The 63,685-nt window shown below is 37.5% G+C and overlaps 2 protein-coding genes across 2 annotated transcripts; one reads left to right on the forward strand and one right to left on the reverse strand.

The window, feature by feature from the left end:
* The first annotated feature begins 440 nt into the window (after positions 1–440).
* LOC141613104 (uncharacterized) lies at positions 441–1,372 on the forward strand. The gene is made up of 2 exons (XM_074431840.1): positions 441–1,179; positions 1,230–1,372. Exons 1-2 carry the CDS (start codon positions 441–443, stop codon positions 1,370–1,372), a joined length of 882 nt encoding a protein of 293 aa, XP_074287941.1.
* Positions 1,373–16,327: 14,955 nt separating this feature from the next.
* On the reverse strand, positions 16,328–46,103 carry LOC141613105 (uncharacterized). The gene is made up of 3 exons (XM_074431841.1): positions 44,492–46,103; positions 25,534–27,767; positions 16,328–16,954 (listed from the first exon to the last, which is right to left on the reverse strand). Exons 1-3 carry the CDS (start codon positions 46,101–46,103, stop codon positions 16,328–16,330), a joined length of 4,473 nt encoding a protein of 1,490 aa, XP_074287942.1.
* Positions 46,104–63,685: the final 17,582 nt, after the last annotated feature.

A 63,685-nucleotide genomic window follows, 5' to 3' on the forward strand; every position in this document is an offset into this window, starting at 1 on the left:
GCACAATTACCAGTCCACTTACCATCTCTTCGTATGGGCAACTCAAATGCACCAAAAAGTGCATATCGACATAGAGGCAATAAAGCGTATGCCTTTCAAGAACCGTTCATCAATGCGCAAAATAGCAAAAAAAACTTGTTGTCGGATATGGTACGATTCAACGTTGGGTTGAGAGGGGTGAATTAAAAAGGCACAGTAATCCAGTTCACCCTTCTTTAACGGAATCCAACAAATTACAAAGGCTTTTGTTTTCACTATCGTCAATTTATGTGGACACTTTACTAAATGAAATAAAGTTCAAAGACATGTCATGTCAAATTCATATTGACGAAAAGTGGTTTTATCTCACAACGACAACGGATTGCTACTACATTGTCCCGGGTGAAGACTTACCATATCGTTCATGTCAATCGAAAAGATACATAACCAAGGTTATGTTTATGTGTGCTGTGGCCAGGCCTCTGTATGGGAAAGAGGGTGAGTTACTTTTTGATGGCAAAATAGGAGTTTTGCCCTTCATAGAACATGTTCCATCAGCAAGGAGAAGCAAGAATAGAGAGGCATGCACAATAGTGACTAAGGCAGTTGATTCAATTACGAAACAAGTCACAAAAGATTGCATTATCAACCAGATTATTCCAGCAATCAAGTCGAAACGGCCAGCAAATGCAAGTAAGAACATATTTATCCAACAAGATAATGCAAGACCTCATATTTCTGACCTTGATCCAGATTTTAAGGCTGCTGTCAGCTCAGATGGATTTAACATTCACATTGTTTTTCAACCACCTAATAGTCCAGATTTAAACATTAATGATTTAGGGTTTTTTAGGTCTTTACAAACACTTCAAAATAATGAAGTTGCCTCAACAGTTGATGAACTAGTTGGTAATGTACTTACAGCTTTTATAGATCATGACCATATGAAGTTGAACTTCAATTATCTAATTTTACAGTCAGTTATGGTGGAAATAATAAAATCTAGAGGACACAATGACTTCAAGATTCCTCATATGAACAAGGAGTCATTACTTAGACGTGGAATCCTCCCAACAAACCTAAGTGTTGATGTTGCTTTAGTGAGGGATTGTTTGGATTTTTTGGATGAAAAAAGGGGAGGGAAGTGCATTGAATTACCTAAGAGAGGCAATTCAACATTTACTTCCAGTCCAACCAGAGGTTACAAGGTGAAGAAAATGCTACAACTGAAGTAGAAAATACAAATGCAGATGAAGTTGTTGTTACAGATGAGGTAACAAATGCAGATGAGGTAACAAATGCAGATGAAATGGTTGTTATAGGTGCACTTGCAAATGTAGGTGAAGTGGCTGTTACAAATGCAGATATTCCATGGGATGTCTATGCAACATAAAAGATCAGAGGCATTGAGGCATCCAAAACTTTTTTTTGGTGGATGTTTAAGTAGGAAACATCATCATAACAATTAACAATTGTTCTGCATGTTTACTACCTAAACATCATAATGTAATGAGATGTGAATGTTTAATTTTGCAACATAAAAGGAAATGTAATCATGTGTAATGAAATGTACCAAATGTCAGTACTTAATGACATGAACTATTTTCACTTTCTTAATTAATGCTCAAATGTCTACTTGGTGGTTGAAAATACTCATACTCATACTCATAGACCAATTCATCACTGTTGGCAGCAACACTTAAGCTCTCAGGGAGATACCCCTCATCATTGAGCTTAAAAATGCTCAATCAATGCCTCCTAATCCAATCTTAGATTGGGGTGGCATTAAGAAAACATTTAGGCAAGGGGTAAGACACGAGTGAATGAAAGAAAAACCCTGAAAACACCCTCACATACAGCATCATTGGGTAACAACACAGACAACAACATCTACCAACAAAGCTCACAGGGAGATTATCCTCTCATCATTGAGCTTAGCAACGTTTACACTTCATGCCTCCTTGGCCAATTTAAGATTGGGGTGGCATGAAGTTCTGATTTCAAGCATCCAAAACTTACCTTTGGGTGGCATGAAATGGTTCTTGATCATGCCTCCTAAACCAATCTAAGTTGTGGTTCCATCAAACCTACATTTTCTTATGGGATATAACAGTATAATGAGCAACAATTACCCATCATCATCGGGTGACACTACAGCAGACACTAATAAAAATGTTACAGAAATGTAACAAAAGCAAGAATACACCAGCAGGAGAATTTACGGGGCATAGTTAAAAAAAATGATGAATTTTCAACATAAGAACAAAATCAGATTGATTTACGGAGCCATAGTTCAAAAAAACCAACAGAATTTACAACACGTCAATATAACTAGAGTCTCAAAAAAACAGAAATATCACCAGCAGGACACAACTGCATGAAAACGATTTAATAACAGCAGGAAAACCAATAGAATTGACCAAAAAACAGGAAAACCAACATGAAAACAATTGAATTGACCAAAAAAAACAATTGAATTGACCAACATGAAAACAATTGAATTGACCAAAAAACAGAATTGACCAAAAAACATGAATACAACAAGAAAACCAACAGAAAGCGTTAATTTATTAAAAAACCGTCATGAATATAACTACAGCAATATCACCAGCATATCCCTTACTGTAAACCGCAATCAAACAATTCAATAAAATCAGGAAAACACAACATGCAATTGAATTTAAAGCATCAATTTTTCAACCCCAACATACAATTCAATATCACAACAACAAATCACAACACAGTTGAAAGGTTAAGTTAAGTAATTTAACCTGCGTTATCTTCATGGAGTCTGCGCTTATCAAGGAAATGTCTTATAAAAAATCTCCTCTGTATCCGGATCGTTCAACGAACAACCACCAGAAGTTGTTGATGAATCTGGCAAAACCTCAAACCCAGGAGTTGTTGGTATCTCTTCTTCTTCAGTTTCCCTAACTTCAGCCCCCATATCAAGGGGGTCTAAAGTGTCAATTACCAAATTAGGCGGAGGAGTAGATGGAAGACGATTAACATCAATACGATCGCAATAATCGCAACAATACAATCAAACGTTGAAGTGGGTGATTGAGCAGCGTACGTGTAACACCCCCATAATCCAAGTGCCTTACCAGGACCACTTAGGTATAAGGACGTCACCATCTCGGTTTTCCGAGGCAATGATAATCATAAGACAATAACGAAACATACTTAAAAGTAAATAAAGTTTAACGTGATTACATGCCAATACCAAAACTGTTAAAAAGAAATACAAGTTCTCAACAATGTCTACTGTCAAAATACTATCAAGAGTCAGACACAGCGGAAGACTTCTAAACTGCAACGTGGTGACTCATCCCCGCTATCCCATACGCGTCGTCTCATACCTGCTCAACAACTGCTCACCACCCCCGAATGGATCACCACAGTTTTTAAAACATTTAAACGGGGTCAGTACTAATCACACAATACAATCACAAAAAGACAAGAATCAAAACAACTCAATCGTCACATCAACCCGAACTCCATCACCAACTCCTCATTACTGACTACACACTAAAGTGTGTAGCCCTGCCAGAGTACCCATCGCAACATGTTACTCCTTGCCGCCAGTGGGGGACCGCAGCCGTTCCCACCTAAGCCCCACTCATTTCCATCGAGCGATAAACCCAAATCTATTAATGTGCACATCCCTTCTGTGGCGGGTTCCACAGAAGACGAATAATGGGCGTGAAGCCACTCCCGCAAGTGACTCCATTCAGCCAGGGACGCACCCCGAAGAACACAGACAGATACAATAAACCATAACTACTATCAACAATCAAAACCAACAACCGTCACAATACTCGTATGATAATATTCAACAATCACAAAGCACAACAACCAAGTGGTGTTAGTCCAGTGGTAACTGGGTTAAACCTTGAAACTTGCAGAAATGCAGGAGTTGAGAGGTCCCAGGTTCGACTACCAGCTGGGGCGATGATCACTTGGCCACTGCAGCCCCCGAAGGGGGTGGCTTACATGGTCCATGTGGTGGTGCGGGAATGCATGGGCCCGGGGGGGGGGGGGGGGCTCAACACCCTCGTCATCAAAAAAAAAAAAAAATCACAAAGCACACAACCAACACATCATGTGACTAATACTAAGTAGGAAAACCCTACCTGGAATGCAAACACAAGCAGACGATCTTAGCAGCTATCTCAAAACTTTTCCTCTACGAATCCGCCTCCTATCACATAATCACATAATTACTAACAACACAACTAATCACAAAAGCCCCCAATCCCATAAATTAGGGTTTAAACAAAGTCAATCAAATGCTATAAAATTGGTATGTAGATCTTACCCTTGACGCAATGATCACTACGATGCAAAGAATAATGAAACCCGACCCCTCAAGCTCCGGGATTTGCCAATAACGCGGGTGAAGAGAACAACGTAGTTTTAAATCTCCTTTGAGTGAATTAGGTTTATAAAAAGTGTTTAGGGAAGAAGACGATATAAAATATATATTAATCCGCGTCATTAACAAAACCCGTCAAAATATTACCCGTTAACCGACTTACTCGATCGAATACCAAGGCCACTCGATCGAGTACCCTACAGACAGAACACTATTTCGTAAATCAAAACATGCTTACTCGACAAAGTAAGCCCCACTCGATAGAGTACCCAGAGACTCATAAAACCGTAGTATTACAGTATTCCCTCCTTAAAAAGAACTTCGTCCCCGAAGTTCAACCCACACATAAAAACAAACATACTAAGCTGTTCTTTAAAACTTATTTTCACCCATTTCGATTCGGCTCATTTCTATTCGATTAAGTTCACTCGATTCGATTCGATTCAGCTCCATTCGATTCGATTCCGTTCAATTCAGCTCCATTCGATTCGATTCGGCTCATTCACTCCATTCGATTCGATTCGATTCGATTCACTCCATTAAGTTCAGCTCATTTCACCTTTACTCATCTTCAATTTAATAGTTATTATTAATTTTGTTATCAATAATACTATTTTTTTAATATTATTATTCTTTATTATTATTATTATTATTATTATTATTATTATTATTATTATTATTATTATTATTATTATTATTATTATTATTATTATTATTATTATTATTATTATTATTATTATTATTATTATTATTATTATTATTATTATTATTATTATTATTATTATTATTATTATTATTATTATTATTATTATTATTATTATTATTATTATATTTAATAGTTGTTGTTGTTGTTGTTGTTGTTGTTGTTGTTGTTGTTGTTGTTGTTGTTGTTGTTGTTGTTGTTGTTGTTGTTGTTGTTGTTGTTGTTGTTGTTGTTGTTGTTGTTGTTGTTGTTGTTGTTGTTGTGAATAATAATGTTATTAATGTTAATACTATTATTATTATTATTATTATTATTATTATTATTATTATTATTATTATTATTATTATTATTATTATTATTATTATTATTATTATTATGCGCGCAGCTTTCATTAAAATAAGAATAAAGGTTTACTCGTATTAGCTTTACTATATTATTATTATTATTATTATTATTATTATTATTGTTGTTGTTGTTGTTGTTGTTATTATAATTATTATTGGTATTATTATTAAAATTAATAACATTTATTATTAATATTATTGATGGGGCACGCTCAACCGACTTGACCCACTAGCCAATACGGGGTCATACAAGTCCACATGCTTGCAAACATGGTTACGGATTCGCTTGATACCCTATGAATCACGAATCGTTAAAAGCGAATTCTATAAAATTCATTACTGAAAATACATATAACACATTTTTTATAAGCGAATCGCGAATCGGTAAGGCGTATTCATAGCGAATATGGTAACCATGCTTTCCAAGCCATCATTTGAGGTACACATAGAAACCTATAAATACCTCATTATTGACCAATCAATGGTAAAATACTTTTCACCAACAACTTCCTCTCTCTAGAAGTAAGACTACCCGAGCTACTATGAGAGGGCACGGAGACCTTAGCTTCAAGCAAGGTCTCAACTATCCACCAGTACCGTAAGGCATCAGAGAAGGACCTATTGCGAACCCTTCGAGGCCCTATTTGTTACGCGTAAAAGATCCATCCGGAGAGAGCAAGCATAGGTTCGAGGTGCCATCGTCTGAGAGGAGTGCGTTGACCCGACCCGGATTCGAGCAACGCTTACTTGAGTGTTTTTATTCGAAACAACTATTTTTACTAATATCATTATTAATATTGACATTATTATTTATTATTGTTATTAAGAATATTATTAGTAAAAAATTACTATTTTTTCATTATTATAATATATGATTATTCATATATAATATTATAATTTTTTTCTTAAAAAATTTAGTATTAGTATAAATAGTATTATACTATGAATATTAGTATTATTATAGTTGATAATAACAATAATATTAAATATTATTATTAATAATATTAATAATATTAATATGAATATTTCAATTCGATTCACTTTATTCGATTCGATTCGATTCACTCGGCTCTATTCGATTCGATTCAGTCCAAATTTCACTCCATTCCGTTCGATTCGATTCGATTCGGCTCCATTTAGTTCACTCGATTCGATTCGATTCGATTCACTCCATTCATTTCGATTCGATTCGATTCAGCTCTAAAAAGCCAGAAAGAACAGGGCCTAACTCGACCAAGACACAAAAACATAGCTAAGAACTCAAACGAAAACCCAACCTATAAAACATGAACTCTCAACACCAACTCCACCAACTATGTCTACCTCCACAACATGGATCACGGTATCGTATCCACCACCTTATAGCCTCTCTCGACACTAACTCCATACACTAGAAACTACCATCCACAAACGCTGCTAGCTCCGTAATATATCATCCACTAGCAAATCCAATATCAAGACACTCATAGACATCAAACGGAGTGTTACATTCTACCTCCCTAAAAAGGAACTTCGTCCTCGAAGTTTACTCACACTCACAACCTCGTCCTCCAACTGTCAACATTATAGAACTCATATACGTCATCATCCAACTGTCAACACTATCGAAATATTCTCACACTCCTAAGCATCACACTACTACAAGCACGGTCATGACCTTTAACAAAATCAATCACAACACAAATCAATCTTTTATTCTACATCAAGACTCAAACTTCCAAATCTACTACAACCTGTACAACCATTAAACTCTCTTTGTCGCATCCTACTCCTCTTAAGATAAATGTTACGTCCTCGTAACTCACTAATACTAGATCCTAGCTATATCTTCTCATTATCCTCATCACCACCGCATGTCAAAGATAATCACCTATACTCTAAACACTCGCCATGCATATATCTAAGACTCTCTTACTTAAACAATTCTCATACTTCAATTCACTCGTCACACCACCGAATCTATACCTCAAAATCTTTAGCTTAACCAAAACTTCAATTGTTCCCTTTTACTGCCAAAACGACATAATCCTCTATACCTGCACCTATCTCCATACTCATAACTCATGATCCATAAATCGCTTACCATGACTATGTCTACCAATTCCCCATCTTAAAACAAGATCAAAATTACTATAACAACTCCTCACAACTCTGGCCTATCAACAAAATATCGTTATGCCATGACAACCACGGAAACAAATACAACTCTCTTCCATACCATATTCTACCCTCACTCCCAAGCTGAAACTAGCAAGAAACATCAACAAACAAAACAACAGTCTATATGTCTAACCGAAACTCACAAGAAACAACAACAACAAAACAACAATTTGTGCATAACTGGTATGTACTTTCGAAACTCAAATCGTAATCATCTCGTATACTCCACCACAACCGGTGACGGCATTGCAACACCGCCACCAACAGCCGCACCGCAGCGCGAAAATACCCGCATCACAACACGAAGTACCGTACCCGGATCACCACCCGAGGCACAACAACCACATCGAGAAACATCACAACCACATACAATTCCCATAAGCACTGACTCAGTACAACTTCCCGGACAATAAAACTTACTCAAAACCTCTTTTCTAGATCACAACGCAACATATTATATGGAATAAACAGATAAGCACCTCATGAACATTATCCCTACCATTTCACAGAATACACATATGTTATCAATACACATAAAATTATAACTAGCCATGCCAGATCAATCAAATTATTACCTTTTTGAATATCATTCAATTAGATTAGCGTACCCAACATGCATTACAGAACATTCAAATAACAACTTTATAATAATCACACCATACCACTTCTTGTGAGGTTCGAACCTCACACAAACATTTATATATATCACAGACCCGTAATCACATCCAACCAGTCAATTATGATCACGTAAGTTACCACCTGATAAAAGTTACCTCTCACCCGAGCTTAACTCGTATACTCCTCATAACATATTCTCCCATTCGCATATCCATCACCCTCTGCCAAATGTAACCATACCATTAATACTCAACTACTAACAACCGCCTCATATAACCACATCTTATACTCTCTCACAACCATACATATCAATCTGGTCTCTACAAAATCAACCTCTTTAGAATTGCTACCTTTCTAATATACCATCATCCTTAACCACTAGTCACAAACCATAACACTACCACTGTCCGGACATCAAACCTCTTACACTCATCTCTAAACATCACGATTTCTTTCCTATCTTTGGTTAACATCCCAAATAACGAACATCAAATCCATCAACAAAATTACCTCAACATTCTTCCCAATACTATTCTTAATTGTATCATCATCTAACTCTCCACCAAAATCTCATATCATGCAGATATTCTACCAACTTCTTACTTTCCTTAATTCTTCAAAACTCAAGACTAATCATGTTGTCCTGAAACTCCTATATAACCATTAACTAACATCCTCATGATTGGTATCACACATCTCGATGACTCCTTACCTCTATATCACATAACTCCGGTCAATATTTTCCTAGTTTTACTCCCCTCATTCTTTTCTTTTACACTCGACAAAATCAATTAACCATAAAACTCCTTATTACTTCTTCCTAACTCTTTAGTGCTCCGGTTACCTTCTCATTGCTCCAAAACTCAAATCTCATTATTTCTTATCGATATTATCTCACTCTTTCTTACCATGGATCTTCTCTTATCATGTTATCACTCACACTTATCGCCAATCAATCTACACGGTCAGTCTACCCCATCTCAGCTTTTTCAATCCTTAAACTCATTTCATACTGTTAACTGCCCAAGGAAATCACACATTAGTTCCACATCTTGATAACCAAATTCCCCAAACTAAATCTCAATCTACAAATCCACATCGCTGCATAACTCAATCTAAGCTCTTAATACACCATTTCTTTTCATTTACCTATAACGACCTTTCCATTACATATATTCTTAACCAACTGAGTGATAACTACCTCCCTTCATAATCCTTAAACATCCAAAGTTACCACCATATGCATCTCTCATTTCAATCTTTCATTCTCATGTTTCATAAACTTACATCACCCTTTGCCCACATTCACTTACTTTTACATTACTCAACATACAATCATATCCCTCATCTAGTCTCACAAAACATGCTCTATGCCTCAATTAAGCCTTACCAATCTTCCTTTTCTTTTTCCTCTATCTATCACAACCACATACAACTCATGTCTTCCTCACCGAACTCTTACTCACCATAGGTGTCACTCCTTACATCACAAGATTAGGTAACTTACGCATCAGGACCAACACCTACGTAAAACAATGCATAAAGAAGCAAAATAAAACCTTTGAATCAAACATATTAGGCAACGAAGTCAAGAGATAAGCATATGACCCAAAACAGGGGTCACTAGATCGAGTACAGGTCGCTCGATCGAGTAAGTGACTTACTCGATCGAGTAGGTGAAGGTCAGAAGCACGTAAAACAAATTATCAGGTCTACTCGATTGAGTAAGGGCTACTCGATCGAGTAACAAGAGATGCACTCGATCGAGTAAGGGCCACTCGATCGAGTACCCTACGCATTTCCCAGCAATGTCCAACTTTCGTAAAACAATCATATCTCACTCGTTTCTTGGTCGTTTTGAGCGTGTGACCTATCGTTAGAATCGTAAAAGAACAAGCTATCACCTCCAATTGGAATCACATTAAAATAATTTATACATCTCAAGTTATAACAGTTTAAAGACAACCTCTTTATAATCGAAAAACATAACTACTTGATTTTTACTTCCAAACAACTTAAACAACAACAAGGTAGACAAAGACAACTCAATACTCATAAAATTTAGTATCCCTAACCACATGTTACTATCTTCAAAAGCCAAACAACAACATCCATTATGCACATACATCATTCAACTTACCAAGCATGTATTACCTACATGTTTTTATTCTATAACTTTACGTAAACAAAATCACAAATATATAACATCAAGTCTCCTATTCACATGTTACTAGTATAGCAACATTATAAAATCTCTTCCATCATACAACATGCTTTATCATAGATCATATTATCATGCAACAATTATTCCTCTTTTTTCACCAATTATTCATGCTCTTACTCAAACTTTCAGCTATATAAACTCGCACAACACTACCAACAACATATATATATATATATATATATATATATATATATATATACATAACTCTATGTATAATTCAAACCAAACAATTTTTTTTTCGTATTTCTATATTGTCATATCGTAAAACAACTTCTACACAACTATCATGCTTCCAATCAATAATGTATAACATCACCTCATTATCATCTTTCTCTACACATTCTCCATTCTCCACATACATACATCCACTGATTCATGCCACACATTACTATATAGGTACACAATTCACAAGATAAACACATAGCGATCCCGACTCATATCCCATGGTGACCAGTTCAAAAATTGTAGGACGAGTTCGCAACTTTAGGACGTCTCCCAAGCCTTTGCATTAGCTCCTACAACTTCTACCCCAGGTTCATTTTAATTTGACTCCCTACATTCATTAGGTTCATGAGTTACAGGTTTCAGGATCGTCGCTCTAATACCACTTTGTAACACCCCCATACTCCAAGTGTCTTACCAGGACCACTTAGGTATAAGGACGTCACCATCTCGGTTTTCCTAGGCAATGATAATCATAAGACAATAACGAAACATACTTAAAATTAAATAAAGTTTAACGTGATTACATGCCAATACCAAAACTGTTAAAAAGAAATACAAGTTCTCAACACTGTCTACTGTCAAAATACTATCAAGAGTCAGAGACAACGTAAGACTTATAAACTGCAACGTGGTGACTCATCCCCGCTATCCCATACGCGTCGTCTCATACCTGCTCAACAACTGCTCACCATCCCCGAATGGATCACCACAGTTTTTAAAACATTTAAACGGGGTCAGTACTAATCACACAATACAATCACAAAAAGACAAGAATCAAAACAACTCAATCGTCACATCAACCCGAACTCCATCACCAACTCCTCAATACTGACTACACACTAAAGTGTGTAGCCCTTCCAGAGTACCCATCGCAACAGGTTACTCCTTGCCGCTAGTGGGGGACCGCAGCCATTCTCACCTAAGCCCCGCTCATCTCCATCGAGCGATAAACCCAAATCCATTAATGTGCACATCCCTTCTGTGGCGGGTTCCACAGAAGGCGAATAATGGGCGTGAAGCCACTCCCGCAAGTGACTCCACTCAGCCAGGGACGCACCTCAAAGAACACAGACATATACAATCAACCACAACTACTATCAACAATCAAAACCAACAACCGTCACAATACTCGTATGATAATATTCAACAATCACAAAGCACAACTAACACATCATGTGACTAATACTGAGTAGGGAAACTCTACCTGGAATGCAAACACAAGCAGACGATCTTAGCAGTTATCTCAAAACTTTTCCTCTACGAATCCTCCTCCTAACACATAATCACATAATTACTAACAACACAACTAATCACAAAAGCCCCCAATCCCATAAATTAGGGTTTAAACAAAGTCAATCAAATGCTATAAAATTTGTATGTAGATCTTACCCTTGACGCAAGGATCACTACGATGCAAAGAATAATGAAATCCGACCCCTCAAGCTCTGGGATTTGCCAATAACGCGAGTGAAGAGAACAACGTAGTTTTAAATCTCCTTTGAGTGAATTAGGTTTATGAAAAGTGTTTAGGGAAGAAGACGATATAAAATATATACTAATCCCCGTCATTAACAAAACCCGTCAAAATATTACCCGTTAACCGACTTACTCGATCGAGTAACTAACGTACTCGATCGAGTGACACTTACTCGATCGAGTACCAAGGCCACTCGATCGAGTACCCTACAAACAGAACACTGTTTCGTAAATCAAAACATGCTTACTCGATAGAGTAAGCCCCACTCGATAGAGTACCCAGAGACTCATAAAACCGTAGTATTACAGTACGCAACTCGAAGAACATGAAGATCCATGACTGTTCATTTCAAATGAGAAGAAAAAATGGATGATTAGAGATAAAGTGGGTGAGAATGAGAGATTCAGAACATAATTATTGATGACGGATGATGCAGAAGTCGAAGATAGAGAAGGTGAGAGTCAGATTTGGAGAAGATGATGGAAGATGGTGAAGACGCTGGTGGAAGATGAAGTTCTACTTTTAGTCAGTGAGGAAATGAGGGAGAAGAATCCAGAAACGGTGATTATAGTTAGGGGATTAGGGTTTTTGGAGGGAAAGGTTAGTGATTCGGGTGGGTAGTTGTTGTGGGTAGGTGGGTAATTAAATGGGTTTAAGTGGGTAGTTGTTGTGGGTAAGTGGGTAATTAAATGAGTTTAGGTGGGAAGTGGGATTAATTAAGTAGGTTTAGGTGGGTTAAATAAGGAGTGAGTGGGTGGGCCACATAATGGCATATGTGTAAATATGAGGAGTGTATAAGGATTAAATTGTCAAAAAACATGCTATTTATGGTATGTTACCTTTGGTATGGTTTGTCCGTTTTAGGTAACTGTTACCTTTGGTCTGGGTCAGAGAGAGTATGTTTTAATCCTCTATAATCCTAACTATCCTACTCTCTTCCCTGATTACACTTGATCACTTAATTTACATGTTAATGTCGGTCACTTTCTATTTACTCTACTTATTCCTCCTTTCTCTTCTTCTTCTCCATTCTTTACCTCTCTCTTCTGGAACTTTTATATTTTGGGCAAAACAATACTTGGCTGTGAGCCTGTGATCGATGATACTAATACTAGAACAACAACCCCTTCTCCTCTTTAATTTTTGAATTACATCACATCAGTCTTGCGGACCGTTTGTTTAGCCTCTACTCTTCTTTCATCCCATTTCCTTCTCTTTTTCTTTTTCTTTCTCACAAACCCACACAATTAACACCAACATCAAACCCGAATTCCTGCTATTTTTATTAATAATAGCAACATCATACTAGTAATTAGTCATATTTTTGACATGCATGCGATCTTGTAGATCTTTCTCTCTTTTTTAACTGACAATCTTTCAATTTTAATTTCATTTTTGTTGACTAAATGCTCATTTGTTTTCTTCCATCATTCTACCTTTTGAACCATACCCATAAGCCCAATTTTATTTTGGTAATTTATTTCAATTTTTTATGATGTGGGTTTGTTTTGTTTTGCCTAATTGGAGTTGATTTGTCTGTTGTTTTTGATGATTTTGAGGTGGGCTGATTTGAATTTGAAGGTAGGTTTTTGAGATCTTGCGTGTGATTTTTCTGAGCAAGGAGTGTGTTTATGTTTGAGTAGGGGAGAGAATAAGAAAATAAAAGGACATAACATAATATAAAGAAAGATTACCTGTTATTCAGGTAGACGGTAAGTTGGGTGTAATATGGGAAGGGAGTAGGATAGTTGGGGTTATAGAGAGAAAGCATATTTTGAAGTATTATTGGAAGGACGCCCATAGTATGGATTATAACCGTTAATTAATCCTTATTAAAAGCATAAACAAAGGTAACTACAAAAATTTGCCCAGTCTGTTGCACCTTAATTCTCACATGAATGTACTGTGCATCCATTTCAATTACATCAAGACTAATCTTATTTGCTTTCCAGAGAATCCGTACTCTTCCCCCGGGATGTATAGAAGTATTAGTGACAAAGTTCCAACCATAACATACTTTACTAACTACTTTATTTAGAGACATAGGTTTCACCTTTGTCTCAAGGAGCCCAAATAAGTACTCCACATCATTTTGATGTAGAAACCACTTTATATCCTTCTGTTTAGTATCACGCACTATTTAGGTCCCTAACATTCCACACACCCCCTTCATCAACCATTTCAGACTCATAAGAAGCTTTAGCTAACTCAGCATTAAAAATTCAGAGTGAATTCACCATCCCTACCATCAACCACACGAGACTCATGTCTAATCATTCGTGTAATTACCCTTGCAGGAGTAAAAATAGATCCATGACTGGCAGGAGCTGGGGTAATAGTAGGAGTAGCCAAAACAACAGGGGTAGGAGGAACAACTTCTGGAATAACAAGTATTGTTGTTAGTATAAATTTTATATCTACTCCTCACAAGTGTACCAGGGTCGAACCCAAAGGACGATTGTTATGGCTTTAGGATTGCTTGTCTAGACACTAATTTAGCTCAAATTAAGAAGGCGAGCTGGTTTAAAACTAACTAATGAAATTGAAACTAATGCAATAGAAAATCGAGTAATTACTTAGAACAATGAAAGACAATGATTAAGGAAACTAGGATGTTCGGGTTCACTTATATAGATAAAGAAAGAAGTATACATAGATTGACGAAACCCGAGAGTGAATGCAAAGGAAAGACCCAATCTCTCGATGTGAGACTAACCCTAAGTTAAGATCGATTAAGTCCTCACTTAATTAATCCAACCACAATTTTATCATATATATAATTCTTAGATACTAGTCAAGTTCTCACCCAACAAGTAGAAAAGATAGTGCAAATACCTAAATTCTCATTCAAGCATTCTCACAAACACCTTATGTGCATGATAAAATTAAACCAACAAGCATGCATGTACTCAAGGATTGTAGTCTCTCTATGTCATAATCCACTTCTATAACTCTATATAAGATCCCCCTCCATCCTAGTAAGGCACTATTCACACATGGTGACAACAAACAACACAAAAGATGGAAACTTTGACATATAACAAGTAAAGGAAAGCATGTTGTAAAGATAAACTAATTAAGCAGCTTGAATATGTAAACAATTTAAATATAAACAAACTAGAGGAGGAATTATACCAATTAAGAGACAAAGTTGCAATCTTGGATTAAATAGAAGAAGAATTTTCACCAATTTTCAAATTACAACCCAATACCAAATGTAAACAATTGAGATTAACTAATTATTAGGTAAATTACTAAGTAATTAATGTTTGATTAGGGAAATATTAAAGCGTGTTTAGGAGTGTTTACATAAAAAGGGAAATAAATTCAGATCTACGGTTATGTGTACACATGATTAAGTGAGGGGGTATTTACAATTTACAAGGAAATTACGCTGAAAAATACAAAGGAAGTCAAAATGTGGAACGTGTGTCCCAGCAGGTGGGTCGGCCGCCGGTAGGCTACCCGGCTGGGAGTCTTCTGTATGTTTGTGAAGTTAATCAATTCATCAGTTACGCACGCCCGGCGGGCCGACCGACGGTGGGGTGCCGGCTGGGAGTGCGCTTGTAATTCCTTCTTCAATACTATGTCTTGACTCAACTCCTTGCTTTCCTAGCCGGTGGGCTGGCTGCTGATAGGCTACCCGATTGGGGACTTCTTGTATATTCTTCAACATTTCTTCCTTGTTCTTCATGGGGAGGGTTCTTAGCCGACGGACCAGCTGCCGGCCTACCGGCAGGGAACCGTTTCTCAGGTTTTTTCTTCTTCTTCTTCTTCTTCTTCTTCTTCTTCTTCTTCTTCTTCTTCTTCTTCTTCTTCTTCTTCTTCTTCTTCTCATGCTAACCTCTAAATCCGTATTCCTTGCTCCCATTCCTCTATTTCCACCCAAAATCCTATAAGACAGACACGATTACATAGACTAGGGAAACGAGATACAAACTGAAAAAAAAGACACGCAAAACCGTCTCAAATGAAGTTAAAATGCATGAGAATAAAGTGGGAAAATGGTACAAATTGATCATATATCAACTGTCTCCTTAGGAGGACCTAGAAGAGGGAATTCTTTAGGATCCACCTGAATACCAGTTCCAGGTACCTTTGTCTTCCAAACTTGTCTCACGGGCGGTAGTGCTATAGTTCTTCTAATTCCTATGGCTCTCTTTCTACAAGCATTAGTTTGGTGACCAATACCTTTGTATTTTTGACAAGTAATAGGAATCTAGTCATAATTAACAGATACAGACACCTCAAATCCTAATTCATGTTCAAATACAATACGAGAAGGAAAGCTCTGATCCAACTCAACCTCCACCATGACTCTAGCAAAGCCAAGTAGAGATTTCTCAAGAGTGGAATCATCTATACGCACAAAACATCCAACAAGACCAACTAACTTCTCCAAACACTTTGCACCCCAGAACATCAAATCTAAACCCACTAACTTAACCCAAATTGGAACCTTCTTAACAGAAATCTTGGAAATTCTGACAGAAGGATCCCATGGTTTCAGAATAATGGGCTTACCATCAAATAGGAACATACTATTTGCTAAGACTAATTTATGATGTTCAGCTTTAGCAAATCTTACCACAAAGAGGCCATTAGGCAGGAACAAAATCTGAGCAATCTCATATGCAGACCAGATCCTTCGCAAGTAGCTATGTAAGACCTCCCTCGGCGGATTAGCCCCCATAACATATCCATAAATCGCCAATTTCCAATACTCAACTTCATCCTTCACATCTTCAACAGTTAATTTCAGGATATTCTTAGAACACTCACCTTCCTCATTTTCACATTCAACAATTGGATCCAACCGAGCCCCAGATTTCCGCAACGGCACCTCCTGCTAATCCTGAGGATCATCCGAAAGAACCAATCCATCAATCAATTCAGTATCAATTTCATCATCCGCTTATAACATCTGATCTACTTCACGCCTCGTGTCCTCAATTTCCTCATCAATAGTTTCGACATGAACATCTCTTACAATCTGTTTTTTGGTACTAGAACAATTTTGATTTAGGTTATTAGAATTATTAGTACTATTGTTAATAATCGATGAACTATTATTATTATTATTATTATTATTTGATTTTTTTTACAATTATTAATTAGAGTAGGAGATTTAGGAGGAGAATGATTACGTTTCTTAGTCATTGCAGGAAAACCAAGGAAACCTAGAAAAATCGGTGAATATTATCTCTCTCTAACTTTCTATCTATTCCATCTTTGAATGCTTGAATGTGTGAATTGTTACTAAATATGAGTTTATATGTGAGAAAATAGATATTTCTCATTTAGGTCAATCGGTTCAGTTTTATCGATTCAGGTATATTCAGGTTCAGGTATCATTCGGTTATTATTGAGTTCGATTCAGTTTTGTTTCGATTTAGATTGATGAATCAGGTTTCAAGTTCTATTTAGATTAGTCATATCAGGTGTTCGATCGATTATCATGTCAATTTAGATGTTTTCAATCGATTTTTCGAGTTCGGTTTTATTTTGCCAAGTGTGGTGATATGAGAGGCACTGGATGAGTGGATGGGCTAGTAGTCGACCTTGTGGTTCCAAGAATATAACCCGAAAAGTCGAATTCGAGGTACTTCACACGCCTTCCACTACCCAAATTATTAGATGGCGGTTGTCGATCAGCGGTCTAGGTAACAATGGGCTCCTCGTTACCCATAAGTTCAGTGTGCTCGATTTCAGAAGAAAATGACTCAGCCTCGGGTGTAAGTGACGAGGTAGCAACGGGTTCACTGCTCCTTCGTGGCAGCAGGGGTATTTGCAGATATTATAATGAGTATTGGGTGCGCTAGTGCAAGATGCTAAAATAAGGGGTACTTTTATCATTTGTAATTGTTATCCTCCTGCACGCGCAATATATAAAGTTTTTATTTTTTTAGTGGATTATTTATAATTTTTAAATTTGCACCTCATTATTATTTAATGTCTCACTCCATTATATTTTGATATGAAACAAAAAAAATTTAAAATGTTAAACTATCAAAGATAATTAAATTAAGCTGTGATTTGTTTTAATGAATTTTTTTTTGTCACAAAGCTAATACTAAGTATGTGTCAAGTTATTTTATACAATAATAATTATTGCATTACAGAAAAATTTAGCAACCTATATTTTAGAGTTTAATGCCAATTTTATTTTATTTTAATGAAAAATGATAATTATAAATTTAATTAAAAGATTAGAGTTTAATTATAAGAATATACTAGTATTGGTGTCCGGCTACGCCCGGACTACTTCTATTTATCATTAAAATTTATTTTCAATTAATTAAAACTACTTTAAAATTATATAACTCATAAATTTATCTTTAATATATTTTTCTAAGCCATATCTTAAAATTACGATGAAATAAATTATGAGACAAATTCACTACTCCCGCTATTAATGTTTTACTTAAATCGATTAGCTAGCTAATTGTTCATATATGCTTTACTTATTATTAGTTTTGTTACTTTTATTACATTCGTTATTAGTACGGTTACTTTCACTACTCCCGCCGTAATTATTGTTACTTTCACTACTGCCACATGAATATTGATAATTTCACTATTCTCGTTGTTGCTTCTATTACTTTCACTACTACTCTTGCTAATATAGTTACTTTGACTATTCAAATGAGTTATTACTAATTGAGATTAGGACTAGAGTGATTGATGCTGAGAAGATGAAGAAAGACATTGTATAACCAGTTATATATAGAGCATTGTACAACAAAGGTATAAAAATCCGAGTTTATATGTATTTTTTTCTGAGGTAATTTAAAGTTCATATTTTTAATGTGTAAATGGATGAGTTCATATACTTTCTAATAAAGTTCATATTCTTTAACATAAAGCTCGGATACTTTATTACAAATCTCGAATTTTATACCATACAACTGGTACAATTGGTTGTATAATCCATAAATTGATCATATTTCGTACATTTTCAGTTACGTTCAGTAATAATTATCTATTTTCTATTTAGAGTGTTATACGAAGTATATTTCTATTTTCCGAGGTATTGTAGAAAAATGACAAAACTACCCTCTCTTGGTAAAGACTTGTGGGACATCTAACAGGAAATATGTGGTCTTGTATCTAGTCGTACACTCTTCTTAGGTTCTATGCCTTTTGTCATCGATCCGATGCTTCTACGTTAATAGTCAAGGTAGTACTTCTTTTAAATTTGTTTTTAGCATAAAAATCAAGAGAGGAAGATAAGAGTATATGCTCAACCAATAAGAAATTAAATATATGCAAAACTAATCTCTTCGATTCTTATAAGTTATTTTGTGTTGAATTAACAGTTGGTCTTTCTTATGACGGGCACTATCCGTCACAAGCTGAATATGGATAGTGTCCCTCTCATAATAAGGCAAGTGGGAGGGCAAGTGGAGGGAAATGGAGCACTCTATGGATAGTGCCACTTGCATATTGTGAGAGGGGCTCTATCCGTCTTCAGCTTGTGACGGATAGTATCCGTCTTCAATGAGATTTTGTGTTGAATTAAATATAATAACTGTATGTTAAATAATTGTATAATTGTATGATGATACTATAATTAATAACATAAGGGTGACATGTTTTTTTTTTAACGAAAATCACCATATTTTGATATTCTCTAAATTTATACTTCAACCAAAACTATATAATATTTACATTGAAATCCCTTGGTCGGGTCCATCACACAGTGTTATCGATTAAAAACTATATACTATAATTAATTGTATAGATTTATTTAATTACATTGAAGTCCCTTACTTTCTGGATTATATATAACTAGTATTGGTGCCCGGCTTCGCCCGGGCTACCTATACATACAATTAAATTTTTTTCATTATATAAATTACTTAAAGTTGCATAACCCATAAATTTATCATTAATATATTTTTCTATAACATATCCTAAAATTACGATGAAATAAATTTTGAGACAAATTCACTACTCCCGCTATTAATATTTTACTCTTATTAATGAAACAATAGTAATAACATTTCACTACTTGCCCGTAATCATTGTTACTTTCACTACTCCCGCCGTAACTATTGTTACTGTCACTACTGCCGCATTAATATTGATAATTTCCCTACTCCCGCCGTAATTATTGTTACTTTCACTATTGCCGCATTAATATTGATTATTTCACTACTCACGTTGTTTTACCAACCACGCACGTTCACTAATCTCGCTAATAGTATTGTTAGTTTTACTATTCAAATGAGTGATTACTATCATATAACTATATTCAATGTTACTACAATTCTTTTCTTTATTGACGAAATTACTTTTACTACTTAGGCATGCAATTTTAAGAGGATTATATATTTATATAAATATATTACATATATGCATTAAATCAAATCGAAAGAATTATGCAATATTATATATTATAGAATCTAACTTGAATTATTTATAAACTACTTATTATATTTTTGTATGTTTAATAATTAACGTCACTATACATCTAATAAACTATAAAGTTTAATAAAATTGCATAGATTTTAAATTTAATACTCCCTCCTATTCTACATCAACTTCTTTCTTTCCCTTTTCATCTATTCAAAATACATTCCTTATTTCCTTATTTAGTAAAATTTTATACTTATTTTAATCACCTTACCCGATAACAATACCCCACCTCACCCCACAACAATACTTATTTTAATCAACTTACCCCACAATAATACTTATTTTACCTCACTCACAATAATACCCCACAATACCTTCCCTCTCTCCAATTACCAAACCCACTACAATACTTTACCTTATTTTAATCTCTCTCCTTAATTCTAGTGCCCCCCCCCATGAATATGGAGGTTTATCTAGAATAGGAGGGAGTATATAATTTTATCATGATAATAATTAATACCATAGGTGTGCATGTTTATACTAATTAATTATTTTATTTTAAGGAAATTGACCATCTTGTATGAGGGGGCTAGTGCAAGTGTTCGCGCTAATGTTGGGAGAACGGAATAATTTCCCATTACCGTCGGAGTGCATCAAGGTTCCGCACTTAGTCCCTTTCTCTTTGCTATAGTTATGGATGAGTTGACAAGAGATATTCAGGATGACATCCCTTGGTGTATGATGTTTGCTGATGATATTGTGTTGATGGATGAGACAAAAGAGGAGGTGGAGAGAAAGTTGGAATTGTGGAGGCAGACTTTAGAGACTCGTGGGTTTAGGATGAGTAGGAGTAAGACGGAGTAGTTGAGGTGTCAATTCAAATCGACAGAGGCGGGGAGATTATTTTCGATGAGAATGTTGTTGAGGAGTCAGATTTATTTAGATATCTAGGATTTATTATTCAAAAAGATGGGGAGTTAGACGGAGATGTGGCTCACAGAATTAAAGCGGGATGGTTGAAATGGAAGAGTGCTACAGGGTTTTTATGCGATAAAGATATGCCCCAAAGATTAAAGGGAAAATTTTATCGCACGACAATTAGGCCTGCCGTACTTTACGGTTTCAAGTGTTTGGCCGTGAAACATTGTCACATTCAAAAGATCGATTAAGGAATGAGGTGATTAGGGAAAAAGTAAAAGTGGCGCCAATAGAGGACAAGATGGTGGAAAACCGACTAAGATGGTTTGACCATGTGAGAAGGAGACCTATGGACGCACCAGTTAGGAGGCTGGAGATTTGGAGAACAGAAAAGGTCCCTAGAGGTAGAGGGACCCGAGACAGACATGGTTGAGAGTGATAGAGCATGATATGAGATTTCTGGGGTTTGAGGAGAGTATGGTGACGGAGAGGGCACAATGGAGGGAAATGATACATGTGGATTTTTAGTATTTGATATTTTTTTTGACATATTTAGTATTTTTATTTAATTTAAAAAAATTAAATTATTTATTCTTCTCTCCTTTATTACACTTTTTTACCAACCACTTTCTTATATATTTTACTTGGTTTACTTTTAAAGTATTCCTGATCCTTAATTCTATTTCGGTTCTCAAAATCGTTTTAATCTTTTTTCTCGATTTAAATTTTAAGTTTTTATAAAAGAAATCCGAAATTCGATTTTAAAACCTCTAAGTTTACTTTAACTTTCCATTACATTTTCGCTCTCCCTTTTGTTTTTCATTTTCCTTTTCTATTCGCATTTTTAGGTGTGCGTTCACCCATGGACGGTTCTAAAAGATGACTCATGTCAACCGACCCCAAATCATTTTGGGATTAAAGCTCTGTTGTTGTTGTTGTTGTTGTAAGGAAATTGACCATTTTCTAGTCTTCTATAAATATTTAGGAAAATTACCAAGCATCTTCTTTCTTTTAGTATTCTTGAAATTGACCATCTTAATTAATTATTTTACTAGTTTAGATCCCGCGCATAAATGCGCGGTATTTATAGAGTTTTTACTTTTATATTACTTAATAATGCTAAATTAATACCTCACTAATTTTTTATATTTCATGTAATTATTTTTTTATATGAGAAAAAAAATTGAACTGTAAAATTATTCAAGAAAACAGAGTAAAATTGAACTGCAAAATAATAATGATATTTAATTAATTGTTCATTTTCTCGTTATTATATTTTTTCGAGAAAAAAAAATTAAAACTGAAAATTAGTCAAAGAGAATTGAGTAACGTGCTGAAATGTATTTTTTAAAAGCTATTTTTTATACCACAAAGCTAATGATTTCAATTTATTAATTCTCTCATTTGTTTTTGTCATGTAAGTAATCAAAACGATTTATAGTTTTATTTATACATAGTATGAGTCAAGTCATTCTCAAATAATAGTATCAATAAAAGATTTAATAGTTTATAGCTTTTATTATTTATATTTTAATTAAAATATTATAGTTTAGTGTTTAGTAAAAATTATAAAATTTGATGAAACACTTAATATTAAATGAAAAAAATTATTTAATGAAATATATTATAATTATTAATTACCTTATTTAGTGAATACAATTAAATTATCAATACTTTCCTTATTTATAAAGATGCTTTTTGGAGGGAAAATTTTGGAGTCCACCTATTCATTTAGTAAATAGGGGATTTTAAGGAAATTGACCATCTTAATTAATTATTTTATTTTAAGGAAATTGACCACGTTTTAGCCTCTTATAAATATTTAGGAAAATTACCAAACTTCTATATAATTTAGTTTTAACTCAAACTATATAATATTTGCATTGAGATACCTTAATCGGGTCCGTCACACGATGCTATTGATTTAAAACTATTTAGTATAATTAATTTGTATAATTTTCTTTAATTATATTGAAGTCCATTGGTTTCTGAATTTAATATATATATATATATATATATATATATATATATATATATTGAGTCCATAAGTCCTATTATGAGCCATTGGATGGAGGGAGATGGAGGGATGAGATGAACCCACCCAAAGTCATTATAGAAGCTAATTAACACATTTTACTAATCAACCTTTAATTAACCACTAATTTACTATATATTTGTTTTCTACCCACCCATTTCTCTCTCATCTCCCACATTTCACTCTTCTCTTCTCTCAAAACCTCAATAAAAAAACCCAAAAAATCCAAATAAATAAAAAACCCAAAAAATCCAAATAAATAAAAAAACCTAAAAAATCCAAATAAATAAAAAAACTCAAAAAATCCAAATAAATAAAAAATACAAAAATACAAAAATCCAAACATATCAAAAACCCCAAAAATCCAAATAAATCAAAAAATCCAAATAAATCAAAAAACTAAAATAAATCATTCATTCCTCTCTTTCTCATTCACCACCACCTAACTATCCCACCCGACATCACCCACCGCCCACCTCCACCGCCACCTCCACCTCCATCACCGCCGTCGGTAAATTATATAATTCGGTTTTTTTTTTTCCAGATTTTGCTTCTCGGTTTTTTACGTCACTTTTTTTTTTTTTTTTTTTTTTTTTTTTTCAGATTTTGTTTTAAATTTGTTGTTTGGGTTTGGTTTATTTTATTTGTTAATTTTTGTTGTTATTTATTCTTTTCAAATCTCTTCTTGTTATACGATTTTTTTTTAAATTTCGGGTTTTAAATATTGTTTTTTTCATCTACGATCTACTAAAATATTTATCATAAAATTTGTTGTTTTAATCTTAGCTATATAAAAATTATTATAATTTTTTGATTTTTAATCTTATATTTCACATTTTTATATAAAAATTATATAAAATGACTAAAGTATACACAGTTATGGACAAACGTTATACACTTATGGACCAAAGTTATACAAAAATTGACTAAAGTTATACAAATAAGGACTAAAGTTATACAAAAATTGACTAAAGTTATACAAATATGGACTAAAATTATACAAATAAGGACTAAAGTTATATAAAAATTGACGAAAGTTATACAAATATGGACTAAAGTTATACAAATAAGGACTAAAGTTATACAAAAATTGACTAAAGTTATACAAATATGGACTAAAGTTATACAAATAAGGACTAAAGTTATACAAAAATTGTCTAAAGTTATACAAAAATGGACTAAAGTTATACAAAAATTGACTAAAGTTATACAAATAAGGACTAAAGTTATACAAAAATTGACTAAAGTTATACAAAAATGGACTAAAGTTATACAAAAATGGCCTAAAGTTATACAAAAATGGGCTAAAGTTATACAAATAAGGACTAAAGTTATACAAAAATGGACTAAAGTTATACAAAAATGGACTAAAGTTATACAAATAAGGACTAAAGTTATACATATTTAGTCCATATTTGTATAACTTTAGTCCATTTTTGTATAACTTTAGTCCTTATTTGTATAACTTTAGTTCATTTTTGTATAACTTTAGTCAATTTTTGTATATTTGTATAACTTTAGTCAATTTTTGTATAACTTTAGTCCATTTTTGTATAACTTTAGTCCTTATTTGTATAACTTTAATCCTTATTTGTATAACTTTAGTCAATTTTTGTATAACTTTAGTCCTTATTTTGTACAACTTTAGTCCATTTTTGTGATCAAAAATAAACCAATAAGTCAAAAAAGTACAATAAAAAAAATTCAATCTCATTTTTGTATAACTTTAGTCAATTTTTGTATAACTTTAGTCTTTTTTTGTATAACTTTAGTAAAAGAAAAAAAATCAAACTTTAATAAAAGAAAAAACCAAAATCCAAACCAACAATACTAGAAAAACAAAAATCCTTATCTAAAAAAAACCATAATATGTAAACATTGAAAAAAGGCCAAAACAAATAATGAAAAAAAAATCGAAAGACATCCCACAAACCAAATTCTCAAAAAATAATAATAGTGTAACCAAATTCTCAAAAAATTTATATATCGTGTGTATAACTTTAATGCACGCAGTGTATAACTTTAATAGACAATATGTATAACTTTTTTTTTTTTTTTTTTTGAAAAAGCACCCCAAGGGTACACTAAATTAATAAACGATCGGCCAGAACAGCAGCGTTCGCAATCGGAGGTAGAACTTCCGACCACACACTCTTACCAACTACTCTAGGAAATAAATGAGCTAAAGCATGAGCCACATTATTGTTTGCTCGACGAGTAAACATCCACGAAATAGACGTAAAGGAACTAGCTAGAGCTAAAATATCATTAACAACTAAAAAGAAAACACTTCGTCCACGCTTCCTTCTATTGAGGGTCTCAATAACTTGAGCGCAATCACTTTCGATAATCACCTTCTCGTGCCCACGATGCTTCGCCTCTTGGAGACCTTTAAGAACAGCCACTGCTTCTGCAACACACGGCTCCCACTCCTCCTTCCAAGCTCGCGCCATGCCCCACATCACTTCCCCGTCTTCATCTCGACACACCACACCCACTCCCACTCCCTCTCCTTCCTTGACTCCCGTATCAACATTCACCTTAACCGACCCCCGTGGAGCTGCCACCCACCTATCCTCTCGCTGAGCCGTCTCACTTGGACCTTGCACCCCACCATTCAGCACTCCTCCAACGCCCCCTCCCTCAATCTCATGTAGTACGTCATGGACCCGTCTGATAATGCAAGCCGGACTGATCCCCACCCCATCAAACACGACCTTGTTTCGGTGCTCCCAGATAGCCCAACAAACCACCATGAAAATTCCTTGTTCTCTGCCCCCAAGCTCCCTCCACCTCGCCTCAACCCAATCACGCACCCTTCCACCTTCGAACTCACCCTCACTCCCCCAACCTATACCTTCCCAGACCTGCTGAGCCACCCAACAATCCCGCATAATATGGAGACTCGACTCAAAATTTGAATGACAAAAAGAACAGAAAGGATACTCACCTCCAATCCGAGATACAATATTCGCTTTCGTTGCCAATGCTTCAGAACACAGCTGCCAGAAGAAGAGTTTGATGCGAGGCCATACCGGTATGTTCCAAAGTCGATTCCAAAGCCACTTCTCGCGCTCCCAGTCAGACGTTTCTCCCATATCAAAGTTTTCCCCTGCAAGCCGACAATAGGCTGATTTTACGGTGTAAATACCATCCCGCTCCGCACACCAATACCATTCGTCAGGGGGACGATTATGGCTAAGTCTGATGCTGGCCACATGAGAACATTCGAAGGGCAGTAGCACTTGGGCGAGTTTTTCCTCATTCCACCCACCAGCCCCATCACCCAATAAGTCCGCCACCATCCAGTGTTCATACCCCTGTGGACACGGGGATAGAACCTTCCCAGTATGAGTACTAGGTATCCAAGCATCGCCCCAAACCCGAGTAGATAAACCATCCCCAATACGTCGACGGAAACCACTAAACACCGCATCCCTTGCTTCAATAATTCCCCTCCACGTATAACTGGGATTTCCTCCAATACTAGCCGACATCAGCTCTTCGTTGGGGTAGTACTTTGCCTTCATAATACGCGCCCAGAGACACTCCGGATTAGTCATGAGCCTCCACACCTGTTTCCCAAGCAAAGAAAGATTAAATAATCTGAAATCTCGAAAGCCCATTCCACCTTTGCACTTGGGTTGACACAGTTTATGCCACGCCACCCAAGACAATCCACGCTTCCCATCTCCATGACCCCACCAGAACCGTGATACCAACGACTTGAGATCGTTACAGAAATTTGCGGGAATTTTAAAAATACTCATCACATAGGTAGGAAGTGAATTGGCCACTGCCTTTAAAAGAACTTCCTTACCCGCCCTAGACAATGTTTTCCCTCGCCATCCCTGCAACCTTTTACTCAATTTATCACGGATAATGTCCGTTAGGACCTTCTTCGAGTGTCCCACGACAGTTGGCAGCCCAAGATACCTTGACTGCTCCGCCACTACCACCATACCGAGCCTCCCAACAATATTGTCCTTTCGCTCCCCGTTCACGCCTTTACTGAAAGATACCGTGGTCTTCTCCAAGTTAACAAGCTGTCCGGACGCATCCTCATACCGCCTGATGATGTTCGTGATAACCTCAGCTTCTCTCAAGTTAGCTTTCAGGAAAATAAGACTATCGTCCGCGAAAAATAAGTGAGAAACCATCGGGGCCGATTGGGAATTTCGAATACCATGAAGAGAGTTGTTAACTACAGCACACTTGATTAGGTTGGAAAACACTTCAGCACAAAGAATGAACAAGTAAGGAGAAAGAGGATCCCCTTGTCGAAGCCCTCTCGATGGTTGAAATTCCCTTGTCGGTGTTCCATTAATAAGCACAGAAAAAGCCACTGTCGAAACGCATTGCATGACACGCTCAATCCAATTCCTATTGAACCCCATGACCTCAAGTACTCGTTTCAGGAAGCACCACTCCACTCGATCATAAGTGTGGACAAGGCCCTCGGGAACTGCGTCCGCGGGATCCACACCAGGCATAATCGACTCGAGGTTCTTTCGAATCGAATTAAGACATATTAGAGTCGCCACCAAGTTTTTGGGAACTTGGAACCGTTCAAGTCAACTTTACACCTTTCATCGAAAAGCATAAAGCCAATCGACTACGAGTGATTAAAGATAAAGACTTGTACCCTATATCACTCGATTTGAATGACTCTCGTAATCCAATGTTATTTAGACGGATCCACAAACCATAGATCTTGAGTAAGGGGTGAGGGTACGTGTTGGGAAGCCCATAAGGACACCCAACCCCGCCCGTCGATAACGGCCTCTACTAAGTCAAGTGTCGGAGTTCAAACAAGGTCATAGCTACTACGATGTATGATATGCAAACGTTGTTTTAACCCTATCATGTGACAACAATTTCTATGTCGTTTTAGATGCAACTAAACGAACTTTGTCAAAGTTGTAATTTAGCATGTGGGTTGATTGATCTAGCAACATTCAAACGAAAGCAAACAAGGCTTAAGAGGGAATGGGGGAGCCGTTGGGATCTACCTATTACAAACCAGGCATTTCATGCCGACGCAACAACAAATTAAAGATACAACTCGATCTAAATACAATTGCTACATACAACCGTACACGACACAAAACACACGGCCGTTTGGCCTTGAAAACCGTGCACATGAGGGGTGGCCCACGGCTCACATGACTCACGGTCCTTGGGTCACTCCTCGTAATGCGTGCTCGCGCTTAATCTCATCGAATTAGACATAGGGCTACGCACCAAAGCATGCATTAGCATAAACCGGGCCATGTTGCTTTAAACAACATGCGGTTTACTACGCTCCTACAAGCATTGGGGAACAACCGTCTAACCAAACAAGACTAAGGTTTTTAGAAATCATTTGACTCGATAAAAGAAAACAAACTTGAAAGATTACAACTCGATAAACCAACGATAAATTACAAACAATGAAACAACGAGAAAACAAACGGTATAAAAACAAAACGAGAAAGGTAAAGAAAACGGCCACCTCACGGCCCAAACCAACGGCCACTCTCACGGCCAAGATGAGGCCAACCTAGTTCCTAAGTTAGATTCATTGGTTAGATCGAATGATTGCGAAAGGGGATAGGAACCAAGTTAGAAAACGAGTTATAAACGATGTTGATTGATTGTCGCATGAGGGTGCATTCTACACGGCCTAAAGGGTCTAATTAGGTCAAATTCGCTAATTAACTTAACTCATCGAGTGTCAATAAGAAGGTGCTAATCACGCACTCTTATACTAGCGAGAAATTAGGTGAAAGAGAGAGATGCATTCAATTATTTACAGAATCGTCGATTGATTTTATAACTTACGTCGAAGCCACCTATCGTGTCTAATTAGGTTATTAAATTAAATTAATGTTATCTAAATATGTCATAGGTTAACAATCAGAGGTTAAACTAACATACAACGGGTCCTAGGGTATGTCGATTTGGCCGAAACAGTAAGGGGGTCGAAAGCGATGAAAGTTAGACAACTCGTTTTACTTATGCCCTACCTTGAACACGAGGATATGTAAATGAGACGGGGGTGTACGACCGACAGAAGTAGCGGTTTCTTTTCCCATCTCAAGTCAACGCGGGTGTTCATGGCGGTACTTTAACTCATACTCGGACTAACTAGTTTCATAGTTAATTTAAAACAATCGATAAACAAAACGAAAACAAACAAAAAACAAACTATAAAAAAGCATAAGAAAACGAAATAAAAAAAGGAGAGAAAAGGGGATTTGATGCACCCTCAACCTACATGTATCGTTGACACCGTCTTGGGTCGTAATCGATGGTAGATTTTGTCTCGAGAGGCCGTCGTCGACGAAGAATAAAGCAAACACGCGTTTTGGAAACTTTCTGGACAGCGATTTTAAAACAGTGATATCTCCCTCGTTTCACGACGAAAATTCGATCTAAAAGATGTTTTGGAAACTAGAAAGAGAGGAGAACAAGGATCTTAAAGCAACCCCTGCTCGTTTTGGGTTATTGGGCACGAAAAACGAGCACAAACAGAACTGGACAGACAAGAAGAAACCGCGAAAACAGAGTGTTATTTCACTCTGTTTTTCGAGGGATTTCGTGTACTCTCAAGGGCAATTTGGCACGTAATTCTTTGTCTAATGTGTATATGGATGTTATGTGGTTAATTAGGAACAAGAAACTCGAGTTTTTATGGAGGTTTGATGGAGGAACGAATGGGTTTTCGAAGAGGACACACAAACAGTTTCAGTTTGTGTGTCGGTTTTGTTTAGGGTTTTTGAAGGATGTTTAGGGTTTGTTTCTGAGGTTTAAAGCTTATGGGTGATGGTAGGATGTATGTAGAACTTAGAGGTATGATTGTATGGTGGAGGGGTGGTATTTATAGGGAGTTAAAATAGGTTAAAAGAGAGGGAGGGCAAATCGGGCTAGCTCACGGATGGCTGCTGTCCATCGACTTTTGTGAGGGTTTGAGGGGGGTTTTCTTGGTGATTAAGCTAGGATAATATGGGTAAGATACTAGGGTATGGGTTAGGGTTAATGGGTATGGGTCTTGGTGGTGTTTGGAGCGGGTTTGGGCTCGGGAATTGGCGGCCAAAACAGGGGCCTGTTGCGGTTTAGTGCGGGCTGCTTGGGGTTGTTTTGAACGAGAATTTGGGCCATGGTATGGGGGTTCGAACATGGGTGGATGGGTATTGGTCTAGGTGGGTTAGTTTACTCGAGATTCGTGCCAATTCGTAAAGGAAACGGGCTCAAAAACCGAGCCAAAATCGAGCTCAAAAACAAGTACTCAAAACGAGTTTCCTTCGCTTTTCAAATCGATTTTTCAAATCAATTAATAAATTAAAATAAATGACTTTTCAAATCAAACATTCTCATAAAATGATTTTTCAAATCAAATATTTATTTCATTTTCAATAAAATAAACTTAAGAAAATAAGTTCAAAATAAAGCTTTAATTTAAATATCATTTAAATTAAATGAATAATGAATTCACTTAAAAAACACATTAATTTTAAATATCATTTAAAATAACAAAATGAACTTACTAAAAACATTAATTTAAATATCATTTAAATTAACAGAATGAATTCACTAAAAACATTAATTTAAATATCATTTAAATTAATAAAATACTTCATCGACGACGCTCATTCCACCTCGTAAAACGAGCTCCAAATAATGACAGTGACAACTAAAGAATACATGTGTCCTATCATCATCGGGTGTTTGTCGGGTTCTCTATAAATTCCAATATCGACGGATACGGGTATCTACAGAGCCCCCACTTTGACTGAGGCTTGGACAAGGCGAAAGTCAAAGTATACCCCAGTCCCTTTCGACCTGAGGATTCTTCGGGTCGTTTATAGTCCATTAGACTTGCGTATATAAGCTCGCCAGCCATAAGAAGAGATCATACCTGAAACTTCGTTGGGGGATTGACTCTTGCTTCTGTTGCGTCGAATTATCATCGTTGGTCATCGACCCAATAAATTGCATAAATGGTGGGTTGAGCCTTATCCTTAGGCGCCTACGTATCCGTTTCTGACGGAATCAAACCCGCGTCGTAGTTCGGCAACTGCTGACACATGCCCAAAGTTTATCATCTGCTGACGTATGTCCAAAATTCGTCATCTGCTGACATTTGCCCAAAATTTATCATCTGCTGGCAGGTGCCAAAATGGGACGGGACTTTCCGAGGAGGTTGCCGCCACTTTCATCATTTGCTTTCAGCTACGGAATTCTTCCATTTCATACTCTTGTATCGAATTGAATTTTTGGTGGATGTCATCCTTTACATCTTGATAATGGTCTCTGAAGCCTACGGCTTCAGAGCCCCCAGTTTGCAATGGCTCTAAAGTCGAAGACTTTAGAGCCCCCAGTTGAAGCATATCCTGCTATATTTGAAACACAAAAACGTACTAGCGATAATCATCACATAAGCACATTTGGATCATCGATCTTGAAATTGGATTATTTTGAAAGATTGGGTCATCGACCCGAAAATTGAATTTGAAAATTTTGAATGATTGGGCCATCGACCCGAAAATTGAATTTGAAAATTTTGTGTGATTGGGCCATCGACCCGAAGTTTGAATTTGAAATTTTGAAAGATTGGGCCATCGACCCGAAGTTTGAATTTGAAATTTTGAATGATTGGGCCATCGACCCGAAATTTGAATTTGAAACGAATCATTTTGATTTTGAACTTTGAGATTTGAACCTTGACTTGAAATGTACCACTACTTGGATCATCTATCCATAATTCGCAAAAAGTTTTTGGAATTTTGAAATTTTGAATTTTTTTGAAATCGAACCTTGATGGGTGAGCATGAAATACGACTCAGACACTCTGTATGACCCGTAAACCACGTGGGCGTAGCCCGCTACCATAAAACAAAAAAGGAAAATAAAACCCTAAGTGTGCACGGGTTTTAATTCAATTATTGACTTGTTGGTGGTAGAAATGTAAATTGGCCATTCCGGCGCCAAAAGATGGCAAATGGGAATCACAAGGTCGCCGAACTTGGGACGGAGATATCGTATGGCATGGGCGTGCTCCCGAGGGCACATGGGAATCAAGATCACTTGGCATTGACAAGGTGGATTAAACTCACAGAGGAACAACGTTGGCTTCGCCCAGACACTAAACACAGGTTAATTTTATGAGAACACTTAGACATCACATATCACTCTTGTTGGGAACATTCTGTCACTCTTCTCCTCGCCTCCTTTCTTTTCAGCGAGTATTCATCATTTCTTGCCACCGCCTTCTTTCTTTTCAGCGGGCTTTTAATATTTTTCTTCCACGCCTTCTTTCTTTTCAGCGGGTTTTTACTATTTTTCTGTTCCCAACACAAACCTACATCTATATGACTCGGCATCTTTGCCTAAACCGTTAGATAAAGGTCATTCCGAGACTTGACACTACTCATCTGAACCTATATCCTCATCCTAGCCTACGTCGAGTGCTAAGACTGAGAAGACTCCTAAGATCGACTCACAAAGGCGACAGTGTGCGAAACGGTTGGGTTCAAAGGCACACTCGGGCTCAGCCTTAGAAGGGAGGCTTGGTCCTCGCTTGAGTGTAAAAGATAGGCTGGGCCCTTGGGAGGAAATGACGATTCCTCCTAAGAAGCGTGCTAGACAGAACGCAACTACCCCTCCTCTGCAGGAGCCTCGGTCACGTGACCCAAAAGGCAAAGGGAAAAAGAAAATGTAGGAGCCTTCGACTCCAAATATATTATTTAATACTACTACTTATTATCTGTTGCTAGTTGTGTTTTTTTTTTTTCTTTGAAGGATGTAATGGGCATCGCCCGATCTTTAATAAGACTTACTATCTATTAAAAATTCCAGTTTCTGCATAAAATTTCATTTTATTCAAAGAAGGGTCGGTTGTACTCTTTTAAAGAGTCGCCTACGTATCTTATCAACGAGAATCAAACCGAGCTCGTAGTTCCACAGACGCGCTACAATCATCGATTTATAACGCACAAAAAAAGCAGCGAAGCAAAAGTGCCGAGGCCTAGACTCGTTCACGAGCACTGCAATTCAAAATTTTATTTTATGACATTGAGAGTGAGTTCTAAGGATAGTATTTCTTCAGTTGATCCAAATTCGTCGGATTCGCAAAGTCATTTCCATCTAGATCTGTCGGTCGATCGCGCCTCCCGATAATATCTTCTTTACTGTAAGGACCGGCCCAGTTCGGCTTGAATTTTCCCCTCGGGTCAATTGGTAGTAAAGCGCGGACGAACTTTAGGACTAAATCCCCATCTTTTATTCCTCGAGGTTTCACCTTCTTGTTAAATGCCCTTTGTATCCTTTTCTGATAGAGTTGAACATGGTGTAATGCATTTAACCGTCGCTCGTCGAGCATAACCAAGGAATCATACCTGGCTTGCAGCCAGTCAGCTTCAGGGACCTGACTTTCTAACAGGATCCTTAAAGAAGGTACCTCTAATTCGATAGGCTGAACTGCTTCCATCCCATATGTTAAGTAGAACGGAGTTGCTCCGGTGGTCGTGTGCGAATAGACGTCCTATATCCCCATAGTGCGAATGGTATCTTCTCCGGCCATTCGCGATAATTGTCGATCATCTTTCGAGAATCACAAAGATTGTCTTGTTGGCGGCTTCTCTTTGCACCATTTGTTTGAGGTCGATACGGTGACGACTTGTGGTGTTTGATTTTATACTTTTCAAGTATTACTAGCTAGCCGGAAGTGAGTGCCATGGTCGCTAATGAGCTCATGTGGCACCCCATATCTGCAAATGATTTCATTCTGAATGAACTTTGCTACCTGCTTTGCTTGTAGAACCTTGTACGATTTCACTTCTACCCACTTCGTGAAGTAATCGATGGCGACTAACATGAAGCAATGCCCACCTGTTCCAGATGGGTTGACCTTTCCAATAATGTCGATTCCCCATGTTGAGAAAGGCCATGGTGATGTCTAAGTGTATAACAGTGATGGCGGCACATGCTGTATGTTTGCGAAGATTTGGCAATTGTGGCAATGTTTGACATATTGGCGACAATCTGTCTCCATCGTTGTCCAAGAATACCCTAATCTCATGATTTTACGAACCAAAGATATGGGCATTCATGTGTGGGCCACACTCTCCGTCATGGACTTCTTCCATGACTCTTTTCGCAGTTGGTGAGTCTATGCATCGCAGAAGGACATTTTGCGCGGTCTTCTTGTACAATTGTCCGTCATTGGTTCTAACGAACTGAGCGGCTAGCATTCGAATAGCGCGCTTTCCGCGGTTATCCATGTCGGGTGGATACTCTCCTGATTCTTTAAATTTCAGAATAGCATGATACCAAGGTTCGGCCTCGGTTTCTTCTGTGTCTCCGATTACATTAACATAAGCAGGTGATGATCTTCGTTCGACACATATCGGCATAGTATCTATGTGATCAGGTATGTTGATCAGAGCAGCTAGCTTTGATAGTGCATCAGCAAACTGGTTTTCGTCTCTGGGGAGGTGCACATACTTGACCTCGGTGAACGACTTTTCTAGTTCTTCGATTTTTGCTTGGTACGGAGCCAAGCTATCACTTCGGGTTTTCCACGTCCCGGCCACCTGATTGATCACTAGGGACGAGTCCCCATGTACTACGAGCTTTTTGATGCCTAACTCGAGAGCACTGTGCAAACCGAGTAGGCATGCTTCATATTCAGCCGCGTTATTAGTGACGTTAAAGTCCAACTTGATCGAAACAGGAACATGTTCACCTTCCGGTGAAATGAGTAGAACTCCTATCCCGTATCCCCTATAGTTCGATGCTCCATCGAAATAGAGGTCCCACGTATCATTGTCTATGTGAACGATATCTTCGTCGGAAACGACCACGTATCCAAAACCTCGCTTTCTTCTATCGGGTTATCCGCCAGAAGTCCGCAACCGCCCTTCCCTTTATCACTTTCAAAGTACATATTTCAGGTCAAACTCGGAAAGCATTAAAGTCCATCTTGACACCCTGCTCGTTCGAATCGGTTTTTCAAACAAGTATTTGATTGGGTCCATCTTCGAGTGGATGCAGACACTATGACTGAGCATGTAGTGCCGTAACTTCTTTGTCGCCCATAATAAAGCCAAACATGTCTTTTCGAGCTGAGTATACTTGATTTCATACTCCAAGAACTTTTTACTAATGTAGTAAATTGCTCTTTCCTCTTTATCGACCGTTTGCGCCAGCATTGCCCCCATTGCAGTATCTGTGACTGTAAGATACAACAAAAGTGGTAACCCAGCCGTTGGTGGGCTGAGCACGGGAGGGGAAGACAGTATTTCTTTGATTTTATCGAACGCAGCTTGACAGTGATCATCCCATACGATGTGTTCCCCGACCTTCAATTTCTTGAAAATTGGCTCGCATATCATAGTTAGCCTTACCACGAACCGACTTATATATTGGATTCTTCCAAGGAAACCTCGAATTTCCTTCTCGGTTTTCGGGTGAGGCATTTCCATTATGGCCTTTATTTTCGATGGGTCCACCTCGATGCCACGGTGGCTAACGATGTGACCCAACAGTTTGCCGGATGTGACTCCGAATGCGCATTTTTGTGGATTCAACCTCATGTTATACTTGCGCAATCGTTCGAAGAATTTGCGTAGTGTACCAAGGTGGCCATCACGCTCCTTTGACTTGACAATCATGTCGTCGACATAAACCTCGACCTCCTTGTGCATTAAATCATGTAACAATGTTGTCGCGGTCCTCTGGTATGTAGCCCCTGCGTTTATCAACCCAAAAGGCATTACTTGTAGCAATAGGTTCCCCATTGCGTTAACGAACGATCTTATGCATATCTTCCTTCGCCATCTTAATCTGATTATAACCGGCGTATCCATCCATAAAGGATAGTAACGCGTGTTTTGCCGTGTTGTCAACCAGGATGTCGATGTGAGGTAATGGGAAATCGTCCTTCGGACTTGCCTTGTTTAAATCCCGGAAGTCCACACAAACCCGAACTTTACCATCTTTCTTAGGCACTCGAACGACGTTAGCCACCCAAATCCGAGTATTCGACACCTTGATGAACCCAACTTTGAGTTGCTTGTCGATTTCTTCCTTGACTTTCAAAGACCAATCTGTGTGCATTTTGCGTAGCTTCTGCTTGACTGGCTTATACCCCGGCTTGATTGGGATCATGTGCTCTGCAATTTCCCTATCAATGCCTGGCATGTCTTTGTAGGACCATGCGAAAACATCTTTGAACTCATGCAACAAATCAATGAACCCCTGTCTTTCGGTGGGACTTAAAGTAGTTCCTATTTTAAGCTCCTGTGGTTCTAAGGTTGTACCTACATTGATGGTTTCGGTATCTTCGATGACCGAGGTTTTCTGTTCGTACTCTTCCAACCCTTTTATCAACTGTAGAGGTGGTTCCATTTCTTCTTCTTCTTCCTCGACCAACTGTTCATCCTCGACCTCAGTCTCAATGTCATTATTAAAACAATCATTTTCAAAATTTGAATTGCAATGTAAGTAAGACAAGTCGTAAGCAAACTGGTTCATCTTATTATTGATTTGAAATTGCGCGAAATGCGCTAACATTTGAGCCAACCGGTCGAGCTCAGTGGCGAGATAGGGGTATTCGGGACAGGCCCCGGAATACCACCATTAGGAAAAGGTGCATAGGAAGGGAAAGCTAGGGGAGGGGTATTTTCAACACCTGACTCCTTAGACTCCATCTTAGGACCTAACTCAGACTCCGACTCAGACTCAGAATCGGTAACATCATCTGGCTTGAACATCTCTCCTTCTCCCGTTGTCAACTTGAAAAGAAGTCCTTTGTTGTCAGTCCACTTGATTGTTTTCCGCCATCCCGTGTTGGTCCTAAGAGGATCCACATCGGTGATGAGGGTAGATGGGTCAAAACGCTCGCTTCTCAGGATCATGCTTACCAAATCTTCGTTTGGTATTGGTGATTTCTTCTCTTCACCGAAAAGGAGACCCATAGCTTTCGTCATTTATTGGATCCGGTTTGGTTTCTACCGCATCACGGTCGAAATGTCTTCGGGATGTAGTAGCAATCTTGGAATACTTCGATTCCTGGGACCATAAGGTTCTTCTTTGGGTCAAAGATAGGTTCGGGGAAGTCCATGCAAGGGAGTTCTTCCCCAGCTTTCACGAAGTGACCATTGAGAGTTAGGTGATACGGTCCCATTTTAATATCTCGATCTTCGATCGTTCTTCCCCTATTTTCCCGTAGATCTTTCTCAGTGGGCTCATATCCAAGCCCGAAGGTTACTCCTTTGGCCACGGGTGGTTTCAACTTGAAAACCTCCTCCTTTCTAGGATATAAAGAGAAACCGAAGTACTTCCCAGTTTTGAGAATTACCTCGCAGACATGGCTTCCCGTATATAGATCCATATTTTCGGAGTTCAGCTCGATTATGTTGACAATCTCGAAACCACATGCGTCATTGGTAGCTTCGACCCTTACTTCGGAAGTAATGTCTCCTCCCGCTACAGTAATTGGCGTGGCGTCAATGGTGACGGTTTTGCCATTGAGTGGGACCTTGATTTTTCGATGCAGCGTTGATGTTACGGCCCTTGTAGCGTGGATCCAAGGTCTCCCCAACAATAAGTTGAAGGATGAGCAAATGTCAATCACTTGGCAACTCACTTTCTTTTCCACTTGCCCAGTCTGTACTACTAGGTCGACAAGTCCACTCACTCGACGCACAGTGCCATCGAATGCCCGGACTGTCTGTGTAGTGGGGATGAAGTCATTCTTCTCCAAGCCCAGAATATGCGCCGTTTTCAGAGGGAGCACGTTGACAGCCGATCCGTCGTCAACCAAAGTCATAGGGATATGCTTGTTGAGACACACGGTAGCAATATAGAGGGCCAGGTTATGTCGAGGCCCGAACGGTGGCAGATCTTCGTCGGAGAATGTCACACCGTTGGTAATCCGAGGCCGATTCTGGGCGATGTGAGTGACCATGTCCGCAGGAGTAGTATTCGACGACACGGTCATGTTCATCAAAGCTTGTAACAAAGCTTGACGATGTTCGAAAGAGCTCAGGATAAGTTGCCAGATAGATACGTCGGCCTTAGTCTTTTGGAGTTGCTTGATGAGGGAAGCCTCGGAGGTCGACCCTTCACCAAGAACTTCGACCACTGCCGGCTCCTTTTGAGGTGCCTTACTCGGGATATCCTTAGCTTTCTCCACACGATATGGGCGCCCGGATCTAGTCAAATGGTTTGACTCTAGGGCATCTTGCCTCACCTTTAAGATTTCTTCTTGGGTGTGAGGAATTGTCGCACCTTTGACGAGGTAAACATCATCCTCGTCATCGGCCCAAACGCCATTGATTTCATTGCTGCTTCGGAGTATGTAGGGAGTACAATCGACAACAAAATCCCCGAATGTAATCTCGTTTCTCGAGTTTGGTAGGAATTCGGAGCAATCTACGAATATTCTTCCGACGAAAACCCCTTTTAGACGACATGGGCGAATCAAGTGAGAGTAATCGACACTATCTTCGGTAGAGACAAAGTTAGTGTGGTCGCCAAACGGATTGGTGACGTTGTTGGGCTTTATGGCCGGGATTGGGAGCGTTCCGTTCTCAATCATATCTTGAATTTCGTGCTTTAGTCTAAAGCACCTTTCGGTATCGTGTCCCTTCCCTTGATGAAAGGCACAGTAGGCATTCGGTTTGTACCATTTGCCTTGTTGTTCAGCAGGTGGATCCGGAGTTGGACCAATGGGCTTCAACTTTCCTTGGGCCATGAGCCTTTGGAGAGCATAGGCGTAAGTGCATCCGATATCGGTGAATACCCTCGGAGCTTGGCGTGGGGGCCTTTTTGACTGTCTATCTAGGAGATTGACAGTTTCAACAAAGTGGGCCGCTGCGGGCGCTTTTGCTTTAGATGACGAAGCCCCTTGGTATCCCTTTGGCTTCTCAGCTTCAGCCATTCGGACATCGTCCTCTACCTTTATCCCGATCCTTATCAATTCTTTGAAAGAACCAAAATTTTGGTATTTCGAGCATTACGAAACAGTCGTAAATTCTTCACGAACTTATCTACCATTTCAACTTCATCAGGCTTCTTAGCTAACTTCACGCTTTCAGCGCGCCATCTTGCGAGGAATTCAGTAAAGCCCTCTTTCTCCTTTTGCGTCATCACCTCCAAAGTTCTTATGTTGGTTTGAATCTCAACATTGTCAAGATAGTGCTTACGAACTCCACCGTAATATCTTCGAAAGTGGGGAAGTTCTTGAGGTCAAGATTGTAGAACCAAGCCTTTGGGTGTTCACCCAGAGATTGGGCGAAAATTTCAGAGAGCATATCAGCAGGTACTCCCTTCAGTGCTAAGTACCCTTTATAGGCCTTAACATGGTGGACTGGATCTTCGGTGCCCTTGAACTTTGGGATGTCAGTGAGTACCATGTTCGTGGGCAACTTATCCTGAACTGGGGCATAGGCCCTAGCATTCTCATAGTGGATGTTCTTCCCCTGGGAGAGCTTCAAACGGTCCTCGATGAACTTGAACCGTTTCTCCAAATCAGTCAGAGGTGGGGTAGATGAGGAGGAATCTTCAACCAGCTTAGACTCGATCACATCCATTCGGGTCATCATGAGGTTCACGGCCTCCGTGAGCTTGTTGATAGCATCTTCCATTGCTTGACGTCGGGTTTTTGGCGGCCTTTCTACAAGAAAACCCCGTACTGAGTCAATATTTAAAGTAAGAGCCCCTGCACACTTAAGGACACGACCCTAACTTGACTTGAACAAAGACTCGACTTGAGATTGACTAACCAAAGGTTCGACTCACGGTTTGATTTAGACGTTGGTTCATTTTAGACTCGACAAAACGACATGACTCAAACTGTCATAACTCGATTCTAAATTCTAATCGGACTTGGTGTGACTAAACCCGTGATTGGGCTAACATAGCCCATGGGTTCGAGTGAAACGTCCATAAGGCCTAGCTTGGACGTTTTTGTGGACTATTCTAGACCAAAAGGTTGACCAACATGACTCAAAGCCCAAGAGGTGAGTTTGGGTGACCCAACAAGGTCGTGTTCTAGACTCTTAGAACGAAACATATCCGGCCTAATATGGCCATGACCCGGACACGACTCGACGCATTTCTTGCTTGGTTGAGGTTCGAGAAACATTTTGGATTGATTTTGAAAAACGAAGGATTGATTTGAAAATGAGATTTAAAATGGGCAGCATGCCGGCTATAAAAGCTTGTTTTGGGCCGGAATTCTAGTCCTATTTGGGCAGCATTCCGCTTTTTTAAAACCATGCTATTTTGAAAATAAGTTGTTCGAAAGTTCGGTTTTGAAAAGGATATGGGAATTTTCGAAAAACAAGACTCGGGAAAACACATTGCACATTGTCATTCTCATGTTATAAGGATGTATGCTCCTAGACATCTCTAAGTCTCGGCAAGTCTTCTACGAGAAGGTCTATGCCCTCCATCCTTTTGCGGTCTTATAGAGCAAGGTGTCTTAAGGTAAAGTACCTAGAAGATCGTCCCCACCCTCAAGAACCACGCGAGGCGAAGTGGAAGCGAGCAATGTGCAGCTTCCTGGCATAGTGGGACGTCGCCCCCCACGCATCACGAAGAAACGCTGGGACGGCCCGGGCAAGTCCTTAAGGGTTTATGCATGAATCATAGCACTATGAGTAATGTTTTACTTTCCAACACTTTCTTTTCAAGTTTCACCTCGGAGGAAAAGACCCTAGAAACACAAAGTAACTAGTCCTCTTTTCCCCAAATGAGTCGCCAAATCAGGACAAGGCCCTCGGAATCTGCGTCCGCGGGATCCACACTGCATAATCGACTCGAGGTTCTTTCGAATCGAATTAAGACATATTAGAGTCGCCACCAAGTTTTTGGGAACTTGGAACCGTTCAAGTCAACTTTACACCTTTCATCGAAAAGCATAAAGCCAATCGACTACGAGTGATTAAAGATAAAGACTTGTACCCTATATCACTCGATTTGAATGACTCTCGTAATCCAATGGTATTTAGACGGATCCACAAACCATAGATCTTGAGTAAGGGGTGAGGGTACGTGTTGGGAAGCCCATAAGGACACCCAACCCCGCCCGTCGATAACGGCCTCTACTAAGTCAAGTGTCGGAGTTCAAACAAGGTCATAGCTACTACGATGTATGATATGCAAACGTTGTTTTAACCCTATCATGTGACAACAATTTCTATGTCGTTTTAGATGCAACTAAACTAACTTTGTCAAAGTTGTAATTTAGCATGTGGGTTGATTGATCTAGCAACATTCAAACGAAAGCAAACAAGGCTTAAGGGGGAATGGGGGAGCCGTTGGGATCTACCTATTACAAACCAGGCATTTCATGCCGACGCAACAACAAATTAAAGATACAACTCGATCTAAATACAATTGCTACATACAACCGTACACGACACAAAACACACGGCCGTTTGGCCTTGAAAACCATGCACATGAGGGGTGGCCCACGGCTCACATGACCCACGGTCCTTGGGTCACTCCTCGTAATGCGTGCTCGCGCTTAATCTCATCGAATTAGACATAGGGCTACGCACCAAAGCATGCATTAGCATAAACCGGGCCATGTTGCTTTAAACAACATGCGGTTTACTACGCTCCTACAAGCATTGGGGAACAACCGTCTAACCAAACAAGACTAAGGTTTTTAGAAATCATTTGACTCGATAAAAGAAAACAAACTTGAAAGATTACAACTCGATAAACCAACGATAAATTACAAACAATGAAACAACGAGAAAACAAACGGTATAAAAACAAAACGAGAAAGGTAAAGAAAACGGCCACCTCACGGCCCAAACCAACGGCCACCCTCACGTCCAAGACGAGGCCAACCTAGTTCCTAAGTTAGATTCATTGGTTAGATCGAATGATTGCGAAAGGGGATAGGAACCAAGTTAGAAAACGAGTTAAAAACGATGTTGATTGATTGTCGCATGAGGGTGCATTCTACACGGCCTAAAGGGTCTAATTAGGTCAAATTCGCTAATTAACTTAACTCATCGAGTGTCAATAAGAAGGTGCTAATCACGCACTCTTATACTAGCGAGAAATTAGGTGAAAGAGAGAGATGCATTCAATTATTTACAGAATCGTCGATTGATTTTATAACTTACGTCGAAGCCACCTATCGTGTCTAATTAGGTTATTAAATTAAATTAATGTTATCTAAATATGTCATAGGTTAACAATCAGAGGTTAAACTAACATACAACGGGTCCTAGGGTATGTCGATTTGGCCGAAAACAAGAAGGGGTCGAAAGCGATGAAAGTTAGACAACTCGTTTTACTTATGCCCTACCTTGAACACGAGGATATGTAAATGAGACGGGGGTGTACGACCGACAGAAGTAGCGTTCTTTTTTCCCATCTCAAGTCAACGCGGGTGTTCATGGCGGTACTTTAACTCATACTCGGACTAACTAGTTTCATAGTTAATTTAAAACAATCGATAAACAAAACGAAAACAAACAAAAAACAAACTATAAAAAAGCATAAGAAAACGAAATAAAAAAAGGAGAGAAAAGGAGATTTGATGCACCCTCAACCTACATGTATCGTTGACACCGTCTTGGGTCGTAATCGATGGTAGATTTTGTCTCGAGAGGCCGTCGTCGACGAAGAATAAAGCAAACACGCGTTTTGGAAACTTTCTGGACAGCGATTTTAAAAATGTTGATATCTCCCTCGTTTCACGACGAAAATTCGATCTAAAAGATGTTTTGGAAACTAGAAAGAGAGGAGAACAAGGATCTTAAAGCAACCCCTGCTCGTTTTGGGTTATTGGGCACGAAAAACGAGCACAAACAGAACTGGATAGACAAGAAGAAACCGCGAAAACAGAGTGTTATTTCACTCTGTTTTTCGAGGGATTTCGTGTACTCTCAAGGGCAATTTGGCTCGTAATTCTTTGTCTAATGTGTATATGGATGTTATGTGGTTAATTAGGAACAAGAAACTCGAGTTTTTATGGAGGTTTGATGGAGGAACGAATGGGTTTTCGAAGAGGACACACAAACAGTTTCAGTTTGTGTGTCGGTTTTGTTTAGGGTTTTTGAAGGATGTTTAGGGTTTGTTTCTGAGGTTTAAAGCTTATGGGTGATGGTAGGATGTATGTAGAACTTAGAGGAATGATTGTATGGTGGAGGGGTGGTATTTATAGGGAGTTAAAATAGGTTAAAAGAGAGGGAGGGCAAATCGGGCTAGCTCACGGATGGCTGCTGTCCATCGACTTTTGTGAGGGTTTGAGGGGGGTTTTCTTGGTGATTAAGCTAGGATAATATGGGTAAGATACTAGGGTATGGGTTATGGTTAATGGGTATGGGTCTTGGTGGTGTTTGGAGCGGGTTTGGGCTCGGGAATTGGCGGCCAAAACAGGGGCCTGTTGCGGTTTAGTGCGGGCTGCTTGGGGTTGTTTTGAACGAGAATTTGGGCCATGGTATGGGGGTTCGAACATGGGTGGATGGGTATTGGTCTAGGTGGGTTAGTGTACTCGAGATTCGTGCCAATTCGTAAAGGAAACGGGCTCAAAAACCGAGCCAAAATCGAGCTCAAAAACAAGTACTCAAAACGAGTTTCCTTCGCTTTTCAAATCGATTTTTCAAATCAATTAATAAATTAAAATAAATGACTTTTCAAATCAAACATTCTCATAAAATGATTTTTCAAATCAAATATTTATTTCATTTTCAATAAAATAAACTTAAGAAAATAAGTTCAAAATAAAGCTTTAATTTAAATATCATTTAAATTAAATGAATAATGAATTCACTTAAAAAACACATTAATTTTAAATATCATTTAAAATAACAAAATGAACTTACTAAAAACATTAATTTAAATATCATTTAAATTAACAGAATGAATTCACTAAAAACATTAATTTAAATATCATTTAAATTAATAAAATACTTCATCGACGACGCCCATTCCACCTCGTAAAACGAGCTCCAAATAATGACAGTGACAACTAAAGAATACATGTGTCCTATCATCATCGGGTGTTTGTCGGGTTCTCTATAAATTCCAATATCGACGGATACGGGTATCTACAATAAGCTTTCGCCATGTCCAATTTAATTGCCATATAGCCTTCGGTCGATTTCGAATTCTTCATATAGTGGAACATTTCAAAAGCCGTCAACACATTATCCGAAATGGCTCTCCCCGGTGTAAAGGCACTTTGATTTTCCGAGACAATATTGTCTAAGAAGCATTTAAGTCTATTAGCAAGAACCTTCGATACTAACTTGTACACCACATTGCATAGACTGATGGGTCGGAAATCTTGAATTTTATCCGGAGCCTTCTTCTTTGGAATGAGCACTATGTTGGTCTTATTTATCTCCCTCGGTGACCGAGTCCCTCGCAAAATCTGGAGCACATGTCGAATTACTTCAGGCCCAATAATACTCCAATAGGTTTGGTAAAAGAGACCGTTCATCCCGTCTGGACCTGGCGCCTTCAGGGGGTTCATCTGATTGAGAGCATCAAGAACCTCCTCCTCACAGTAATCTCGCTCTAACCCCATGTTCATCTCGGCTGTCACACGTCCCTCAAGGCCACCCAGTGCATCATCGAAGTTAACCGGGTTAGCTGTGGTGAAAAGACCTTGGAAATACGAGTTGGCCACCCTTGCAACCGCTTCATCTCCTTGTCTAACCACGCCTTCATCATCCCGCAAACTGCCAATCCAGTTTTTTCGCTTTCGTTCACTCGCACACGTGTGAAAGAATCTTGTATTTCGATCCCCATCCTTCAACCATAGGGCCCTCGATCTCTGTCTCCAATACATCTCCTCTTGACGCATTAAATCCGCCACTTCTGCCACTAGCTTCTTCCTTCTATTAACCTCACCAGTCCCTCGATTTCCCCTATTTATCCCCGCAATTTGACGGCGTTTCTTATCAATCAGCCTCTTTATCTTATGAATATTAGTTTTCTTCCACTCCTGTAACTCGCTCGCACACTCCCGCAGCACATTCACTAGCTCCTCATGGCCCTTTTCAACTCCGCGCCTAATCGCATCCTCGCATCCCTCCGTTCCCACCCAAATTTGTTCAAACTTGAAAGCTCTCCCACTCCCTTTCGACAGCTCCCTGTAGTTTAAACAGAGCTTAATCGGCGCGTGGTCCGACCATTCCCGCTCCAAATAGAACAATTTTGCAAAAGGAAAGATTTCCAGCCACTCGTTGGTACACATCGCCCTATCGAGCATGCATTGCCGATTATCATCCCCTGCTTGACCGTTATCAAAAGAGAAGTTATACCCCTCCCAAGTAATGTCTCGCAACCCACAGTCATCGACCGCTGCTTGGAAATTGTTCATTTGTCGCTGAGGACGACTACCACCCTTCATTTCAGTTGAAAAGAGGATCTCGTTGAAATCCCCGATACACACCCATGGTAACGTCGATTGTCGTGCAAGGACTCGGAGCAACTCCCAAGATAAGTGTCTATCCGACACCGACGGCCAGCCATAAAACCCCGTCACTCTCCATTCCCCTCCCGTAGACTTGACATGAAAATCCATATAATGTACCGAAGCCGACACAAAACTGCAGTCGACCTCTTTCTTCCATAGAAAAGCCAACCCACCTGATCGTCCAACACTATCTACCTCGATGCCATTGTACCCCTCCAACATCTCCCTCACACTTCTCATTTCACGGCCGCTAAGTTTTGTCTCGCATAAGAACACTAAGGCCGGGGCCTCCCTCCGTATCAGCGAACGGAGTGCTCGAACACTGTCGGGATTGCCCAAGCCCCGACAGTTGAGGCTTAAGATATTCATTGGGCCCGGCGGGGTTGAGCACTCTCAACCTCCGCCTCAGGTATTGTGACGCCCCCGTCAAACTCAGTAGCAACCCGCGCTCTTTTTCCGCCTTCTTCACAACCATCCTTCTCACGCCGCCTTTTAACCGCCACCTCCACTGCCATCTTCTCCTGTCTATCCCCACCCCCTTCCCCTCCTCTAGGAATACGCGTCCAGCTTTTCCCACCTCTCGCCATTACTCCTGTCCCTTCCTGACCATTCCCACCCCCCTGACCAGGCCCACTCCCTATTGTTTTATCAGTAGCAGCATGATCAACCTCCATATTTCGACCCCTACCTTCATCGCTTACACTCTCCTCCACCCAAACTTTCTCCACCCCCTCTGCACCCGTCAGCTCCCTCATCTCCTCGTGTCCCGCTTTTCCCCCTTCCTCCTCCCCATTGGACTCCCCAGCATCCAGTCTAGTTCCTATCTGGATCTCCTTCCCCCTACTCTCATCCCCTTCCCGCACCCCGTTGCCATCCTTTTGTTGCCCCTCCTTCTTTTGGCGTAGAGAAATAGCAATAGATTGTAATTTCTCAATCATCTTCGATAGGTCAGCTTCATCATCTTCCTTTCGCGCCTTTTCGAAGCTACCATTCAGATTCCTCGCTGCTTTCCCCCCGCTCTCGCTGGATGTTTTAACAATTTTCCACGGAGAAGCTCTAAGCCAATCACCAAACTTAAGTTCGTCTTCCTCATACGGACCTGCTTCGCAATCTTTCTCCCCATGCCCAATGACTCCACACCCATAACAATAAATCGGTAATCTTTCATACTTCACTTTAAAATCAATCGACTTTCCTGAGTTCATTCTGATTGGAACAACAGTTTTAAGAGGTTGACGTACATCATGCAAATACCGTATTCGGATAGCCCTATCAAGCTCCGTATTTGGGCCTATCTCCACACTGATAAATGACCCCAGGCAGTCGCCAATTCGCTTAACATTCGCAGTATTTGATCTCCCCGCTAATGGCAAATCGTATACCCGTGCCCATAAAGGAAAATGAGTAAGGGAAACATCAGTAAGTTTACCTTCTTTATTCGGCTCATTGAAGCACCATACGAATTTATCAAAATGCCACGGTTGACCTTCCAATACCCTAGCTTTGTCGCGCTCCGTTCCGAAGCGAAAGACAAAAGTTTTTTCCTTTGCATCCACCACATTCCCCATGATTGGTTGCACTGGGTTCTACAATCTGATCATCGTATCGATTGCGGCCTTAACGTTCGTTGCCCTAGACGCCCACAATTTACCCACGAGCATAATTTTGTCCCTCAGTTCTCCATCATCCGGTCCTTCGTCCCAGTCAAGAGATAATTGATCATTCTCTGTTGCCTCCCCCATCGGCTCTTTCCCATACCGGCTATGGCCCCTCGTCGCACTAATCTCCTGTACCTGCATTAGAAAGCAAAAGCAAACGAAAAAACGAAAAGAAAGACCTAACTCTCGATCGAAATCGAGAGGTAGAACCTCGAAGAGAAGGAAGAGCAAAGAGACTTTTGACGGAACCCTAGGAACCCTAGACTTTAATTTTAGGAATTAAATCCTTATTCTTTGCAAATTAAGTAACAATATGTATAACTTTAGTTAACTTTAGTCATAAAATGTATAACTTTAGTCGTAACTCGTAAATAAACAAACAATACTAGATCTGAAAAAATTAAGCCATTATCTAAATATCAAATTGGAATATAAGACATATTTGAAATAAAAAAATATAAAATAAGCAAATAACAACACACAATAAAATAGTATAAATTCTATAACTTTAATTTTTGAAGAATATAACTTTTATCGTAAATAGTATAACTTTAATGTTTAAAAGGTATAACTTTAGTCGTAAATAGTATAACTTTAATGTTTTAAGAGTATAACTTTAGTCGTAAATAGTATAACTTTAATGTTTTAAGTGTATAACTTTAGTCGTAAATAGTATAACTTTTATAAAAACCAAATAAATATGAAAAATCGTAATTAATCAACAAATATTAAATCTGAACAAATTAAATAATAACCCATCAATAACCAACAAAAATTAAAAAATTAAAAAAACCAAATAACAATAACAAAATAAAATAAATCTGACAAAAACACTAAAAAAAACCGAGATAAACAAATCCGTCAAACCCACATCAAAAACGAGATCTCAAATATGAGATAAAAAACGAGAGCAGAAAATCGAAATCAAAAACGAAAATTAAGATGATTACTTACAATGGTAAGATGATCAATAATGATATAAATAAGGTCACTAAGTAAAAAGATGTCGATGATAAAATGGTCACTAACAACATGAGACATGATTAATAAGTAAGAGGGTCACTGACAAATTTAAAAGTAACAGAATAATAGAAGTCCTAAGAGGCAATAATTTTTAGTTGAGTAACATGATAAAACTATATTGAGACCGTCTCATATTCTTAACATGAGAAATCACGTTTCAAGGAAAACTGTGAAACAGGCTGACACAGGTGCGGCGGCGGCTGGTGTGTGCGGGTCGTGGTGCAGTGGTCACCGAGAAGAAGAAGGAGAGTGTAGTGTGTGGTGTCGGGGTGGTGGGCTCGGGATCTGGGCGGGTGAGGAAGGTTGTGGGGTCGGGATCTGGCGTGTTGTTGTTGTCGGGCTGTGCGGGGTGGTACGGGGGTCATGGGGTCGGGTGTGGGTGGTTGTGTGGGGGGTGGTGAGGGCGACAGACCGAGAGAGGGTTTTTTTTTGATTTTTTGGTTTTTGATTTTTTGGTTTTGGTATTTTTTTGGTTCAGAGGAAAAAAATGAGAGGAAAGTGAGAATGAGAAAATAAATGAGTGAATAATGATTAGTGAGGAGTGGGTAAGGAGAAATAGATTAGTATGGGAAGGAGATTATGAATGATTAGGGAAGTAGATTAGGGGGATTCATTTGTGGCCCTTGAATTGTTGGACCTTGTGTCCTCCACAAATTAGTGTGATAACATTTGTAAATCTCTTACAGGTTCACAAGGGTATACTTCGTATATTTAATCAGTTGATTAACGTTTACCTAATAACGGTTGGCTTGCTAGAAAGTTTGACGTTGTTATCATACAGATGGCGGTGATCAACTGGTCCCTAAAGGTCACACCTATAGGACGTGTTTGAGAAATGTGGTTATAGAAATGTAATTACATTGATGCCCAAAATGACTAAAAAGTTAGTCAATGTGTTGATGAGATAATTATTTAATGAAAATTAAATAATATTAGTTGAGACGAATTAACTGTTAATTCGTAAAATAAATATAAATTAAATATAATAAGTTATATTTAATAAATATATATAAGGTTAGTTTGGACGAATTAATCTGTTAATTCGTAGTTAAATATAATCAGTTGTATTTAATATCAACAAGTTGAATGTGTCATAGTGGTAATAGTGAGGGTACACAAGCCAAGAGGTCATGGATTCGATCCTCACTAGATAACAATTTAACACACTTTATATATTTTTGGAAAGACCAAAAACAAGGAGAAAAATACTCCTTATTTCGGTTCACTTGGCCAAAATTAGGGAAAGTTTTTCTTTTCCTAATTGACTCCAAGTTTTGGTCTGTATAAAAAGAAAGGTAGAGAATTATTTCTACCCTAATGCTTTTTCTTGACCTTGTCTCTCTCTCATCACAACAAGAACACAAAAACAATTAAATTTTACAGAAAATTTGAGATTGATTTCTAGCATAATCAAATGGCATATCTCAGATCGTCTTGGGTGCAACTAATAGGCGAATATCAATTTTGATATTGTTCTTAGGCCATATTTGCTAGGACCAAAGGTTATTTCTGAATCCTTTACTTTTGTTTATGTATTTTATTTTATGACCATTGATCATCTGTATTAAATCGTTATAATCCTTCTAGTTTAAGGGAAGTATACAGATTTATTTCCCACAAGTGGTATCAGAGCTATAGGCTACGTTTTTAATTTTGATGATTTTCATAAAATTGAATTTAAACAATAAAATTTGAAGGATCGAAAAAAATTTCCAGCCGTGAATTTTTTTTTTTTTTTTTGCCGTCTGTTTTTTTTTTTTGCCGAGATGAAAATTTTGGCAGCCGTGTTTTTGTTCTTCTTTTGATGCGATATTTCCATTTTGATTTTTCATATTGTTGTTTTAATCAGTAAGAATGATTATATGAAGAATTGGTAGATGCTTTGTTTTAATTCGGATTAAATTAGGCTGTAAATGGAATCGTCTTGTTGATGATATAAAAATTTGTTTTTGCTATATAGTTTTGGCATATACAGTTAATCATGTTTCATTAATCCATATGCTAATCTCGTTCTAATAGCATCTATAAACGATTTTTGTTCATCCTAATGTTTTTGTTTAGGGCATGTTTGCCGCAAAAAGAAAAAAAAATTAGGCATTAGGGTTCCTGTTTTTTTAAACCGTGAATTTTTTTTTTTCGTTTCTGTACTGTTCACGTACAGCAATAAAAAAAAAAAATTGGAAAGTTTTCCTAATTGCCGAAAGAAAAATAAAATTTGGAAAGTTTTCCCTTTTGTTTTCCTAATTGCATAATAATAATAATAATAATAATAATAATAAAAAAGGGGGCTGTTTTTCAGCCTTTTTCAGCTGGATTTTAATAAAAAAAATTTTGTTTATTTTTCAGCCGAGTACAATTAAAAATTGGTTTTTGTTTTTTTGGCCAATTAGTTATTGTGAATCTGTTCACAATTTAAAGATACCGAGTTATTTTAAAGCAGTTTAAAATTTTGACGGATAGAATTCATATTACAAGTTTAATATGGATTGAGAATGAAATTAATGTGATTAAATTGCGGAATTGTCACTTAATTTAATTTAAATAGGTGGTTTGGATAAATTAATCAACATAATTAATGAATTGTGTAATGTATGTTTAATTTATTTTTAGTTGATGCTTTTAATTTTGTTGAATGAATCGAATGAATGAATTTTATTTACGTATTTATTTTTGCAATCGGTTGTAATTTGTAATACTTAGTGTGGCCTTAGTCAAATTATGTTTTCGTAATGAAGGAAACATGATTTTTTATGTAATTATGAGATCTCGAATCTCCTTTATTTTAGTTTTGGGTTTTTGAAATTAGAATGTAATTAATAGGTCAATTATGTAATTTTATTTATTGTAATTTCAAAGAAGACTAAAGATGAAGATTCAAGCTCACTCCCGCTACATGGATCAAGATGGAACATCAAGACAAGCTTCTCGGGTCCAAGGATGGATTCCAAACTTGTATTTATTGTTCATTTTGATAGGATAGGCCACACTAGGACTTTTACTGTTTTTTTTTTACTTTTTCATTTTTATTGCTTTTCATTCACATGTTAGTAATTGCATCATATTCCGCCTATAACTAAACCACCTACTACTAAAATGCATGAAAATTGACTCATATAGTTGTATGTTAGTTTTCATGGACATGCAGATGTCACAGTCAATAAGCCATCACTTTAGTTTAAATCATTCTCGCATGCTAGATTATAGTTCACTTAAAATGAATTAAAAAGTTGATGAGATCTTTCTCTAAAACGGAAATTGAGATTAGTCTTTATAAGGGCAAACATCTATGAGTCCCTTCTTCGTCGGTAGGCCTAATATGACCCCTTCTACGTTGGGTAAGTAGTTGTGTTGACTTAGTTTACCTCAGCATCATAGTCCGAAGAGTTTCTCGTGATTATGATGGACTAAAGATAGAATTTACAGAAATTTATCGACCAGGAATTCTAACGGTAGAATTAGCTAAAAGGTTAGCTTATCAATATACAGAGAATTGAGTCTTGGGGTCATTTATATAATTCTTGAGGGAGGTCAATTGTATAAATGTTTTGAGTCTTCGCGTTATGACATTAGTTCATTAGACTTAAAATCAAAACGATGCACATGCTTATTATTTTTATTCTTCTTTCGAAGTGTAGAACACGTTTATTATCAATAATACTGTTACAACAAATGCCATGATGTGCACACATCCAGACGTGGCACATGCATTGAGTATGACGAGTCGGTACCAAAAGAATCCAGGTACCTACGGAGGACTAAGGATTGGGTATTGACTTATGGAGGAGATACTAAGCTATGCGCAACCGGTTACGCAGATGGTAGCTTCCAAACGGATCTCAGTCCGGTTCGTCTTCACTCTTAGTGTGTTGTAGCAGATTCTACTACTGAGCCATTGAAATATGATAAGCATTGAGGGCACGTTATTTCCATGAGAATTAAACGTGTACCTGAGTTATAGTAGTTGATTATGAATTCGATACGTTATCTTTTTCATATACTATTTATAACTACATCGGTTTTATAATATTTGTTTTTCATGTGGATTGTACTGACAACATTGAATGCCACAAAGTGAACTGAATTACATTATATTTGTTTTGGACCGTAATCGCCAATGTGAGCTGATAACTCCAGCTATTATATTGTGCAGTCGATTGATGGTGGGTTCAACGAACCATAAGTCAAACGGTTGACTGATCGATCAAAGATACGAGATTATGACGATACCGCGTAGGACAACTTTTTGTGACAACGTAATGGAGTCCTAAATGTTTAATAACATCCGGTGCCAGGTCGTGGATAGGACATCCATTGTGTTCCTAGAGTCGATTCTTTTGACTATCGACTGTCTCTTGAGATTAAGGCAGTTTTTGGGTGACTTTGGTTTCTTTCTCATGGTCTACCGTAACTGGGGCTAAATAGATTTTTTCTGGGTCATTTCATCTTGTGCTTACATCTGCAGGATTCGAGTTGAGGAAAATATCCAACCCTTATCAGGTATAGTTATTTCTCAGGGCCACTCGAGGAGTTGTAACTGAAATGCATGGCCATGCTCGAATGTTGATTCGTTTATCGCTTAAGTTACTCTCTAGTCGGAAAACCACTCTTGATATCGATCGATCGCTTGTAAAATACGACCTTTGTGAATTCGGATTTGCAAATTGTTTTACATTGAGTGGGAGAAATTTTATAGGATATGAGAATCGGTTATCGCACATACACTTGTGAGGACAAGTGGGAGTTTGTTGGACCTTGTGTCCTCCACAAATTAGTGTGATAACATTTGTAAATCTCTTACAGGTTCACAAGGGTATACTTCGTATATTTAATCAGTTGATTAACGTTTACCTAATAATGGTTGGCTTGCGAGAAAGTTTGACGTTATTATCATACAGATGGCGGTGATCAACTGGTCCCTAAAGGTCACACCTATAGGACGTGTTTGAGAAATGTGGTTATAGAAATGTAATTACATTGATGCCCAAAATGATTAAAAAGTTAGTCAATGTGTTGATGAGATAATTATTTAATGAAAATTAAATAATATTAGTTGAGACGAATTAATCACAATTAAGTAAAATAAATATAAATTAAATATAATAAGTTATATTTAATTAAATATATATAAGGTTAGTTTGGACGAATTAATCTGTTAATTCGTAGTTAAATATAATCAGTTGTATTTAATATCAACAAGTTGAATGTGTCATAGTGGTAATAGTGAGGGTACACAAGCCAAGAGGTCATGGGTTCGATCCTCACTAGATGACAATTTAACACACTTTATATATTTTTGGAAAGACCAAAAACAAGGAAAAAAATACTCCATATTTCGGTTCACTTGGCCGAAATTAGGGAAAGTTTTTCTTTTCCAAATTGACTCCAAGTTTTGGTCTGTATAAAAAGAAAGGTAGAGAATTATTTCAACCTAATGCTTTTTCTTGACCTTGTCTCTCTCTCTCATCGCAACAAGAACACAAAAACAATTAAATTTTACAGAAAATTTGAGATTGATTTCTAGCATAATCAAATGGCATATCTCAGATCGTCTTGGGTGCAACTAATAGGCGAATATCAATTTTGATATTGTTCTTAGGCCATATTTGCTAGGACCAAAGGTTATTTCTGAATCCTTTACTTTTGTTTATGTATTTTATTTTATGACCATTGATCATCTGTATTAAATCGTTATAATCCTTCTAGTTTAAAGGAAGTATACAGATTTATTTCCCACAAGTGGTATCAGAGCTATAGGCTACGTTTTTAATTTTGATGATTTTCATAAAATTGAATTTAAACAATAAAATTTGAAGGATCGAAAAAAATTTCCAGCCGTGAAATTTTTTTTTTTTGCCGTCTGTTTTTTTTTTTTGCCGAGATGAAAATTTTGGCAGCCGTGTTTTTGTTCTTCTTTTGATGCGATATTTCCATTTTGATTTTTCATATTGTTGTTTTAATCAGTAAGAATGATTATATGAAGAATTGGTAGATGCTTTGTTTTAATTCGGATTAAATTAGGCTGTAAATGAAATCGTCTTGTTGATGATATAAAAATTTGTTTTTGCTATATAGTTTTGGCATATACAGTTAATCATGTTTCATTAATCCATATGCTAATCTCGTTCTAATAGCATCTATAAACGATTTTTGTTCATCTTAATGTTTTTGTTTAGGGCATGTTTGCCGCAAAAAGAAAAAAAAATTAGGCATTAGGGTTCCTGTTTTTTTAAACCGTGAATTTTTTTTTTCGTTTCTGTACTGTTCACGTACAGCAATAAAAAAAAAAAATTTGGAAAGTTTTCCTAATTGCCGAAAGAAAAATAAAATTTGGAAAGTTTTCCCTTTTGTTTTCCTAATTGCATAATAATAATAATAATAATAATAATAATAATAAAGGGGGCTGTTTTTCAGCCTTTTTCAGCTGGATTTTAATAAAAAAAAATTTTGTTTATTTTTCAGCCGAGTACAATTAAAAATTGGTTTTTGTTTTTTTGGCCAATTAGTTATTGTGAATCTGTTCACAATTTAAAGATACCGAGTTATTTTAAAGCAGTTTAAAATTTTGACGGATAGAATTCATATTACAAGTTTAATATGGATTGAGAATGAAATTAATGTGATTAAATTGCGGAATTGTCACTTAATTTAATTTAAATAGGTGGTTTGGATAAATTAATCAACATAATTAATGAGTGGTGATTGCTTGGGGGTGGTGTCGAAATATGGTGGTCAGGTTGAGAGGTGGTGGGTCGTGTGGTCGTGGCTCGTGGCGACTCAGATGCCGCTGCGGACGATAGGCCGTTGTTGGTGGTTGTCAGAAGCTGTGGTCGGAGGAGGGATGGCGCGAGTTTCCTGGTGATGGCTTGGCAACTGGCGGCGACGTTAATGTGTTGGTTGTGGTTCTTACCAGGTTGTTGGTTGTGGATGGGGAAGCTCGTGGATGTCGCCGACGGCTTGTGTATCTGAGGCGGGGCTGGTGATGTCGTCAAGACGAAGAGTATGGCGGTGAGTGATGCTCCTTGCACACATTGGCTCCTTCTGCCATCGAGAGTTCCCATTTCCTCGTCATATACCCAGATCTGGGTCATAGGTGGGGTGAGTGATGGTGATGTCGCTGGTGTGCGTGTCTGATGGCCGGGATGGTGATGTCGCTAGTGGGTGTGGTGTTTGTCGATGGTGGTGGTGGTAGTTAGCGGTGGTGGTGGGCTGGTAGCAGCGGTGGTGTTGGCAGCATTGGTGTTTCTATGTAGTGGTAGTAGCGGTGGTTGTGGTGGTGGCGGTGGATTGGGGTTGTCCAGGGAGGCTAGTGTTGTGGCGCTGGTAGGGCAGTGGTGGTGGAGGTAGTAGGGCAGTAGTGGTGGCGGTGGCGGTGGATATGCCAAATACCACCTAGATACACATAATATCGGCCTGGATACACATGGTATTACTGCGGGATACATGTGTATCTAGCAGTTATATCATGTGTATCTGGAAGTATCCGACTTTTAATGACATGTGTAACTGAGTTTGAAAAGATGTGTATCTAGCTTTAATGTCATGTGTATCCGCCAAAAATATAAAATGTATCCGCAAAAAATATAAAACGTATCCGAGAGTTAGTGTTAAAACTTGTAGCAATTTCCACAAAGTGTATCCGCTAATAATATAAAATGTATCCGCAAATAATATAAAATGTATCTCGGAGTTAGTCTTAAAACTCCCAAAAAAAGTTAGTGTTAAAAAAGTGTAAAAGTGCATCTAGAATTTTAGGGTGGAAAAAGTGTATCTACATATGTTATAAGATGTATCTGCGTAACAGGTGTATATAGCAAGGAAATAAAGTGTATCTAAAAAAAAAAAAAAACTGGGTTGAAGCTTAGTTCGTACGGTTCGCACCGTACTTTAGTTCGCACCGACTGACCGACCCTATATATATATATATATATATATATATATATATATATATATATATATATATATATATATATATATATATATATATATATATATAGAGAGAGAGAGAGAGAGAGAGAGAGAGAGAGAGGTGGAGTTCTAATGAGTCCACCATATGCCATTGAGTCCCTAAGTCCCTTTAAGGGCCATTGGATGGACTCAATAGATGATTGAGATGAAATTGATTAAGAGCTATTAAAAAAAAGGAAAAAAAATGTAGATGGTTGGATTGAGATGGATGGTTGAGATTGAAAATAACAAAAAAATATTATCACTAATCAAATTTCTATACACTAATTAATTTTTCTTTCTCTCTATAGCCCCTAATTAATCAGTTTTGAGTTTCAGATTTGATGAGTGTAAATGTAATGTTGTATAAGTTTTATGAGTGTAAATGTAATGTTGTATGAGTTTTATGAGGCTGTTTTGTATGCAAATTTTCTTACAAGTGTAACTCTAACATTTTACGAGTGTAACTTTGAAGTTATTTTAGAGTAATTTTTTTTTTTGTGACGGAAAATTTGAATTTATATAATTTTAACTTTTTACGAGTGTAACTTTGATATTTTACGAGTGTATATGTAATATTTTTAGAGTGTAAATTTTAATTTTTTTATGACGGAAATTTTGAATTTATATAATTTTAACTTTTTACGAGTGTAACTTTGATATTTTACGAGTGTAAATGTAATATTTTTAAAGTGTAAATTTTAATTTTTTTATGACGGAAATTTTGAATTTATATAGTTTTAACATTTTACGAGTGTAACTTTGATGTTCTACGAGTGTAAATGTAGTAATTTAAGAGTGTAAGTTTAATTTTTTAGTCAATTTTCTATATAGAAATTTGAATTTATATAATCTTACACATGTTATGAGTGTGAATTTGATGTTTTACGAGTGTAAATGTAGAATATTAAGTGTAAATTTGAAGGTTTAAGAATGTAACTTTGGTTCTTTGAGTGTAACTTTGTCCTTTAGAAGTGTAACTTTGGTCCTTTACGAGTACAACTTTAGTTCGACTACCAACAAACACCACCACTGTCGTCCTCCACAACCAACTCATATCCACAAAAAGATCTATAGTAGATATGGAAAAAAATGAGATAATTTACGAGTGTAAATGTAAAGAAGTACGAGTATAACTGTAAAGAAATATGAGTGTAAATTTAATAAAATATGAATCTTTAAGTGTAAATCTGAAAATGAGTGTAACTTTAATATAGTACAAGTGTAAATCTGAAAAAATGAGTGCAATTGTAAAGAAATATGACTGTAAATGTAAAATAATACAAGTGTAAATGTAAAATAATACGAGTGTAATTGTAAAGAAATACGAGTGTAAATGTAAATGTAAAATAATACGAGTGTAAATGTAAAATAATACGAGTGTAAATATAAAAAAAAAATAATTACCCAACACCAACACCAACAACAAATTAACAACCACCCCATTCTTTTTTTTTAAAATAAAAAACAGATCTAAGTTAAAAAAAATAAAACTGAAAAAACGTTATTTGCGGATCCAACCCATCGCCTATATCACTAAAAACACTGATTTAAAAAAAAATTGAAAGACAGACAGCCAGACGACCCAAAACACACAACAACACAAAAAAGTAGATCTGAGTTTTTTTAAAAAAAAAAAACGAGTTGAGGGACTTTTCTCGTCTGTGTGTCGGGCGGAGGGAGTGGAAGAAGGAGGATGTTGTGGCGGAGGAGGAGGCAGCCGCGACATAGGGGGAGAGGAGGGACACGACAGTAGAAGGAGGCGGCGAATGGTGGCGTGAAGAGGGAGACTGGCGGTGGGATGGTGGTGGGCTCCGCGGCAGATCTGAAGAAAATGTCGTGGGTAGGGGTGGTAAATGAGGTGCGTGGTGGTGGTGTGCGTGGTGGTGGTGGTGTTGTAGATCTGACTTTTTCGGCTTTTTTTGTGGTTGTAGATCTGGTGTTCGAGAGGGTGTTTGGAGAGGTTGTGGTGGTGGGGAGGAGAGGAGGTGTCGGTGGTGAGCAAGGCGGCGGAACAGGAGGCTACGGTGGTGGTGGACAGGAGCGAGGAGGTAGGTGAGGGTGTGGTGGTGGCAGATGGGGTGTGGCGGGACATGAGGGAGGTGAGGGTGGTCGGGGTAGGGTGGTGGTGGTGGTGGGTGAGGATGAGAGGAAATTTTTATTTTTTGGGTTTGTGTTGGTGGGTGAGGATGAGAGGAGTGATTTATTTGTTGGAGTTTTTGTTTTTTCAGAGAGATGAAAGAAATGGTAATTGTATGGGATGAGAGAGAAATGAGTGGAAAATAAATGTATATAGTAAAATTAGTGCTTGATTAGTGAAGGTAGTGAGGGAAAGTGTTTAATTAGTATTAATCTCCTACTTTTTGCAATAATCCCTTATTTTTCCTCTCAATCTCAACCTTTCATCTCATCTTTTCAATGGCTCTAAAGAGGACTTATTGACTCAAATATATATATATATATATATATATATATATATATATATATATATATATATATATATATATATATATAGTGAAGTTCTAATGAGTCCTCCTCTCCAATTGAGTCCATAAGTCCCTCTAAGGGCCTTTGGATGGACTCAATGAATGGTTGAGATGCATTTGATTAAGGGCTATTAAAAAGAAAAGGAAAAAAATGTGGATGGTTGGATTGAGATGAATGGTTGAGATTGAAAATAACCAAAAAAATTTATCACTAATCAAATTTCTACACACTAATTAATTTTTCTCTCTCTCTAGCCCCTAATTAGTCAGTTTTGAGTTTCGGATTTCAGAAGTGTAAATGTAATGTTGTATGAGTTTTACAAGTGTAAATCTAACATTTTACGAGTGTAAATGTAATATTTTAAGAGTGTAAATTTGATTTTTTGTGACGGAAATTTTGAATTTATATAATTTTAGCATTTTACAAGTGTAAATTTGATGTTTTACGAGTGTAAATGTAATATTTTAAGAGTGTAAATTTGATTTTTTGTGACGAAAATTTTGGATTTATATAATTTCAACATTTTACAAGTGTAAATTTGATGTTTTACGAGAGTAAATGTAACATTTTAAGAGTGTAAATTTGATTTTTTGTGACAGAAATTTTGAATTTATATAATTTTAACATTTTCCAAGTGTAAATTTGATGTTTTACGAGTGTAAATGTAATATTTTAATAGTGTAAATTTGATTTTTTGTGACGGACATTTTGAATTTTTATAATTTTAACATTTAACGAGTGTAAATTTGATGTTTTACAAGTGTAAATGTAATATTTTACGAGTGTAAATTTGATTTTTTGTGACGAAAATTTTGAATTTACATAATTTTAGCATTTTACAAGTGTAACTTTGATGTTTTACGAGTGTAAATGTGGTGTTTTATGAGTGTAAATGTAGTATTTTAAATGTAAAGTTGAAGGTTTGAGAGTGTAACTTTGGTCCTTTGAGTGTGACTTTGGTCCTTTACAAGTGTAACTTTTGTCCTTTACGAGTAAAACTTTAGTCCGACTACCAAAAACACCACTACCGTCGTCCTCCACCACCAACTCATATCCACACAAAATATGAGTGCAAATCTATATAATTTTAACGAGTGTAAATGTACAAATATACAAGTGTAAATGTAAAGAAATATGAGTGTAAATGTAAAAAATATGAGTGTAAATGTAAAGAATTGTGTCCTCCACCACCAACTCATATCCACACAAAATATGAGTGCAAATCTATATAATTTTAACGAGTGTAAATGTATAGATATACAAGTGTAAATGTACAGAAATATGAGTGTAAATGTAAAAAATATGAGTGTAAATGTAAAGAAATACGAGTGTAACTGTAAAGAAATACGAGTGTAAATCTGAAAAATGCATGTAAATGTAAAGAAATATGAGTGTAAATGTAAAGAAATGTGAGTGTAAATGTAAAGAATTGTGAGTATAAATCTGAAAAATGCGTGTAAATGTAAAGAAATATGAGTCTAAATGTAAAGAAATACAAGTGTAAATGTAAAAAAATCATGATAATACGATTTTTTTGTTCCAAAATCTACTATATATTTATTAGATCTACGAATAAGATATGCAAAATATACTGACATAATAAATAATATACTTCATATTTGGTAAATCAAAAAAAAAAATCTAAGAACAATTTATAAAATGAGATTTGAAGAATATAACAAGACGATTTTTTTATAAAACAAGACGATTATAAGATCATTAGATCTATTATAAGAGGAAAGGAAAAAACAAAGGAATGTAATAAAAACAAAACCGAACAACAACAACATCAACTAAGAAGATGCAATGATCTTAGAAAAATAAAAACCCAGAAGTGTAACTCAAATCATTACAAAAAAACACAATCATAAAAAAAAAAAAAATCATAAACAAAATCATCAACTAAACCACCAAAACGAAATCATAAAACAACAAATTGAAATCTGGAAAATTTGAACAAAGATCTCGCTTGTTTTCAAAAATTTGAACCACCAACGAACGAAGCCAACAACAACGAACGAACGAAGCCACCAAAATTTGAACCACCAACGAAGCCACCAACAAAGATCTCGTTTGTTTTCAAAAATTTGAACCACCAACAAATCATATTTTGTTTTCAGATCTCATTTTTTTAATTGGTTTATTTTCAGATCTCGTTTTTTGGTATTTTGTTGTGTTGTGGTCGTGGATGTTGTTGTTGGTGCGTGAGGTTGGCGGTGGGAGAAAGGAAGGGAGGTGGTTGGCCTGGTGGAGGTGTGGGGCTCGGATTTGGACAAAAAGGGAGAAAGAGAGGCAGTGGTGGTTGTCGTGGGGGGTCGTGAGGTAATGGTGGATGTCTTGTAGGTGGTCGGAAGAAGGCTGTGGTGTGTCAGGGGGTTGTGGTGTGTCGGGGGCGTGAGTGGTGGTGGTGGGATGCGTGGTGGAGATGGCGGCAGGAAGAGAGGTTTTGTGGGTGTGGGTGGTGGAGGTGGCGACGCAATAGTGGAGTAAGAGACATGAGGGTGGTCGGGTCGGGTGGCGGTGAAGTTGAGGGTGGTTGAAGAGAGGGAGGGTGGATTGAATTATTTGGGTGAGATTTTTTATTTTTTTTGGGTTTTGAGTTATTTGGGTTTTTAGAGAGATGAGAGTATTGAAATTTGTGAGATGAGAGAGAAGTGGATGTGAAAATAATTGATATATAGTGAATTAATTTTTAATTAGGCGGATTAGTGAGGTAGAGAGAGAGTGAGTCTTAAATTAGCATTAATCCCTCATTTTAGCAAAAATCCTCTCTTTTCTCCCTTCAATCTCAGCCCTTTATCCTATCTTTTCAAGGGTCCTAAAGAGAACTTAAGGACTCAATAAAAATGGGTGGACTCATTAGATCTCATTTATATATATATATATATATATATATATATATATATATATATATAGATATATATATATATAGAGAGAGAGAGAGAGAGAGAGAGAGAGAGAGAGAGAGAGAGAGAGAGAGAGAAGTCCCTTATATCTATTGAGTTCCTAAGTCCTCTTATAGGCCTTTGGATGGAGTGGATGAAGGGTTGAGATGAGATCTAAATGGAGGGCCATAAATGAGTCTCTTATCTAATTACTTCCTTAACTCAATCACTTTCCCTTAATCAGCCTTTTCTCTCATTAGCACACCCTCATCATCCCTCTCTATTTCTCACCCCTCTCTCTCATTACTCTCCCAGTCTCCCTGTAATCTCCCACATTTCTGAATTCTCAAAAATTCAATTAAATCAAAATAAATTAAAACCTAAATCTCACACTTTATTTCCCCACCACCCACAAGCCCACCCGACACAAACAACCACCCACCACGACCCCAACCCACCGCACCAGATCCATCACTGCAAACCCACCTTCCTCCAGCCGCCTCGACACACCCTAACCAGCCACCTCTCCTCTCTTCGTTCTCCGTCTTCTCATATCCTGTACCCACCGCGCCACCATATACATCCACTACTACTGCCACCTCTTCATCAAAAACCAAAAACAAATCCACCACCTACGACACCACCACCCCCGACAACAATAACAACAACTTCCTTCACTACCTACCACCGCCACCCTCGAACTCCGCCTCCCTACCTCCGCCAAAAACCCACCCCATAAACCTAAACAAATCAAACCAAATAAAAAAAAACCAAAACCCACTACTACCAGCCCGCCACCATCCACTACAACCGCCACTTCTTCTTTTAAAACCCAAAAACAAACCCACCACCCCCGACAACAATAACAACACGCCGACATCTACCACCTGAAGCCACCATCATCAGCCGCCAAACCAAATCTGAAGAAAGACGTGGGCTTGGAGGTGGAGGACATATCTGTTGTTGGACGAAAGAGAACGGTTGGTGGATAAGGAGAAAGGCGATGAAGCGGTGTGGTGGTGGTTGTTGGTGTCGATGGCGTTTTCAGATTAAAACGTTGTTTTCTGACTTAACTTTAAATTTTTGATTTCGATTTTTTTATTGTCTGATTTCGATGGTGTCGATGGCCTTCTAGGCTTAGTTTTCTGATTTTGAGTTTTTTATTTTATTTTAGTATTAGTATTGCTTTTTTTATTTGGGTTTTTCTTTATTTTTTTAGTTAAATATTATTTTGTGCTAAAATTATTAGATCTTGTTTTGTTTTTTTTTTTTAAAAAAAAAACAAATAAGATCTAATTTTTTTAAAATTAAATCTTGGTTGGACTAAAGTTACACATATTGTCTATTAAAGTTGCTCTCACTTATATTAAAGTTACACATAGGATGTATTAAAAGCTACTATAATTCATATTTTTATATAAAAATAACTTAAAATAGCTAAAGTTACACTATTATGGACTAAAATTACACCGTTATGGACAAAAGTTGCAGTATTAATGACTAAAGTTACACTATTAACGAGTAAAATTACACCCTTGAAATATTAAAGTTACATGAAACTTTATACTAAAGTTACGTAAATTTGTACTAAAGTTACATAAATTTTGACTAATTAAATAAATTTGAAATATTAAAGTTATATAAATTTGGATTAAATTAATATAAACTTGGACTTTCAATTGTAAAACTTTAAAGTTACATCAAAATGACTGAAAATTATATAATTTTTTTGTAACTTTGAGACGAATTTAAATCATTAATAGTATAACTTTAGTCCATAACAATATAACTTTAGTTCATGATGGTATAACTTCAGTCATTTCAA

This window comes from Silene latifolia, chromosome 11 (genome assembly GCF_048544455.1).
Source record: "Silene latifolia isolate original U9 population chromosome 11, ASM4854445v1, whole genome shotgun sequence".
NCBI classification, from domain to species: Eukaryota; Viridiplantae; Streptophyta; class Magnoliopsida; order Caryophyllales; family Caryophyllaceae; genus Silene; species Silene latifolia.

Bases quoted from the DNA above. Each gene is read 5' to 3' on its own strand.
- LOC141613104 (XM_074431840.1), top strand. From the start codon at position 441: ATGTGTGCTGTGGCCAGGCCTCTGTATGGGAAAGAGGGTGAGTTACTT. The intron at 1,180-1,229 runs GTTACAAGGTGA...ATACAAATGCAG, and splicing joins TACTTCCAGTCCAACCAGAG to ATGAAGTTGTTGTTACAGAT.
- LOC141613105 (XM_074431841.1), bottom strand. From the start codon at position 46,103: ATGAGAAGTGTGAGGGAGATGTTGGAGGGGTACAATGGCATCGAGGTA. The intron at 27,768-44,491 runs GTAGATACCCGT...GCGTTTCGACAG, and splicing joins GGACATGGCGAAAGCTTATT to TGGCTTTTTCTGTGCTTATT. The intron at 16,955-25,533 runs GTTCTGGCCGAT...CAGGATTAGCAG, and splicing joins CTCCGATTGCGAACGCTGCT to GAGGTGCCGTTGCGGAAATC.